Source organism: Rutidosis leptorrhynchoides, chromosome 1 (genome assembly GCF_046630445.1).
Source record: "Rutidosis leptorrhynchoides isolate AG116_Rl617_1_P2 chromosome 1, CSIRO_AGI_Rlap_v1, whole genome shotgun sequence".
Lineage (NCBI taxonomy): Eukaryota > Viridiplantae > Streptophyta > Magnoliopsida > Asterales > Asteraceae > Rutidosis > Rutidosis leptorrhynchoides.
This window is the reverse complement of record NC_092333.1, coordinates 195,980,529-196,052,617: the sequence shown is the minus strand read 5'-3', so window position 1 is coordinate 196,052,617 and position 72,089 is coordinate 195,980,529. Positions and strand designations below refer to the sequence as shown.

Below are 72,089 nucleotides of genomic sequence, written 5' to 3'. Positions count from 1 at the left end.
ACCTGTCTAAGGGAAATATTAAAAGTACAAGCATGCATAATCCTAAATACTCGAGCACTAGTCAGGGATACACTATTAGTATGTAAAAGTTAAATTATGAGTACTCACGTATCAATATTGAGATTCAATACTGCAGGAAAGGTACGTAGACGCAACGGAAATGATAAACACTATATTGACCTCACGAGCATACCCATGAACCATACTCAATCACCTCCATAGCTATAACCCATAATTTCCTTAATCCTATCCCACTCGAAAAACAATTTCGAAATCACTCGGACAGCACTCCGTCGTAATATTTTATGTATACTAATAATATCTTGAAATAATACGGAGTAAATATATATATGTAAATCGATTGAGAGAGTTTAGAGAAAAATATTTTCAAGTTTCTATTAAATAATGAAACCTATTGAATTCTATTTATAATAGATTTTTGAATTATTAAAGTGAATTATTAAAGTATGAATTATTAAAGTGAATTATTAAAGTATGAATTATTAAAGTGAATTATTAAAGTATGAATTATTAAAGTGAATTATTAAAGTGAATTATTAAAGTATGAATTATTAAAGTGAATTATTAAAGTTAAAGTAAAGTAAAAATAAAGTGAAGGTAAAGTTTAAGTATAGTAAAAGTATAAAACTATGTACGTATAATACGCGTATAAATATATATAATATTAATTTAAATCGTTATATATATAAAATAAAATATAAATATCGTTATCTTTATCATAGTAGTTAAGTAATGAGTTGTCAAAAGTGATTCTAGATATTTATAAAAGTTATATACGTTTTAATAATAAAGTTCTTTTTAAACTGAAAACGTTTTTGTGCGTTTAAAACTAAATAGATCAATCGAGTCTTTATGAGATTCAATCTTCCACTATCCTTTGTCTAGTTCTCAATGATTGACAATTTGTTCTTATTTATAAATCACTTTACCATTTTCCGAATATTGTTAAAATGGAAAGATTTCTCAAATCAACGTGGGCCTTTCAACAGAGACTTGTAATCATAATTCAATATATCTGATAATTCAATCATTTGATCTTATCTTCTAATTCCATTGATAAAAATTTTGAAACAGATATAATCATATAAAGTATTTAATCTAATATTTTGTTTATGTTTCAAGTTATAATATATATACACATATACATATATAATCATATTCGTTTAATGGTTCGTGAATCGTTGGAACTTGGTCGAGGGTGAATGAATGTATGAACATAGTTTAAAATTCTTGAAATTTAACTTAACAAATATTGCTTATCGTGTCGGAAACATATAAAGATTAAAGTTTAAATTTGGTTGGAAATTTACGGGTTGTCACATATACGAAGCTATTCGCGGTGTCTTTCGCATCTAGCCAAATGTGTGCATTGTCTAGCAACGCTTCGTAAGTGTCAGGGAGATCCCGACTGAGATGCTCTACCAATGCTCAGGTCCTGCAACCGTATAAGAGTCCCGAGATCCTTTGTGACTCGGGGAGTCCTGGAATCTGCTGGGTTTCGTCCGTATACCGAACGAGAAAAGCCCTCGAAGCTTCGCCATCTTTTTGCTTGATACTGTGGGCAGCGACGTGATTCTTCTTGTGTTTCTTCTGCTGGCTAAATTTTGGCCTGAAAAGTCATTTAAGGTCCTCGAAGCTGGAGATGGAATCCTTTGCTAAAGAGTCGAACCAGATCCTTGCATCACTTTTGAGCACGTATGAGAATGCGTGACAAGCCACAGCTGTATCCCATCTTGACATTCGAGCCGCACCTTTGAAGATATTTATAAAATCATCAGGGTCATCTTTTCCATCGTAATACCCCAAGTGGGAAGGTATCTTCATCCCGATGGGTAGCGGGTGGTTTTGTATTGAAGATACAAAGAGAGTTTTCTGACTCTTCCAAGATTGGTCTAAGTATCCGCCAGCGTTTCCGCTAATTTTGTGGTGGAGGTTGTTCACTGCGGGGACCTCCGATGTATGTACCTTGGAAGGGCAAACTAACCCATGGACTTAGTAACAACCCTGTCTTCGTTAATCCAAAAATACGCCCAAGAAAAAAAAAATCTGGACCTGCCTATCTGGACGGCGTCCAGATTTTTGGACGACGTCCAGCACTTAAGACCGGGATGGTGTCCAGCATATCTGGACGGCGTCCAGATTGCCTGGCAGCTGCTGTCCCCGGGTCCAACTCACGTGAGCAGAAATCCCGCTTCCCGACACTTTTAAATGAAAACCTTTTTACAACATATCACAATATAATAAAATAAGAGGTTTCCATCATCAAAACAAGTTTTACAACATCGGGCCCACATCGACCCGTCTTACGTGTTTCGATCAAAAATACAAGTTTCGACCAATACAAGTTTAATTTCCAAACGACACTAGAGCATGGTGTTTGGGGTTAAACTACCCAAATCTTGGCCGAACTTCCAAAAGCTAACCCAAAAGCATCCCCCATCAAAATAAGTGGGAGACCAGTAATTCAACCGAATACCTTTGCCTTTATCCACGCCGGAGCCTAAAAAGGTAAACAACGAGAGGGTAAGCTAACGCTTAGTGAATGCAATAATTATACATATACGTGTACAACCTATCTACTTGCAATCACATCCACCAAATTACCTCATACGAACTTGTAACTCAAATAGCATGTCATCAAACCCGTAATACTAACAAGTTGTACATTATCACAAAACCACATTAGCATACACTCAACTCAATATATATAATATACTAAACAATCAACAATCTCAATATGGTTAACCATAAACGCTATGGTGCTACCGGCTCATGGTTCACACCATACGCAATTGAGTCATATTTTTTTATAGTGCTACCAGCTCGTGGTTCACACTCGATGCTACCGGCTCGTAGTTCACATCTTAGTTTATAGTGCTACCGGCTCGTGGTTCACACTCGATGCTACCGGCTCGTGGTTCACATCTTAGTTTATAGTACTTCCGGCTCGTGGTTCACACTCGATGCTATCGGCTCATGGTTCACATCATGCTATGGCACTACCAGCTCGTGGTTCATAGTATAACATTCACAAATAAACATGCCATATACATATACACATAATTATTCCACTCACCTTAAAGTCTTCATGAGAGTTAACCGAGCTTGCAACCTTCAATGTAACATACCTATTACATTAGGCACATAATCAATCACACAATCGAATTGGTTCAACTAACTCACTCAACATCCTAGCGTCATTTTGACCCTTGGTGCAAATTCGACCCATTTGTACCTTCAACCCTAAGATTAAGTCAACTTTGCCAAAACCCTAAAGCTAGCCAATTATGGTCTTAACCCTTTAATACACACAAGTTTAGTGTGTTTTCTTACACATTTAACAACCTAGGTCTCCCAAGACCCATTTGACCCATTTCGAGGTCAACACGCCCATTTGGGTCACCTACAACCCAAATGACACCCACTAACATTAACTACAAATGTGCTAGTGATTTATTAAGCCTTTAAGACCCATTTACACACTTTAACTTTTCAAAACCCTAGGTTAGTCATCTTTTGGGTCTTCATGACCCAAACTTACCCAAAACCCCCAAATCACTAACAAATGGGTTTTAAGTGCAACACTAACCCAAACCCTAACCTTTAACACAATTTAAGTAAAGAAATCAAGGTTAAGAATTACCAACACAATCACCACGTAGCTAGCGGCTAGATGAACAACTTTAGAACTCGCACTAAGACCCGATTCAACCTCTTTCTTCCTTTAATGGAGCTCTCTCACTCTAGAACCTCCTCTCTCTCTAGGATTTAATGGAAGATGATAAAGTAGATGGAAAAGGAGTAATGAGGCTCACCAAAACTGATCTAGGGTCTTAAAGTCATCCACAAAGTGAAATTACCAAACTACCCCTTTTTTAAATAACAAAATACCAAAGCTGGCTCGTCAGGCCATCTGGACGGCGTCCAGCCATTCAAAACGGGACGGCGTCCCACCCTGTTGGACGGCATCCAATACAACTGGGAATAACGGGATCTTACAACTCTCCCCCACTTGAACCGGATTGCACCCTCGCAATTCACGCTGCATGACAAGTAGGAAGATAGACCAAAATAAACTCTTCGGGCTCCCAAGTAAACTCGGAACCTATACTACACCGCCATTGAACTTTAAAAGTTCTCACCTCTTTATTTCTCAATCTTTTCACTTTTTCGTCAAGTATGGCAACCGTCTCCTCAATATACTCTAGCTTGTTGTTTAGTTCAATTTCGTCTAATGACACCCACGAAGAATCATCCGCAAGACACTTACGGAGATGCGAAACATGAAATGTATTATGGATCCCCGCAAGTTCTTCGGGTAATTCCAAACGATAAATGACTTCACCAACACGAGCGAAGACCTTAAATGGCCCAATAAACCGAGGATCTAACTTTCCCCATTTTCTAAACAGAATAATGCCTTTCCATGGTGAAACCTTAAGCATCACCATGTCGCCCTCTTGGAATTCGATCATTCGCCTACGTTTATCGGCATACGACTTTTATCTATCTTGCGCCTTTTTCAAATGATCCCGAATCACATCAATCTTGCTATTCGTCTCTAAAACCAAATCGGTACTCCCAATTTCCTTTTGTCCCACTTCACCCCCAACAAATTGGAGTTCGACATCTTCGCCCATAAATCATCTCATACGGTGGCATCCCGATACTAGTATGATAACTATTATTGTACGAGAATTCCACCAAAGGTAAGTGCTCGTCCCAACTACCACTGAAATCAATAATACACGTCCGTAACATATCCTCTAAGGTTTGATTCGTACGTTCGGTTTGACCGTCCGTTTGAGGATGATACGCCGTGCTCAATTTTAATTGTGTACCCATATCGTCATGAAACTTTTCCCAAAATCGAGATGTAAAACGGGTATCTCGATCCAAAATAATAGATATAGGAACCCCATGTCGAGCGACCACATCCTTGATAAACAATTTAGCCAAGGTCTCCGACGATATCGCTTCCCGAATGGGAAGAAACAAAGCACTTTTCGTTAATCGATCAACTATCACCCAAATCGAATCAAATTGGGTTCTCGCCGTTTTAGGTAACTTTGTGATGAAATCCATGGTAATGTGCTCCCATTTCCACTTCAGGATTTCTAACGGTTGTAACTTACCATACGGCTTTTGGTGTTCGGCTTTAACTTGCAAACACGTGACGCATTGCTCAACATACTTAACAACATCACGTTTCATGCCCGGCCACCAATACTCCTTCCTCAAATCAAGATACATTTTTGTTGCACCCGGATGAATGGAATATTTTGACTTATGTGCTTCATCAAGTAGCACTCGTCGATAGTCCCTCCTCTTAGGCACCCACACTCTTCCTTGAAAAGACAACAAACAACGCAAGCCCATAGTAATGAACTCCGATTGCCCCACTATTCGTTCCGCATGCTTGTTATGAACGTAAGCCTCTATATGAATCACACCAAGTTTTTCAAGAAAATCGTTAGTAATAATCATACGTAACAATCCCAATCGTAATGCCGGGTGGTGACTCTTTCGACTTAGCGCATCCGCGACCACATTAGCCTTGCCCGGATGATAAAGTATTTCACAATCATAATCTTTTACCACATCCATCCACCTACGTTGACGATAATTCAAATCTCTTTGGTTAAAGAGATGTTTCAAACTCTTATGATCCGAATAAATCATACTCTTGACACCATACAAGTAATGGCGCCAAATTTTCAATGCATGCACAACCACCGCCAACTCAAGATCATGAGTCGGATATCTCGTTTCATGCTCCTTTAATTGTCGAGAGGCTTAAGCGATGACTTTACCTCTTTGCATTAGAACACACCCGAGCCCATTTAAAGAAGCATCACAATAAACCGCCATGTCTTCTACACCTTCCGGAAACACTAAAACCAGAGCTTGACACAACTTTTCTTTTAACAATTGAAAAGCAATTTCTTGCTCGTTCTCCCAAATAAATCTCGCGTTCTTCCTCGTCAATTTCGTCAACGAAGAAGAGATCTTAGAAAAGTCTTGGATAAACCAACGATAATAACCGGCCAATCCGAGAAAACTTCGGATTTTCGTAGGCGTAGTCGGTCGTCTCCAACTCTTCACCGTCTCTATCTTCCCCGAATCTACTTGAATACCGTATTTGTTCACAATGTGACCAATGAATTGAACTTCCCTTAGCTAAAATTCACATTTGGAGAATTTAGCATACAACTTCTCCTTCCACAACGTCTTTTACACACTCTGCAAATGATGTTCATGTTCCTTCATACTCTTCGAATAGACAAGTATGTCGTCAATGAACACAATTACCGACTTGTCCAACATAGGTTGACATACTCGGTTCATAAGGTCCTTGAATGCCGCCGGTGCATTCGTAAGACCAAAAGGCATAACTACAAACTCAAAATGCCCATAACGCGTTCAAAATGCCGTTTTCTCGATATCTTCCTCACGAACCCGTATTTGGTGATAGCCGGACCGTAGGTCGATTTTAGAGAAATACGTTGCACCTTGGAGTTGGTCAAACAAATCGTCAATCTGTGGCAATGGATAACGATTCTTGATTGTCACTTTATTCAACTCCCGATAATCGATGCACATCCGCATACTACCATCCTTCTTCTTCACAAACAAAATCGGAGCGCCCCATGGTGAAGCACTCGGTCTAATGAAACCCTTCTCAAGCAACTCTTGGGTTTGATTTAACAACTCTAGCATTTCTGTTGGCGCTAAACGATAAGGAGTCTTAGCAATGGGGGTAGCCCCCGGAACCAACTCAATGCGAAATTCAACTTGTCTTTCCGCCGGAACACATGGCAACTCGTCCGAAAAAACGTCTTCGAATTCACTAACCACCGAAATTTCACGAATGGGTGGTGGCTCATCACGAGTATCAACAACATGGGAAAGAAAAGCTACGCCACCACTAACAAGGAAATGATGTGCGCATGCAAAAGTGCATATCGACACAAGTCTTCTACGCTTATCACCGTGAATAATTAACTCTCCCCCACTTGGGGTCTTCACACGAATAAATTTTTCATGGCATGCAATATCGGCTCTATTATGATCGAGCCAATCCATACCAACAACGATATCAAAATTACCCAAAGTCATCGGGATAAGATCAATCTTAAAGTTTTCGGCACCAAAAACGACATCACAAATTTTACACACATCAACCACTAGCACCGTCTTGCCGTCCGCTATTTCGACTTCTACCGGACGACTTAACTTAGCTAACGGTCTATTAAGTCAAGGCACAAATTTTGGAGACACAAACGACAAATTTGTACCGCTATCAAATAGAATCCTTGCCGGATTTGAGTTAACCATAAAAGTACCTGAGACAACTTCGTTGGATTGTTTGGCCTCATCATTGGTCATCAAGTAATTTTGACCCCTAGCCGTACCTGTCGCTCTCTCCAACTTCTTCACATGATCATTATTCAAATCGGGACATTTCAGCCTCTTGTGCCCCTCTTTACCACAATTATAACAAGTAAGCTTGGTCGACGCCTTGGTACAATCACGGGCTATGTGCCCTCTTTGATTACAATTATAACATGTGGGTCTGAAACCCCCGGAAGCACCCTTCTTCACACTATTAACACTTTCGGAGCCTTTCTTATTCTTATTATTTAAAAAGTTCGAATAACTCGAACCTTCAAACTTTCTCTTTGAAAAAGTGAAATCGCTTTTTCTTGGAACCTCCGGCTCAAAACCCCTCGCCAATTCGTATAAATCTTCAAAAGACTTAGCCATTCCCCGGCTAATCTTACCCTTCAACTCATCACTTAAAGTACGGTAGAAATCTAGCATCAACTTGTGATCATCACCAACATACTCCGGACAAAAACGAGTCTTTGCCAAGAAGGTAGACTTGAGAGTAACCAAGTCCATTGAACCTTGTCGCAAATTGTGCAACTCGTCCCGGATTTTATCAAGATCGGAAGAAGTTCGGTATTCTTAGAAAAATTCCTTCTTAAACTCCTCCCATGTCAAGCTCATGCATTGCTCTTCACCATATAATTTGATTTTATCGTCCCACCATAACTTGCCCTCTTCGCACAACATGCTAGACCCATACCTCATCTTCTTCTCGGGAGGACACTCCGCGGTACGGAACGTCCCCTTGATATCAGAAATCCAACAAGTGCTTTTCAATGGATCCCTCACCCCATTAAACATCGGAGGTTGAGTATCCTTGAAATTTTTATAGTGGAAGTCCCGCCTTCCACCTCCACCATTACCTTCCTCGAGGATAAATGTTTCTAGCTTCTAAAGCCTCCTTTATTACGGCTTTCATTCGTTCATTGATCATTTCGGTCACTTGTCCATCAACCGACTCTTTGAAGACCTTTCGAACATCGTCGAGAAAATCCTTTCTTAGCCTTTTAAAGATGGCCTCAACCTTGGCCGTGAGTTCAACGTCCTCACTCGTACTTCCGTCATTGGTGTCGTGTCCATTTCTCATCTTCATTCTATAAAACGAAGTAAATTAAGCAACAAGACGAAAGAACTTAACAAATATGTATATACATATACACCACACTACCCCATCTTGCTCAACAATCGTCGTACATCGCTTGTTTGACACGATTTGAACCCGTAACAATGGTAGCTAATCATAGTTATGCGAGCACGCCACATTAACTTGCTAGTACAACGCCTATCTCGCTTGATGATTGCTAACACAACACAAAACAATTAGCGCAAGGTTAGTTCACATAAACCTAATCACTAATCAACACTCGGTCTGACCCGTCTCCTATAAGTCCCGTATAAAAATGCATACATAAATAAGTCTAAGTCTAGGCACCTATCTCAAGTCGCCTAAATCCCTTAGACCATGCTCTGATACCACTTGTAACAACCCTGTCTTCGTTAATCCAAAAACACGCCCAAGAAAAAAAATTCTGGGCCTGCCTATCTGGACGGCGTCCAGATTTTTGGACGGCGTCCAGCACTTAAGACCGGGACGGCATCCAGCATATCTGGACGGCGTCCAGATTGCCTGGCAGCTGCTGTCCCCGGGTCCAACTCACGTGAGCGGAAATCCCACTTCCCGACACTTTTAAATGAAAACCTTTTTACAACATATCACAATATAATAAAATAAGAGGTTTCCATCATCAAAACAAGTTTTACAACATCGGGACCACATCGACCCATCTTACCAATTTCGATCAAAAATACAAGTTTCGACCAATACAAGTTTAATTTTCAAACGACACTAGAGCATGGTGTTTGGGGTTAAACTACCCAAATCTTGGCCGAACTTCCAAAAGCTAACCCAAAAGCATCCCCCATCAAAATAAGCGGGAGACCACTAATCCAACCGAATACCTTTGCCTTTGTCCACGCCGGAGCCTAAAAAGGTAAACAACGAGAGGGTAAGCTAACGCTTAGTGAATGCAATAATTATACATATATGTATACAACCTATCTACTTGCAATCACATCCACCAAATTACCTCATACGAACTTGTAACTCAAATAGCATGTCATCAAACCCGTAATACTAACAAGTCGTACATTATCACAAAACCGCATTAGCATACACTCAACTCAATATATATAATATGCTAAATAATCAACAATCTCAATAAGGTTAACCATAAACACTATGGTGCTACCGGCTCGTGGTTCACACCATACGCAATTGAGTCATACTCTTTTATAGTGCTACCGGCTCGTGGTTCACACTCGATGCTACCGGCTCGTGGTTCACATCTTAGTTTATAGTGCTACCGGCTCGTGGTTCACACTCGATGCTACCGGCTCGTGGTTCACATCTTAGTTTATAGTGCTACCGGCTCGTGGTTCACACTCGATGCTACCGGCTCGTGGTTCACATCATGCTATGGCACTACCAGCTCGTGGTTCATACCATAACATTCACAAATAAACACGCCATATACATATACGCATAATTATTCCACTCACCTTAAAGTCTTCGTGAAAGTTAACCGAGCTTGCAACCTTCAATGTAACGTACCTATTACATTAGGTACATAATCAATCACACAATCGAATTGGGTCAACTAACTCACTCAACATCCTAGCATCATTTTGACCCTTGGTGCAAATTCGACCCATTTGTACCTTCAACCCTAAGATTAGGTCAACTTTGCCAAAACCCTAACGCTAGCCAATTATGGTCTTAACCCTTTAATACACATAAGTTTAGTGTGTTTTCTTACACATTTAACAACTTAGGTCTACCAAGACCCATTTGACCTATTTCGATGTCAACACGCCCATTTGGGTCACCTACAACCCAAATGACACCCATTAACGTTAACTACAAATGTGCTAGTGATTTATTAAGCCTTTAAGACCCATTTACACACTTTAACTTTTCAAAACCCAAGGTTAGTCATCTTTTGGGTCTTCATGACCCAAGCTTACCCAAAACCCCCAAATCACTAACAAATGGGTTTTAAGCGCAACACTAACCCAAACCCTAACCCTTAACATAATTTAAGTAAAGAAATCAATGTTAAAAATTACCAACACAGTCACCACGTAGCTAGCGGCTAGATGAACAACTTTTGAACTCGCACTAAGACCCGATTCAACCTCTTTCTTCCTTTAATGGAGCTCTCTCACTCTAGAACCTCCTCTCTCTCTAGGATTTAATGGAAGATGATAAAGTAGATGGAAAAGGAGTAATGAGGCTCACCAAAACTGATCTAGGGTCTTAAAGTCATCCACAAAGTGAAATTACCAAACTACCCCTTTTTTAAATAACAAAAATACCAAAGCTGGCTCGTCAGGCCATCTGGACGGCGTCCAGCCCTTCAAAACGGGACGGCGTCCCACCCTGTTGGATGGCGTCCAATACAACTGGGAAAAACTGGATCTTACAGACTTCCTCCGTTCCATAATTGCGACCCTGGAGGCAACGAAGCGTTCGACTGAGTTACCAGGGGAATGATTCCGGTGGTTGGTAAGACAGTGCTGGTGTTAGGTATGTTCTGCAGAGTAATGGGAAAAGGGCTCCCGAAGGTATATTGCTACGCAACTGGTCCTTCTGAGTGGCTCAACGGGACACTGGTGGTGGTCATTGAATGAGCCGGTTGTGAAGGTATCGGCTGAAGAGTAATATACGGAGGGACTGCCAGTTGTAAGATTCGGGGCTGGCTAGTAAGAGGGAGACTTATTACTGGCCTAGCCTCCATTTCTATTTCTTCATCGACATCATCACTGTCATACGTCAGTGTTCTTCGACTGTGCAACTGCCCTTCTTCTCGTAACTTCTTGATAACGGCGCGTATGTTATCGTAGTTATTGAGTATGAAGGTTTTGTTGATTAGTGGTGGTGGTTCAGAATCACTCTGGTGTGTGGTTATTGGCATAGCAGGAGTGATAGGTGTCCGTGTTCCAGTTTCAGGTTGATCTACCTCAGATGGTAGAGAGAAACTGGGTGGTGGGTGATCAGATTCCGCCATGATCTTGTGTTTTTCTTAAACAAAGTAAGTGTTGAAGTGGTGTCCCACGGATGGCGCCAATTGTTTGTACAATTCTTGGCACTCCTTGTTGGTGGAACAAGGATATTGAGATCTGATCGCTGAATGGGTGATATAACGTGGTATGATGATGGATGTATGCTTGTTGGCAATTCCCCAAAGGTAGTATGAAGGTATCGTACTTTACGCCACCAAGATATGAAGGTAACTCATTGAGAGTGTTTATATATGAGTGATTATGACTTAGAGTGAGTGCCTTATCCAGAGACCATGTTCCCTTTATATAGGGTGAGGCAATAGCTTTATCACCAGCTTTCTAGGTGGAATCAGTCTTCGAGGAAACCTCTGATGAGACACAGGGGACTTTCCCTCCAGTTGACTACAACCTCTGCTGGTCCAAGAAAGCTATCCTGCATCATTCCTCTTTTGTCATTTGAATGCTAGTGGAAGCGAGTTTGGTCAACCCGCTTACTTCTCTCCTTCAGTCTAGGTGATCTTGTGACTTTAAGAGAAGTCCTTGTCCATTGGTAACCGTGATCCCTTCGTCAATACGTCCCTTCGTTACTATAGCTTCGTATAACGGAATGTTGGAGTATGATACAAATTCAAAGCGAGCGGAAGCATTTTTAAAATATTACAAAATCATACTCTTCCACGGATCATTGTACAAAACTTTAGTAAACAAAACAAATTAATGAAACTGAACAAGAGAAGATTAGAATACAACCTTTGTAGCCTTCTGAAGATCGAATTTGAAAACCCAAAGAAGAGTTGCTCTAAACGGTAGACACCCAAAGTTCCAACCTTGCTTCGATCTATACCTTCTACTTAACAGATCTTTTCTTCTTCCTTATTTCCACCAAAACCGAACCCAATTATATATTTCAAGTATTTTGGTTACTTGAAAATGAGAAAGAGAAATAGCATTTTTGTATGTGTGTTTTGTATCTTTTGTAACCTTATATTTCCAATACCAAGACTTGGTATTATATATTACATAATTGATACAATAATACATCTAGTACAAATATAATAAATAAAGATTTGGAAAGATTTGCAAAATCAAATCTTTATATAAAATAAGATTTACAAAATCAAATCATATTTTATAAATCAAATCAAATCTTATATCTTATATAAAATATGATTTTCAAAATCTAATCAAATCTCTACATATTTAGATTTGTAAGTATATGTATACACATTAAAAAAACTTAATTTATTAAACCATTAACTAATGATTAATAAATTAATTTCCGACTAGAAGGTATATCAAACAATTTACAATTGGCCTTTGTGTGTGACCGAATAGGATAAATGGACTTTTATTATTTAATGTCATGGGCATATCTTCAGAATATATCTACCACGGTCAAACCACGGTCGAACCGTAGCCAACCCGAGAACATATTTCCAACAGACTCCCACTTGCACTCACATTAATAATATTGGTATGTCTTAAAAGACACGCCATGTGTAACAACTAGTCTGCTAGGTTACACTCCTATATTTTGATTTATATCAATCATCATTTTGTTCAAGATATCTATATGAACGTGTGACATGGTTAAGTGTCAATCATCATCGTTCAAGATTATGTTTCCCGATAGAGATTTGTGGTGATCAAATAGACTGCAATTGCATTAATTCAGTCGTAGCATGACCATGCATTTAATTCAGCACAAATCAACGAGGGGCCCAGAGATATCGCTTAAACTCGCTTAAAGAAGAAGGAACAAATTGCTTCAACTGTATAGACATCCACCACATTCCATGATATACCAAATCTACTCCCTTATGACCGGCATTTATGCACAGCGTTAGAAACAGGTCAAAGTATAACATAGTTTGTGTCAGGAATTCTCATACATATCCACTCTAGGATAAATGATGTTGCCATCTTAGAGTTTACCTTTTGACTTAAAACTATGAAGTAATGTCTAAGTGTGGTCATTCTAGAACCTTGAATTAACTATCAAGTTCCTCATGAATGTAGTTTCATATAAGCCTATATTTCTACACTTCATAGCAGCCTTAATTCAATTCTCTCTTTCTTAGAGAATGACCAACTGTGGAAGTTTATAAAATAATATTCATTGGAAGTTAAAACATGCAAAAAGAAACATGGCAATATACAATGAAATGATCTCATCGTGCGTATAATATAATCTCAATATATTAATCATCAGATCAATTGTAACATATATTATTTCCCAATATTTAAAGTTTCAAACTTAACATAAAAATACAATCAAACTTTATCATCAATGACACGAATACCAATAGACATGCTATGAGCATCATGCTTAGTCTGTGGCAAAGGCTTGGTGAAAGGATCAGCCAAGTTCTTAGTCATGTCTACTCTACTTAATAATATGTCATTTTCTACTACAAGTTGACGGATGTAATGGTACTTTCTGAGTATGTGTCGTGTGCGTTTTTGTGACCTTGGTTCTTGAGCCATGACAACCGCACTCACATTGTCGCAGAAAATCTCAACAGGATCATGGAATGTAGGAACCACACCCAGATCCCCGAAGAATTTCTTTATCCACATGGCCTCTTTAGCAGCTTCATTTACCGCTATATACTCGGCTTCTGTCGTAGAATCAGAAATAGTACTTTGCTTGCCACTTCTCCACGTGACGGCTCAAACGTTCAACTTAAATACAAATCCTGACTGTGAAGAGCAATCATCTCTATCTGATTGGAAATTAGGGTCAGAGTATCCTTTGACGCTCAGCTCGTCATTCCCACCATAGACCAAGAACATCTCTTAAGTCCTCCTAAGATTCTTTAGAACGTTCTTTACTGTTATCCAATGAGCTTCACCAGGATTGGCCTGATAACGACTAGTCATGCTTAGTGCATACGACACATCAGGCCTAGTGCATATCATCGCATACATGATCGATCCTATAGCTGAAGCATATTGTGAAGACCCGTCCTAATCCATCTGGACGAAGTCCATATCGATTATAAACGATTCACAACAGTTGATTACATCTCGAGGTACTTGACCTCTATATGATACATTTTACAAACATTGCATTCATTTTTGAAAAGACAATCTTTCATTACATCGAAAGTTGACGGCGTGCATACCAATGTATAATATATCTAACTATAATTGATTTAATAATAATCCTGATGAACTCAACGACTCGAATGCAACGTCTTTTGAAATATGTAATGAATGACTCCAAGTAATATCTTTAAGTTGAGCAAATGCACAGCGGAAGACTTCTTTCATACCTGAGAATAAACATGCTTTCAAGTGTCAACCAAAAGGTTGGTGAGTTCATTAGTTTAACATAAATAATCATTTCATAATTTTAGTAGACCACAAGATTTCATATTTCCAGTTCTCATAAACACACGTCCCATACATAGAGACAAAAATATCATTCATATGGATTGAACACCTGGTAACCGACATTCACAATATACATATATGAATATCCCCATCATTCCGGGATCCTCCTTCGGACATGATATTAATTTCGAAGTACTAAAGCATCCGGTACTTTGGATGGGGCTTGTTGGGCCCAATAGATCTATCTTTAGAGTTCGCGTCAATTAGGGTGTCTGTTCCCTAATTCTTAGATTACCAGACTTAATAAAAAGGGGCATATTCAGTTTCGATCATTCAACCATAGAACGTAATTTCGATTACTTGTGTCTATTTCGTAAAACAGTTATAAAAGTTGCGCATGTATTCTCAGCCCAAAAATATAAAGGGTAAAAAGGCAAATGAAACTCACGCATATAATTATTGTAAAACAGTTAATAAAACATTTGCATGTATTCTCAGCCCCAAAAATGTAAAGAGTAAAAGGGATTTAAAATGAAACTCACCTAATGTATTTTGTAGTAAAAATACATATGACTATATTGAACAATGCAGGGTTGGCCTCGGATTCACGAACCTATATCAATTTTTATATTTATCAAAACATAAAAATCGTAATCTAGCAATTTCATATTTATTATTAATACAATACTTGTTGTCTTTATATGTTATATAGATATAGCTATAGATAATTTAATATACTTAATTCTTATAACTTATTTAATATCATTTTACTAATAACAATATTTTGACATGTAAGAAAAATATATCTATTTGTAGTAATCCTGATAATGATAAAAATGATAATAGTAATGATAGTAATAATATTAATTTAAAAAAAATGAAACTTTTTAATATAAATAAAAAGATAAAAAAATGATAGTTTTAATAAACATATTACTTTTAATAACAAATACAAAAATTTAATTTTAATCATAATACTAGTTTTAATAGAAATTTCAGTAATCATAAAATAGTACTAATACTAATGTTTAAATGATAATTCTGTTAATGATACTTTGTAATATTAATACTAATTTTTAATAAAGATAATAGAATAATAGATTCATAATAATGATACTCTTAATAATAATAACAATACCTGATAATAATAACTATTTTTCTACTAGTATTAATAATGATAGTTAGTTTAATAATAATAATACTAATTATCATATTAATAATCATTTTGATAATATTAATAATAATAATACTTGTTTTATTAATAATAATATTAACACTAATAATAATGATAATACCATTTAATCTACTTAAGGGTAATCTTAGTAATACTTCTACATAATAAGAGTAATTATAACTATCATATTAATAACAATGAATAATAATAATAATAACAATAATAATAATAATAAGAATAATAATAATAATCAAAGAAGAAGAAAAAAATGTGTATACCCTTTAAAGCTTTGTATAAAAAGATTTGCCCTTGACGAGACTCGAACCCGCAACCTCCCAAATATCCGTTAACCCTCTGAACCATTGGACTGCTATTGTTTTTCTGGTTTGTATTCCCTTCAAAAATAATATAACCCGATATTTCTATTCTATTTTCTTGTTCGTTAACATCAAAATCCAATTTGACCAGACCATTGATCAATTCAATTTATTAACGATTTACAACTTAGTTTTAGGATATAGAAGCTATTAGGGAAATTAGATTAATTAAAACAACAACAACAACAACAAAAAAAAATAAAAATAAAAAATGCAGTGACAGTTATTAAAAAAAAAACCCCGATGTGTAACTCCAATTCAATTTCGAATTTCTAGTAGGTTTTAGACGAATGTTAAAACATAAAAGAGATGTTAAATCATCCCTACAAACTTTCTCAAATATCAATTTGACTTGGAACCTCGAATTGAGTTCGAATTTCTCAATAACCGACCCGTTTGACTTTTTAAAATAAAACCTTGACTTCAAAAATTCGAACTCGATAATTTGAATTACATTCTGAAGTTTTGCAGATAGTTAAGATGAGTGGTTTTAAACAATACTGCATTTCTACTTTTTGAAAAATGATTTGAAATTGAACGAATAGAAAAATAATAAGAAACAGGGTACAGCGGCTTTGTTTCTTATTTTTCTGTTTTGAAATCTATAAATTGAGATATTTGAAGTTGATATTTGATACAGATGAGAGAAAGACTGAAAGATTTTCATCATGTAACAGAAGAAGTCGTCTCCTAAATACAATTTTGTGGTCGACATGTTTTATTCTCAATAACAGCAAAAATAAAAAATAAAATAAATAAATAAATAAATCAGATTATGATTGCTATCGGTTTTTGTTATGATGCTGTGATATTATTCGATTTTAGGATCCAGTTAAGAGACAAAATTTAAAGGTTGAAAGTGATAGACAACTGAATGCATTCCAACTTCATATGTATATATGGTATATGGTTTTTATATAATTAATATTCATAATTTATAATTATAATCATATTAATAATAATTAAAATACTAATAATAATAGAAATGTTAATAAGAATCAAAAAGTAATAATAATAATAACAATAATAATAATTTTAATAAGTTTTATAATAATTAATGATAATAATAACAAAAATGATAAGGATTATATTATTAGTGATAATAACAAATTGTATTATTTTCTAACTATAATAATAATAATTTTTAAAATAATAATAACATTAATATCACAAATTACAAGTATTAAATTTTATATCTATAATAAATAATAATAATATTCGTAATTTTGATATTAAGATTAATACTAATATTTATTTTAATGAAAGTAATAATAATATAATAACTACATTTTAACTTGTAATTACTTTAAATATATTAATATTATAACTTATTAAGTATGTAATACTTATCTTATATAATAACATATTTGAATTTATATATATCATTTATATATTTTATATATATTTCAATATAATAGCAATCATATAAAAATTCATTTTAAATTGTACTTATTTATTTTGTATCTTATATTACACATCTAATTCTAATGTTTAAGTTATATTTTATAATTTTTGATTAATATATATACTATTATTTAAATATACATACAACATTAATTATGTATAGATTCACATACATATAACTATTTATTTTAATAGCAAATTTATTATTTTGTATACTACTTTACATTTTCAAATCAAATAATTAAAGTTTATTTTATTGTTTCAAAATATTATATATACCCATATATTCATATATATATATATATATATATATATATATATATATATATATATATATATATATATATATATATATATTTATATATTTATTTACACACCATTGATCGTGAATCGTCGGGAATGGTCTAAGGTTAAATGCATTCATGTAATCCGTTCCAAAGTTTTCGAGACTCAACATTACAAATTTTGCTTATCGTGTCGAACTCATATAAGATTAAGTTTAAATTTGGTCGGAAATTCCCGGGTCACTACAGTACCTACCCGTTAAAGAAATTTCGTCCCGAAATTTGAGTGTGGTCGTCATGGCTAACTATAAAAATGTTTTCATGACGAATATGAGTTGATAAATAGAGTTTTATCAGCATTGAGTAATATGGATAAAACAATTTGATTATTCGAAGAGCACGAGTGAAGCTATTCACAAAAGAATGAAATGAGAAACAAAGATTTGTTTTTAACTTTGACGTAGTCGGGTTTAAATTTTAGAAAATAAGGCGCGTCTTAACTTTTGACATTGCCTTGGTTGAATTCCGAAATTCAAGGGATTTAAAGAAAATCTTGAAGATCTATAAGATCTGATTCTTCGGGATTTATGGAAATTAAGATCTCTTTAATTAAATACGATGATCTGTTTCGATTACTACGTCTGATATTTCCTTTATAAATTTACCTTTTCCGTTCCATTATTTTCACCATTCCTATACTTTCCTTCTTGTTTCATACATCCAAAAGGTTCTGAAAATACTTAATTCAATTCTGATCCTTGTCCTCATCCTTACTATCGCAACAATCATTCTCCTTTTCCAACTTCCACTATGGAATCTGCTTTCTTCTACTTCGCCCTTGGGATTATAATGTTTTTAATTTTTCCGTGTCTTTATGTTGCGATAAACATTGATATACACGATTTGTAGTTTATGTGTTGTTATCGGGCTTTATATCTTCCCTAATACCTCAAAGTCCTTGCTTTCATTTTCTATAATCATTGTCATCCCCAGTTAATACTTCCTCCTATTTGCTGCGATTTACACTCCAATTTCTATTTCAGAGCTTTGTCCCTTCGTTTCATCTTCTTGCGGTTGGGCATCTCTTGTAATGGTCCAAAATTTGTAGATTTAAATTTTTAGAATAAACAAAGTTAATGTTCTAAGAAGGAAACGGTAATAGCACAATTTGACTTGTCAAATTACCAGAATTTAAGGAAAAGATAGGACTATCAAGAAAGATATGTTCTTGATATGTTTATAGATTAGACAGAACGTAAGAGTCGTGTAACATGGCACATGATGACGTTATGATCTGTGAATCATCACGTTCTATTTAGAAACTCAGCATGACTTACTGTAATATAATCACGTTGATCAAGTGTCATTATATCATACTAACTCATGTATCAGTTCCCAACATTACTTCAATAACATTCATATTTTAAACTCAAAGTTTACAAAATATAGAAACTAACAGTTTCTATATGATGTAACAGTGATAACACGAAGAGATTAATAATTTTAGATAAGAATAATTATGAAAATATCTTTAGAAATATGGAGAATATTTATAATGAAAGATACGATGATATCTTGAAATTTCTAATATCGAAGGATGATGAAGAAGATTTATCCGTAAGGGTTTAGATTCGGAAGCAAGGTATTCGCTAAAGATTTCATCAGAAACAGAATCATTTGGATTCTTTGAAGTCAAACTTATTCTTTGTGATTTGTCCACGGCTCCCCTTATAGTTTCGCATAATCTGCTTTTCGGTACTAAATTTTCTATTGTATGTTTCCAATATAATGATACACAGGAAACACGAGGAGGTATATAATTTCGAACGAGAATATTTATGAAAATATCCTCAGAAATATCGAAGATATTGATGATGATATTTTGGAATTTCTAAGTTTGATGATTGATGGAGAAAGATTTTCCGCAAGATTTTAACATGACTTCGGAGCAAGATATTCTCTAAAGATTTCAACGGATCCAGAATTACCTGAATCCTTTGAATATAGGGTTTGGTCCTTGTATTTGTCCTTGGTCTCCTTCATGGGTAGCTCAATCTGTTTTTCAATATCCAATTTTCTATCGAGCGTTCCTAACACTCCTTTCTTTATCATCAAACTTTTGGCCGTTTAGACCATCTACCATTTTTCTGTTTCCTCTGCATTTAATGTTATGATATCTGAGTCATCAGTTATTAATCCGAGGTGGTTTCAGGAGAATTGTGTTTTTAGATGACTAAACGCTGATGGTAATATGGTGGAATATGAAAGGTTCCCTGGTAACAATAAAAGACCACGCGTATATATCGAAGGTATAATAAGGTTGTTTTGAATGAAAAGTCAAAGTTGGCTCGTTGAAGCTGTGACAAAATTTGCTAATTTGGAAAGGGAATGCAAAGTTATTTTGGGTAATAACAACGCTAAAGGAATTAGCATAGCTACGTGTTAAATGTTTACTCAGGTTCCGAGTGTTTTCAGGTGCATAACTATTTGCATAAATCTTTTCTCCCGTAAATGAAGCGCGATTGGTTCATACTCTCGATTGAGGTGTTTTCAAGAATCATGAAAGGTTTGAATGCAGAATGTAATCGTGAAGATACAAATGATGTTTAAGACGAAATCAAGTGGCAACTTGAAGAATTGTTTAGTTTCATATATTATAATTAATATTTTAATTCATTTTAATTGTCCAATGTTATTAGTCCACAGTCGATAGTCCACAGTTAACAGTCTAATAATTTATATATAGTTTAATATATAATATTCGAATTAATTAATAAATATTGTGACCCGTGTACATGTCTCAGACTCGATCACAACTCAAAGTATATATATTATTTGAGAATCAATCTCAACCCTGTATAGAGAACTCGATCATTACTGCATATAGAGTGTCTATGGTGATTCCAAATAATATATATAGATGCGTCGATATGATATGTCAAAACTTTGTATACGTGTCCCGATATTTAAAGTGCGTAAAATAGATAACAGAAATTAAATGATGATAAATAAAGTGCGTAAAGTAAATAACAGAAATTTAAATGATGATAAATAAAATTTTGAGAATGTAAATTGCGATAAATAAACTGCGATAAATAAATTACGATAATTAAATGGTAATACAGAATTAACAGTTAGCTAGGAATAGTTAGCTAGGATTTTGTTAGCGTGGATTCTTAATAGAATTTCATATTGTTAATTAATCTGTTTCTAATCAATTTTTATTGTGTCCATTATTTCTTCATTATGCCACTTGTTGGATTCTGTTAGGTCAAAATCCAAATATGTAATTGGATGAATATGGTTATTCTGTGGTGAACGGATTTGTATATCGGTGGATGTAAGTAGGATAGTATATGACTATTGAAATATATTCGAAGAACGTACAATGTAACTTATTAATGTGAAATTTAAATAGTCCTCGGGTATTACCTACCCGTTAAAATATTTTCACCATTAACAGTTTGTACAAGAGAATTTTTAATTACAATCTGTATGAAAACATATATACATATATATTTTCTTCAGATGTATTCATGGATTTAATGAGTTAATATGATATTAAACTCATTTGCTTTTCGGTTGGAACTGGAATAAATATTCTCTAAAACTTTAGAGATTACCTATTCGACATGTCGAACGAAGATCATACTCAAAGTACCGATGATGATATTGAAGCATGGATTGTTGATGGTACTGGTGCTGTTATTGATTGTACTGTTGGTGCAGGTGATGTTGCTGAAGCTGGTACATTTTGCACCATATTCTCCGAATTGATTATTCGAGCGCGAAGTTCGTTGACTTATTACTCCAGGATGATTGTCGGTCGGAACGAGCGGATGAATAAGGTTCAGAATTGTGGATAGAATATAATCTTGTCGAGTTACCCCGGAAATGAGACTGGAAATGGTGTCTCGAACAGGTTCGCCGGTAAACGCTTCAGGTTCATTGTCAAGAGGTGAATTCGGTTGGTGGAAGGGATTGCCTTCTGCGCGTTTCCATTAATTAAGTCGACTACGAACCCATCAGATGAATTGATAATGGCTGATTGGTTAATTCATGCCGATGACGCTGTTTTCGGAGCTTAGGTGAACATCTATGTCGGAATAACTGTCGGAATAACTATCGGAATGGCTATCGGAATCTGAGGAACTCGAACTGGTTGTAGTATTCATTTCGTACGATCAGATGAAGGATTTTCGATAAGAAATAGATTATAGGATGTAGATTAGTATCCTGCAATACATAATTTACATATGCATATAAAATACTAAAATCCCATAAGTTACGGAGGAATCTACGGAATATGTTAGGCAAAGTTTACAGTAATAGATATGCTAAGATATGAATTAGCAGATACGCTAAGATATGAATTTCTCTATACACTATTCATGCAATCAATGCAGCAAGATGTTTCTAGACTATAAATGATAAGCAGATAATTTTCTAAGGATGATAAGTAGGTAATTTTAGACACGAAATGATAAGCAAAACTTTTGACATGCAGACACGGTCGAAGTCCAGACTCACTAAAGCATCCTAACGACTTATCAGTTAGACACACTAATGCAGACCTGATTCGTTAAGACCACCGCTCTGATACCAACTGTGAAGACCCGTCATAATCCATCTGGACGAAGTCCATATCGATTATAAACGATTCACAACAGTTGATTACATCGCAAGGTACTTGACCTCTATATAATACATTTTATAAACATTGCATTCGTTTTTGAAAAGACAATCTTTCATTACATCGAAAGTTGACGGCGTGCATACCAATGTATAATATATCTAACTATAATTGATTTAATAATAATCCTGATGAACTCAACGACTCGAATGCAACGTCTTTTGAAATATGTTATGAATGACTCCAAGTAATATCTTTAAGTTGAGCAAATGCACAGCGGAAGACTTCTTTCATACCTGAGAATAAACATGCTTTCAAGTGTCAACCAAAAGGTTGGTGAGTTCATTAGTTTAACATAAATAATCATTTCATAATTTTAATAGACCACAAGATTTCATATTTCCAGTTCTCATAAACACACGTCCCATACATAGAGACAAAAATATCATTCATATGGATTGAACACCTGGTAACCGACATTCACAATATACATATATGAATATCCCCATCATTCCAGGATCCTCCTTCGGACATGATATTAATTTCGAAGTACTAAAGCATCCGGTACTTTGGATGGGGCTTGTTGGGCCCAATAGATCTATCTTTAGAGTTCGCGTCAATTAGGGTGTCTGTTCCCTAATTCTTAGATTACCAGACTTAATAAAAAGGGGCATATTCAGTTTCGATCATTCAACCATAGAACGTAATTTCGATTACTTGTGTCTATTTCGTAAAACAGTTATAAAAGTTGCGCATGTATTCTCAGCCCAAAAATATAAAGGGTAAAAAGGCAAATGAAACTCACGCATATAATTATTGTAAAACAGTTAATAAAACATTTGCATGTATTCTCAGCCCCAAAAATGTAAAGAGTAAAAGGGATTTAAAATGAAACTCACCTAATGTATTTTGTAGTAAAAATACATATGACTATATTGAACAATGCAGGGTTGGCCTCGGATTCACGAACCTATATCAATTTTTATATTTATCAAAACATAAAAATCGTAATCTAGCAATTTCATATTTATTATTAATACAATACTTGTTGTCTTTATATGTTATATAGATATAGCTATAGATAATTTAATATACTTAATTCTTATAACTTATTTAATATCATTTTACTAATAACAATATTTTGACATGTAAGAAAAATATATCTATTTGTAGTAATCCTGAAAATGATAAAAATGATAATAGTAATGATAGTAATAATATTAATTTAAAAAAATGAAACTTTTTAATATAAATAAAAAGATAAAAAAATGATAGTTTTAATAAACTTATTACTTTTAATAACAAATAAAAAAATTAATTTTAATCATAATACTAGTTTTAATAGAAATTTCAGTAATCATAAAATAGTACTAATACTAATGTTTAAATGATAATTCTATTAATGATACTTTGTAATATTAATACTAATTTTTAATAAAGATAATAGAATAATAGATTCATAATAATGATACTCTTAATAATAATAACAATACTTGATAATAAAAACTATTTTTCTACTAATATTAATAATGATAGTTAGTTTAATAATAATAATACTAATTATCATATTAATAATCATTTTGATAACATTAATAATAATAATACTTGTTTTATTAATAATAATATTAACACTAATAATAATGATAATACCATTTAATCTACTTAAGGGTAATCTTAGTAATACTTCTACATAATAAGAGTAATTATAACTATCATATTAATAACAATGAATAATAATAATAATAACAATAATAATAAGAATAATAATAATAATCAAAGAAGAAGAAAAAAATGTGTATACCCTTTAAAGCTTTGTATAAAAAGATTTGCCCTTGACGAGGCTCGAACCCGCAACCTCTCAAATATCCGTTAACCCTCTGAACCATTGGACTACTATTGTTTTTCTGGTTTGTATTCCCTTCAAAAATAATATAACCCGATATTTCTATTCTATTTTCTTGTTCGTTAACATCAAAATCCAATTTGACCAGACCATTGATCAATTCAATTTATTAACGATTTACAACTTAGTTTTAGGATATAGAAGCTATTAGGGAAATCAGATTAATTAGAACAACAACAAAAAAAACAAAAATGCAGTGACAGTTATAAAAAAAAAACCCGATGTGTAACTCCAATTCAATTTCGAATTTCTAGTAGGTTTTAGACGAATGTTAAAACATAAAAGAGATGTTAAATCATCCCTACAAACTTTCTCAAACATCAATTTGACTTGGAACCTCGAATTGAGTTCGAATTTCTCAATAACCGACCCGTTTGACTTTTTAAAATAAATCCTTGACTTCAAAAATTCGAACTCGATAATTTGAATTACATTCTGAAGTTTTGCAGATAGTTAAGATAAGTGGTTTTAAACAATACTGCATTTCTACTTTTTGAAAAATGATTTGAAATTGAACGAATAGAAAAATAATAAGAAACAGGGTACAGCGGCTTTGTTTCTTATTTTTCTGTTTTGAAATCTATAAATTGAGATATTTGAAGTTGATATTTGATATAGAGGAGAGAAAGACTGAAAGATTTTCATCATGTAACAGAAGAAGTCGTCTGTGGTCGACATGTTTTATTCTCAATAACAGCAAAAATAAAAAATAAAATAAATAAATAAATAAATCTGATTATGATTGCTATCGGTTTTTGTTGTGATGCTGTGATATTATTCGATTTTGGGATTCAGTTAAGAGACAAAATTTAAAGGTTGAAAGTGATAGACAACTGAATGCATTCCAACTTCATCTGTATATATGGTATATGGTTTTTATATAATTAATATTCATAATTTATAATTATAATCATATTAATAATAATTAAAATACTAATAATAATAGTAATGTTAATAAGAATCAAAGAGTAATAATAATAATAACAATAATAATAATTTTAATAAGTTTTATAATAATTAATGATAATAATAACAAAAATGATAAGGATTATATTATTAGTGATAATAACAAATTGTATTATTTTCTAATTATAATAATAATAATTTTTAAAATAATAATAGCATTAGTATCACAAATTACAAGTATTAAATTTTATATCTATAATAAATAATAATAATATTCATAATTTTGATATTAAGATTAATACTAATATTTATTTTAATGAAAGTAATAATAATATAATAACTACATTTTAACTTGTAATTACTTTTAATATATTAATATTATAACTTATTAAATATGTAATACTTATCTTATATAATAACATATTTGAATTTATATATATCATTTATATATTTTATATATATTTCAATATAATAGCAATCATATAAAAATTCATTTTAAATTGTACTTATTTATTTTGTATCTTATATTACACATCTAATTCTAATGTTTAAGTTATATTTTATAATTTTCGATTAATATATATACTATTATTTAAATATACATACAACATTAATTATGTATAGATTCACATACATATAACTATTTATTTTAATAGCAAATTTATTTTTTTGTATACTACTTTACATTTTCAAATCAAATAATTAAAGTTTATTTTATTGTTTCAAAATATTATATATACCCATATATTCATATATATATATATATATATATATATATATATATATATATATATATATATATATATATATATATATATTCATATATATATATATATATACACACAATTGTTCGTGAATCGTCGGGAATGGTCTAAGGTTAAATGCATTCATGTAATCCGTTCCAAAGTTTTCGAGACTCAACATTATAGATTTTGCTTATCGTGTCGAACTCATATAAGATTAAGTTTAAATTTGGTCGGAAATTCCCGGGTCACTACACATATGGAGTCCGACTCATGGTAGCCGACTCCAAGTCAGAATTAGGACATTGAGACTTGTTCAATATCATTCCAGGGTTCATAGGAACGCACCCTTTCTTGGAGTTATGCATACCGAATTTCTTCAGTATCTTATCTATATATGCACTTTGGTTTAGCCCAATTAATCTCCTTAACCTATCTCGATAGATCTTTATTCTCAAAATATATGATGCATCTCCTATGTCTTTCATGGAGAAACATTTCCCTAGCCAATCTTTGACATCTTTCAATTTCGGGATATCGTTTCCCATGAGTAATATGTCATCGACATATATTACACGGAAGACTACAACACTTCCACTAGACCTAACATAGACACGTGGCTCATATTCGCTTCTGATAAAACCAAATTCTTTGATCTTCTTATTAAAGCAAAGATTCCAGGTACGAGAAGCTTGTTTAAGTCCATAAATGGACCTTTGAAGCTTGCACACACTATTAGGATACTTATGATGTACATAACCCTCAGGTTGTGTCATAAACACATCCTCTATTAGTTTACCATTAAGGAAAGCTGTTTTTACATCCATTTGCCATATCTCATAGTCATAAAATGCAGCTATGGCAAGAAGTATTCTAATGGATTTCAATATAGCTACTGGTGAAAAAGTTTCATCATAGTCTACACCATATTGTTGCGTGTAACCCTTAGCCACTAGTCTGGCTTTGAATGTGTGTACATTTCCATCCATATCGGTCTTCTTCTTGAAAACCCACTTACACCCAATGGTTTTAATACCTGGTATATGATCAATCAAGGTCCAGACTTGATTATCATGGATTGGATCTCGTTGTCCATAGCCTCCTTCTATTTGGCAGACTCGGGGCCTGTAATCGCTTCCTGATAGGTAATAGGTTCATCAGAATCTATATTTTTGTCATCACCCTCAAATATGTGTAAACTATATTTCTTTGGTGTTTGACAAACTCTATCAGATCTATGTATGGATGGTGGCTGTAGGTCAGTTTCTCTCTCAACAGCAGGGTGAGAATCGGCTCCAATATCAATTTCCATGTCGGTTGATTCTTGAATTTCTTCAAGGTCAATTTTGCTCCCACTGGTTCCTTTTGATATGAGATCCTTTTCAAGGAAGACTCCCCTTCGAGACACAAAGACTTTGTTGTCAGTAGGGTTGTAAAATAAATATCCAAAAGAATCGGTCGGGTAACCAACAAATAAACACTTTTCGGATCTGGGTTCATGTTTATCTTGAGATTCACGACGAACGTAAGCCTCACATCCCCAGATTCTAAGATACGAGAGAGACACAGTTTTACCATGCCATATCTCATAAGGTGTTTTGGAAACTTTCTTGGTTGGGATGAGGTTAAGGATCCTTGCGGCAGTTTGTAGGGCATAATCCCAAAAACTGATTGGAAGCATTGTGCGACTCATCATGGATCAAACCATATCAAGTAATGTTCGATTCCTCCTTTCAGCCACACTATTATGTTGTGGTGTTCTAGGAGGAGCTAATTGTGAGATTATCCCACAACCTCATAGATGATCACGAAATTCATCATTAAGATATTCACCACCTCTATCATATCGGAGAATCTTAATTCTTTTGTTCAATTGATTTTCTACTTTGTTTTGGTATGCCTTGAACACTCCCAAAGTTTCAGACTTTTGTTTAATTAAATAAACATAGCCATATCTACTGAAGTCATCAGTAAATGTAACGAAGTATCGTTCCTTGTGTCTAGTAGGTGATCTGAAAGGACCGCACACATCAGTGTGTACCAACCCCAACAGATCCTTTGCCCGTTCACAGTTTCATGTGAAAGGTGCCTTTATCATTTTTTCTGATAAGCAAGATTCACATTCATCATACGATATTATATCAAATGATTCTAGAATTCCATCTAACTGAAGTTTGGCTATGCGTTTCTTGTTTATGTGGCCTAAACGACAATGCCATAGATACGTTTTATCCAAAACATCTTTGGATGAATCAACATTGTAGATTGAACTATCATTTAGCTTTGCTGTGGTTTCTAAGATGCCTTTACAAGGACAAGCCTTGAAATAAAACATCCCATTTTTGTGAACAAGTATTGATCCATTATCAAAACTAAAATCAAAACCATCATTATATAAAGCATCAAAAGATATAATGTTTCTTTTCATTTCGGCACTGTAGCAAACATTAGATAAAACAATACATAGATCAGAATCAAAAGAAAGCTTGTATTCTCCAATCATGTTAACAGAGGCAACGTTCTTATTCCCCATGATTAGATTGAGCTCTCTGGTCTTCAGCTTCCAACTTCTTGTTAGTCCCTGCACATTTGTACAAATGTAAGTACCACATCATGTGTCCAATGCCCAGGAATTAGAAATAGTAGTATTGTTTAGTTCAATCATGAACAAACCTGAAGGTACAGCGACACCCTTAGCCCGTAGTTCATTAAGTTCCTTCAAGTACTTAGTACAATTGCGCCTCCAATGTCCTTTATCCCCATAATGGAAGCATATTGCTTCTTTAGGAGACTTGGTTTGCGGGATATTTGAAGTAGAAGAGTTAGCAATGCCCTTAGGTTTAGGTTTGAAGTTGGACGTGCCAAGCTTACCCTTACCCTTGTTCTTGCCCTTTGCTTTGTTTTTCTTCTTCTTGATCCCACTTTCACGAATAGCTAGGACGGTAGTTACGGGTTTAGCTTTGGCCATGTTAGCCTCAGCGGTGAAAGGACCCGTTCATATACATTATAAATAATTCACAATAGTTGATTACATCGCGAGGTATTTGACCTCTATATGATACATTTTACAAACATTGCATTCGTTTTAAAAGACAAACTTTCTTTACATCGAAAATTGACAGGCATGCATACCATTTCATAATATCCACTATCCAATGATAAATTGACTTAATAATAATCTTTGATGAACTCAATGACTCGAATGCAATGTTCTTCGAAATATGCCATGAAAGACTTCAAGTAATATCCTTAAAATGAACAAATGCACAGCGGAAGATTTCTTTCATACCTGAGAATAAACATGCTTTAAAGTGTCAATCAAAAGGTTGGTGAGTTCATTAGTTTATCATAATCATTCATTTTCATTATTTTAATAGACCACAAGAATTTCATTTCCAGTTCTTATAAATATACGTCCCATGCATAGAGACAAAAATCATTCATATGGATTGAACACCTGGTAACCGACATTAACTAGATGCATATAAGAATATCCTCTATCATTCCGGGACATCCATCGAACATGATATAAAACAACATCGAAGTACTAAAGCATCCGCAACCATGGATGGGGTTCGTTAGGCCCAATAGATCTATCTTTAGGATTCGCGTCAATTAGTAGATCGATTTACTAATTCTTAGGTTACCAAGCAAAAAGGGGCATATTCGGCTTCGATCATTCAACCATAGAATGTAGTTTCAATTACTTGTGTCTATATCGTCAAACATTTATAAAAGTTGCGCATGTATTCTCAGCCCAAAAATGTAAAGGGTAAAAAGGCAAATGAAACTCACAATGCTGTATTTCGTAGTAAAAATACATATGACGTCATTGAACAAGTGCAAGGTTGGCCTCGGATTCACGAACCTATATTAATATATGTTGGTCAATAACTGTCTAACAATTTAGGTCAGGTCATAGTGTACCACAATTCTAATGCTCGAGACTAATATGCAAAAGTCAACAAAAATTAATTTGACTCAAAATGATTTCTAAAATTTATACATGATTATAATATATTTTAAATATTGTCATTTAATATTTTTTAAATATTTTTAAAAGATTTAATAGAGTAAATAATATGATTCATTTATTAATAAATAAAATTTTATATTAAAATTTATATAATAAAATATATTTTTATATATATTAAGTAATAAAATTTATATAGTTCATTTAATATCATAAAGATAATATGATAGGCAATATTAAAGTAATTTATTACACGTGGTAAAATATGTTTGTATCACATATTTATTTGATAAAATAATATCTATAATAATAGTAAGTAAAAGTTGTATTATATTGTAATAATAATTATTATTATAAAAATATCAATATTTATAATTACTAAGATGACATTATGATAAAACGATAATTCTAATTATGATAACTTTAATATTTACGATACTTTTTAATATTATTTATAAAATAATAATTCTATTTAAAATGATAATAATAATGATATTTTATAGTAACAATGGTATTTCTATTAAAATGATAATTTTTGTTAAAATGATAGCTTTAATACTAACGACACTTTTAATAATAATAGTAATGATTAACATAATAAGAACGATAATTTTATCTAAATCAATATCTTACAATATTTTAATTTTATCATGATACTTATACTCATTATTTCCTAATCGATTCGATTAATAGTTTTTAATCGTCTTTTATATCGTGTTCATAATAATGATAATAATAGTAATCAAAATAATTAGGTGTTACTAATATTAGTTTTAATTACAATAATACTAATAATGATAATTACTATGACATTATTAAAGATAATGCTAATAATTATTTTAATGATAATATAATAATAATAATAATAACAATAACAATAACCATTTTTTAAATAATGATATATATATTAATAATGATAATAATAATAATGATAATAATAATAATAATAATAATAATAATAATAATTAGATAATAATAATACTAATTATAACTTTAACGATAATAACGATAGTAATAATAAAAAAATAACAATTTTTAATGATAAATCCTTTTATTGATAAAGATAATAATAATAATAATAATAATAATAATAATAATAATAATAATAATAATAATAATAATAATATGATAAAACTAGAACGACGATAATAACTACGATAATAATAATCATTTTTAATAATAATACAAAAATTCGATTGACTATAACTTCAAATCCGTTCATCGAAACCATTCGATATCTAAAGGAAAAGTTCTTAATTTTTCGCTAGCTTTCCAATGACATGCATATCTTATACCTTATCTCAACCGCATATATAACTAATTCAGGATTCAACATAACCTAACTAAAGGCAATATTAAAAGTACAAACATGCATAATTCTATATACTCGAGCACTAGTCAGGGATACACTATTAGTATGTAAAAGTTAAGTTATGAGTGCTCACGTATCAATATTGAGATACAATATTGCAGGAAAGGTACGTAGAAGCAACGGAGATGATAAACACAAGTTTGACTCACGAGCAAAACCCTCGAACAATACCCATAACCTCCATAGCTATAACCCATAACTTCCTTAGTTCTATCTCGCTCATAAACCCATTTCGAAAACACGCGGGCAGAACCTCATCGTAATATTTTTATGTATCATACTAATAATAATAATAATACTAAAATTAAGATTTATAATTATAATCTTAATACTAATTAATAATAATAATAATATAAATATAAATAATATTGATAATGATTACGGAGTATGTGAAATGAATTGTGAAGAATGAACGCGAATTCGATCGAGCTTTATATCCATTTCTGTCCCAGCTTTCTCCGCACTCGCGGAGGTATATAGGCACAAAGCTCCGCACTCGCGGAGCTCCTGTTTCCAGCTGTCTCTCATTCTTCTCGTGGGCTGCCGACAGTTTATATAATATTTATATATATTATTATTAATTTATATAATAATTAAATATTATATTATATTTATGTGCATAGTTAATTTGTAAAATTAGTTCCAAAAACTTGTACGTTGTCACACGACCAATGTCCCGATTCCGGTTTCTCGAATGACATTTCGTACACTAAGAAAACTAGCATTTTACGTTTCGCGACTGATATTGCTCCATAACATCATATATATCTATCGCAATATCACTTAAAACGCTCTATAATCGAAGATAATGAAGGTGATCTACAAGTGATAAGACAAGATGCGTGAATTTGTATCGGAAGAATGATTTGCAAAGAATTTTGGTGATTTATGACATTGGTCGATCCCGATACGAGTTAGGGTCAAGATAGCACTCTAAAATGATAAAACAAGGCTTTCGATATGTTAGGGTTCGTCCAAATGAACTAAAATTAAAAAGAAAACGAAACAGTGCCTAAAAGCCCACCAGGACGCCGTCTAGTTATTCGGGACGCCGTCCTGGCCTTTGAATTGGGACGCCGTCTAAGGGAACCGGGACGCCGTCTTGCCCTTTATACCGGGACGTCGTCCTGCCTTTTAGGACGACGTCCCGTAGTAGGTGTACCCGACTTTTCTGCTTTTTACCTAATTTCTCCACTTTAAAGGTTCATTTTTGGGACTGTTTCATAGGAGTTACGCACCAGAGAGTTTTAGAGGCGATTTTCAGGAGCTATTTGGAGAATTCCAACCTCTTTGAAGAGGCTCAACATCAAGGCATCATCCATCAACATCTTCTTCATCCAAGAACTCTTGTTCTTGTAGGTTATTTACTTGTTCTCAGCAATGATTTCAGTTAATAATTTGATTGTATTGTTGTCTGTTACCATGATTGTTGGCTAGTTTCTATAATGTTTGTCTAGATTAATAACCAAGGTATTGGATGTAATCTTATTGATTGAATGTATTATGCGTGATAGATTGAAGCTTGAATTGAGAACCATGCTTATTGTTGTTAAAACCATTTGTATCTAGTTAATTGATATGTTGTTGATAAAAAGAACTCTTGTTGATGTATCATATTGATTTACAATCAACTTGTCTTAGATTGATTGTATGCTAAACCGGACCAAGGGGGTAAACTAGATTAAAACGGTTAAACAAAATAGGAATGAATTGTGTAGAGCGAACGCAAAGACAATTGTTATTCAAGTCTTTGATCTTGTTGATCAACTAGTCACAAACGAAAAGTTCTAAGTAATAGGGAACCCTCGCTTAGTAATTCTAGTTTGAGTACTTGCTAAAGAGAACTCTTGGCGAGTCGATTTAGGTGATTAGCATACTTATAGTTATTTGATTACAAATACAAAAACTATAGTGAAAAGGGAACCCTTGATCTTGTTATTGTATTTGCGTGTTTATCCGAGAGAACTCTTAGTGAACATATTAGATAACTACACACATAATTATTCAATCAGGGCTTAATATCTAATTTACATCCAATACCGAGGGTAAAATATCTAGATAAACATTTCATCTCTTTGATTTAATTCAAAACTATCTTACTTGCTTTATTTGCATTTATTTGTATCTTATAAACCAAAAGACTAAAAATATTGTTTTTACATTTAACCTTCTTTGATTTGGCTAAATCGTTAAAACAGCCACAAAACATAAAACTTGTACTTTTACTTTAATTCACTTAGTTAATCATAATATAGTTTCTAATTCTAGTTTGACTGATATAACTGTCCTTGGAACGATACACGGAACTAAACCAGTTTCTATACTACTACACGATCGGGTACACTGCCCGTTAGTGTGTAGCAATCTTAAATCGGTATTTTTCCATATTATTTCCATACGATAATTCATATACCACTTTTCGCACATCAAGTTTTTGGCGCCGCTGCCGGGGACAGTTTTGTGTCAAAATAGGATTATTAACTAATTTGTGATTTTAAGTAGTTTCTTAATTATTTTTAAATTATTAATAGTCTTTGATTTTAATTTTTGTAGAATCGGTATGTGTGATAGTTTTTGTTAGTTGTGTGATTGACAGATTATAGGTTGCATATGCCACATACCCGAAGTTCAGAATCTCCATTATTTACACCATTGACAGAACCGGATAGAAAGCTTGGTAGGATCCCAAAAGAAGTACTTGATATTTTTGAATCTTCATCAAAGCAGGAAACTTTTGATTCAGAATCAAGTACCACCAAGCCTAGATATTCAGACTTTGGTAAACCCGTTCAACCCCTAAATTTTGAAATGGAAGGAGAAAGACCGTTGGTACCACGACAATCAATGGCAGCAAAGATGAAAGCAACCCGGACCGGACAAGGTAGTGCTATTACTCCACCTACTGGTGAGGTAACTTTTGAAATAAAAGGACCTATTCTTCAAATGATTAATAACAGGTGTCAATTTGGTGGTGGTCCGAATGAAGATGCAAACGAACATATTTGTCTCTTTCAAGAGATATGTCTTCTATTTAAACTTAAACCAGAAACTGACCAGGCCATATTATTAAGACTTTTCCCTTGGACACTCCAAGGGGAAGCACGAAGTTGGTTAGATTCATTGGCCGAGGCTACGATAGAAACGTGGGATGGTATGTTGGAAAAATTTCTTAAGAAATATTTTCCAGCATCCAAGTCCGCGAGACTCCAACACGAAATTACCCAATTCTGTCAAAAGCCGATGGAAACCCTGTACGAAGCATGGAATCGATTTCCAAAATGCTAAGAGGTTGTCCAAACCATGGTTTGGATACCTTTCAAAAGGTCCAAATCTTTTACAAAGGTTGTGATGTAGCAACCCGAATTTCAATTGACCAAGCGGCCGGTGGTTCTCTTATGGACAAAACCGAGCAAGAGGCTTATGAGATAATCGAGAAACTAGCCGATTATTCTCATGAGTGGCATCAAGAACGCCCAATTACTCGAAATGCTCAAGTCCAAAGCGCCGGTGCTTATGATGACTTAAGCTCCCTAGGTGTAAAAATAGATGGTGTTGTCCGAAACATGGACAAAATCACCAAGGAAATCCATAGTATGAAAGTAGGTTGTGAATTCTGTGGAGGTCTCCACTTAGGAAAATATTGTGATGCCGGGTTAACCATGGCTCAAAAAGAAGAAGTGGCTTTCATAAGCCAAAGAAATAATAACCAGTTTCAGGGAAGAGCCCAATTTAACCGGAACTTTAACAACCCCTACAACCCTCAAGGTCAAACTTCCAATTTTCAACAAGGGTCAAGTGGTGGGTTCCAACAACAAACTCCGGGTTTTTACCAAAAACCCCAACAGGAAGAGAAAAAGTCAAATTTAGAGAGTATGTTGGAAAAGTTAATTACATCACAAACTCAGCTTGTCACAAATATAAACCAAACCAACGAGAAAAACGAACATCAATTTAGAAACCAACAAGCATCAATTCAAAATTTAGAAAAACAAATGAGTGGTTTAGCTAATTTACTGAGCGAGAGGAAACCAGGTAGTTTACCGGGCGATACCAGTAAAAACCCACGAAACGAGCACGCAAATGTTATCACCACACGGAGTGGTCTAGCATACGATGCTCCAAAAATGCCCGAAAATTCTGATTTCAGGGTTCCATTGAACCAAAATGATGAACCGGTTAAGGAGCCGGAAAAAGTGGTTGAAAAGGAAGAACGGAAAAAACCCGTAGTGAAACCATATCAACCACCGCTCCCATACCCAAGAAAACAACAACAAGAGAGGCTAGAGGCCGAAAGGTCAAAATTCCTAGATATGTTTAAACAAATTAACATAAACATGCCTTTCATTGATGTAATCTCAGGTATGCCCAAGTATGCTAAGTTTTTAAAAGACTTACTTACTAATCGGAAGAAAATGGAGGAACTTTTATCCGTCACCATGAATGCAAATTGTTCAGCAATTTTGATGAACAAAATACCGAAAAAGTTAGCTGATCCTGGAAGTTTTACCATACCATGTCTCCTGGGAGATTTGGAATGCATTAAAGCATTAGCGGATTTAGGGGCTAGCATAAATTTAATGCCTTATTCATTATATGTTAAGCTAAACCCCGGGGAACTGAAACCAACTCGAATGGCAATCCAACTAGCAGACCGCTCTGTTAAATTCCCTCGTGGAATTTTAGAGAATATGTTAGTAAAAGTCGGTACCCTAGTATTTCCGGCTGATTTTGTAATTCTAGACATGGAGGAGGACACACGTGTGCCTCTTATATTAGGTCGACCTTTCCTCAATACCGCTAGAGCTATGATAGATGTTCATGGGCAGAAATTGACCCTTAGTATTGAGGATATGAAGGTTACCTTTTCCGTTGACCATGCCTTGCAGTACCCCGAGTCTACTGATGATCAATGTTATTATTTGCAAACCGTAGACACGTATTCGGAGTTATTGCAGGAATTTCCAGAATTGCACGGTACAGGAGAATGCATTTTTGCGGAAGGTGATGATGAAACAATGGTGGAAGAAGTGGAGATGTTGACCACTTTGATGGCTAACGGGTATGAGCCAAATGATGAAGAGTACAGAAAGTTGGATTTAGGGAATGAATACCGATGTAAAACATCGATTGAAGAACCTCCCGTTTTGGAACTAAAGCCACTTCCAAGTCACTTGGAATATGCTTACCTACAAGAAGGTTCTGCTCTCCCGGTGATCATTTCATCCGAACTCTCTGTAAGTGAGAAATCTAAGCTTGTTTCCATGTTAAAAGCCCATAAAACGGCTCTAGCATGGAAAATTCATGACATCAAGGGTATAAGTCCCTCTTATTGTACACATAAGATATTAATGGAAGATAACTATAAGCCGTGTGTACAAAGACAAAGGCGACTCAACCCCAATATGCAAGAAGTTGTTAAGAAGGAGATTGTAAAACTCCTAGATGCGGGTCTTATTTATCCAATTTCGGATAGTCCTTGGGTGAGTCCGGTCCAATGCGTGCCCAAAAAGGGTGGCATGACCGTTGTCACAAATGAAAACGACCAATTAATTTCTACCAGGACTATCACGGGTTGGAGGGTATGCATTGACTACAGGAAATTAAATGATGCTACCCGAAAAGACCATTTTCCCCTTCCTTACATTGATCAAATGTTGGAAAGATTAGCGGGAAAGAATTTTTATTGTTTTCTTGACGGTTTCTCGGGATATTTCCAAATCCCTATAGCACCCGAGGACCAAGAGAAAACGACCTTTACATGTCCTTATGGTACTTTCTCCTATCGGCGTATGCCTTTTGGCTTATGCAATGCTCCTGCTACCTTCCAAAGATGTATGGTGGCTATTTTTCATGACATGATTGAAGATTTTATGGAAGTATTCATGGATGACTTCTCAGTCTTCGGTGATTCTTTTGACTCATGTCTTAAAAATCTTGAGCGTATGTTGATTAGGTGTGAAGAATCAAATCTTGTACTAAACTGGGAAAAATGCCATTTTATGGTAAAAAAGGGAATTGTATTGGGTCATAAAATTTCTTGTGCAGGTCTTGAGGTGGATCGGGCTAAAGTGGAAGTAATAGCCAAATTACCACCACCAACGAATGTGAAAGGTGTTAGAAGTTTTCTGGGGCACGCCGGTTTTTACCGGCGGTTCATTAAAGATTTTTCCAAAATTGCAACCCCCATGAACAAACTTCTTGAGAAGGACGCTCCATTTGTCTTTACGGACGAGTGTCTTACCGCCTTTAATCTTCTTAAAGCAAAGCTCACGCAGTCACCGATTCTCATATCGCCGAATTGGTCAATACCATTCGAACTTATGTGTGACGCCAGTGACTTTGCTATTGGTGCCGTCTTGGGGCAAAGAATAGAAAAACATTTCAAGCCCATTTACTATGCTAGTAAGACACTGCAAGGAGCCCAACTTAATTACACTACCACCGAGAAGGAACTCCTTGCAATCGTCTTTTCGTTTGACAAATTCCGATCCTATTTGGTGCTAGCAAAGACGGTTGTCTACACAGACCACTCGGCATTAAAGTACTTGCTTTCTAAGCAAGATGCTAAACCCCGTTTAATACGTTGGGTCTTGCTTTTGCAAGAATTCGACATCGATATAAAAGATAAAAAGGGTGCCGAAAACCTAGCTGCCGATCACCTTTCTCGACTTGAGAACCCGAATCTTGGGGTTCTACATGAGACCGTTATCCAAGATAATTTTCCTGATGAAAATCTCATGAGAGTTGAGAAAATTAATGATCCATGGTTTGTAGACATTGCCAACTATCTTGCGGGTGGATTCCTAGAAACCGGTATGTCACACCAGAAAAGAAAGAAATTCTTTAGTGACTTAAAATACTATTTTTGGGAACACCCATATCTCTTTAAACAGTGTCCCGATGGGATAATCCGTCGGTGTGTTTCAGGAAAAGAATGCACCGAAATTCTACTTGACTGTCACCTTGGTCCAACAGGTGGGCACTTTGGTCCCCAAATCACGGGGAAGAAAGTTTACGAGGCCGGTTTCTATTGGCCTACAATATTCAAAGATGCCTACGCTGTCTGTAAAGCTTGTGACGCGTGCCAACGGACCGGTCAAATAACTAAACGGGATGAAATGCCTCAACAAAGCATCCAAGTATGCGAGGTGTTCGATGTTTGGGGAATTGACTTTATGGGCCCCTTTCCAAAATCTCACTCTTACCTCTACATACTTGTCGCCATAGATTATGTTTCTAAATGGGCGGAGGCAAAGCCTCTACCAACAAATGATGGCCGAGTAGTGGTAAATTTTTTGATGGAGCTTTTCTCTAGGTTTGGCACGCCAAAAGCTCTTATAAGTGACCGGGGCACCCACTTTTGCAATAAGCAAATGGAAAAGGTGTTGAAAAGATATGGAGTAATCCATAAAATTTCGACATCCTATCATCCCCAGACGAGTGGGCAAGTAGAAAACACCAACCGGTCATTAAAACGCATACTAGAAAAGACCGTTGGTGCTAATCCAAAAGAGTGGTCAAACAAGTTATATGATGCATTGTGGGCTTTTCGCACGGCCTACAAAACACCGATTGGAACAACTCCTTTCCGTATGGTATACGGAAAAGCATGCCATCTCCCGTTGGAGATTGAACATAAAGCACATTGGGCGCTAAGGGCATGCAATTTGGATTACCAAGAAGCGGGTCGGTTACGTTTGACCCAACTAAATGAATTAGACGAGTTGAGGCTTGAAGCCTATGACAACTCTCTAATTTACAAGAAAAAAACCAAACAATGGCACGACAAAAGATTGAAACGTCCAAAGGAATTCATGGAAGGCGATCGTGTCCTTGTTTATAATTCCCGTTTCAAGTTATCACCCGAAAAGCTTAAGTCCCGATGGACCGGACCGTTTGTTGTTAGAAAGGTGTACCCTTATGGTACAGTCGAAATGGAGAACGGGAAAGGTGATATTTTTAAAGTGAATGGCCACCGGGTCAAACACTACGTTGATGGTCCCCTGGAAATTGAGGATGAGGTTAGCCTCAACTTCAAGAAAAACGCCTAAATCAAAACGGGGACGAGTTTGGTGAACGACTCGTAAAAAAATGGTTCACATTTGTAATTAGGTTTGTATTGTGTGTGCTATAAATTTTTGTTTGGTACAAAATGATTAACGTATGACCCCGAAACGCAAACGACTCAGAAAATCAGGTCAGTGAGTTTTAGTGTTACAGGACGTCGTCCCAATAAGCTAGACGCCGTCCCATTATACAAACCGGGACGCCGTCCTCCTGACCTAGACGCCGTCCCATTATACAAACCGGGACGCCGTCCTCCTGACCTAGACGCCGTCCCACTCTAAAGATCAAGACGCCGTCTTGTATCCCGAGACGCCGTCTCGAACCACTGAGTCAGAAAAAAATACGCGTTTTAAACCATATCCCACTCATTTCTTATCCACAAAACACACTCTTCTCTATTTTTCTCTCCCAAAACCCGAACCACTCTTCAAGAACCCTAATTTCTACCTTAATTTCGCGATTTCCTCTTCAATTTCAAGCTTCAAATCATGAACTTTTTGGTATGGATACTCCATTTTTACACTTTTCTTTATCAATTACTTGAATTGTATGTCTATATCTATAAATTGGTGAAGGATAAGTGTGGGGTGTTTGATTTGCATGATTATTGTTAAGATTAACATACCTTAGTAGTTTAATTGCCCTTAATGTGTTTATTTTGCAAAGATTATATGTTTTAAGGGTTTGTTCATGATTCTAGGGTTTGTAGAAATTAAATCCGAATTTGGGATGCTTAATTTATGATGTTGAGTTTATGTATGATGTTTATGATTCTTGTGAAGTATATGATTGTGTTGGTGATGTTGATGTCCACTTGGCCAGGTCATTTTTGAATGTTAGTGAATTTCTAAGCATATTTTTGAATTGTAATGAATTTATGAAATGTGTATGCTTGTTTTTCATTTGTAAGGGCCTGTTGAATCAAATTAATGGAATGGAATGCCATAATGTATGATGTTAAGATGGTCATTTGAGCTAAAAATTATGAAAATTGTATTATGATTTGTGATGAATATGATTAGAATGCAAAGTTAATGTTATGACCTATGACACAACATACTTGAATCTTTGAGTCCTAAGTTTGTGCTACATTGTGAAGTTATGATTTTCAATTTTTTTTTTTTTTTTTTTTTGAAGGTGTATTAACGAATTCATGTTGACTTTGGTTGACTTTGGTTTAAAATTGTGAACATGCACTTTCGTTTAAATGAATCATAATGCTTTTGAACTAGGAATTGAATGATGAAGTTCTCCTGCTACTCGGTTATGTTTTTAGCTAACATTAACACAACGGTTTCTATGTTCTTTTGGTTTGGTGTAAAATGTTTTGCAGGGACAATCAAGCAGAGGAGGACCGGCAAAAAGAGGAAGGACAGCAGGTTTAGCTCCTCCACGACAACCACCACCACCACAACAACAACATCATTCATCATCGTCTTCCGGAGAAGAAGCGGAGGAGGATCTAAACGATCCTCGAGTTTGGTTAACACATGTTCAGAACGATGAAGACTATACGGAAACATTTGAGAGAATAAACCGTAGGCCGATTAATGCAACTTGGTATTTTATCTGGGGGCCATTGGAAGAGGCGGGCATGCACCGACATGTTTCTAATTTACTCGCCATTCCTTACGGTAGAGTAGTCACCCACGTTTGGGAACAGGTTTTTAGCATCAATGAACCAATCTATCCGGTGCTGCTTAAAGAATTTTACTCTACCATGCGGTTTAACAATGTCAGCGATTATTTATCGAATGAGTTTCTACAGTTTCGTCTCGGGGGCCAAGATAGGGGTATAAGCAGTTTACAGCTTTGTAGAGTTCTGGGAATTTTTGAGGAATTCACCGATAATCAGTTAGGTGAATATTTGCGGGCTTCTGATTACGTTGGCCGGCATGTTTTTGATGACACCTCTTATTGGCGCAGAATTTGTAAGCCAAATATTGCGCCTGCACATTTTAGATCAAGCAAGCACAAGTACAACGAAATCGCAGCTCGGGATGATAGGCTGCTTCATCGACTCATCGCATGCACGTTTAATGCGAGGATTGAGGGTAATGAGAAGGTGAAAACATTAGATTTGTGGATTATGGATCAAATCAAGCGGGGTTCCTATACCGACATTCCTGGGCTAATCGGTAATTATTTCCTTGCCATTGCGACTGAGACACGGCTACGGAAGCCACTTCTGGGAGGCCACTACATCACCCGAATTGCCCGACATTTTAACATTGATTTCAGTAGATTACAGGAGTACACGAGCGTAATGAAACCATTAAAAAAGGTTTTTTATATTAATGCTGAAATCATTATGAAAGATAGAAATGGGCATTTGGTGCAGGTGGCGCAAGTGGCAGTGGTGTTCAGCAAGAGCAACGGCAGGAAGAGGAGGCAGAAATGGAGGCACAGACTAATGTGGGTGAACAGGTTCCGTGGCATCCGTCCCAATCAAGTTGGGACAGTTTGGTTGGTAGTGTTAATAACATGAGGTTGAGCCCGAACGAACAAAGGATGCACAACGATCGAATGTGGGATAGTCAGCAGCGAATGGAGCAACGACAGATTGCTCAAGTGCACGATCAGGGATGGATGAGTTATGGTATTGATTGGAATAACCATAACTCAGAGTTGTTTTATTCCAACCCCGAGCAGTACTATGGGACGACACGTCTGACACCCCAATATTACACGGATCCTCAAAACCCACCTCCGCCTCACCCGATTTATGATAATACCGCTGCGTTGCAGGATGCTCGGAACAGATTTGAGCAGCAATATCCACAGGGACGCCCGTACAGAGATGGTTCGGGTAATTATTTTTGGCCGTTTGATAACTAGGCCTGCGTGCCTATTGGATCATTTTGTACCTTGTTTTTAAACTATTTTATTTGTGTGATGTATTTTGATACAATTTCGGTTTGTAATAATATACTAATGGTGTGGTTTGATAAACGGATGTGGTTGTAAAAACACCGTTATTTTTATTGTGATTTGTGTGGTTTGTTTATTTGTGCAGCATGATTGAACTTCAAAGACTGGCATTAAGTTCAGCGACATTTGATATTATGATGTGTGTATGATGATAATCGCGGACTAGACGATGCTCTTATGCTGGCAGTAAGTTCAGCGGCATCCGTCTACATATTCCACGATTTACAGGTTAAAAATTGAAAATTTCTACAATCACCCTATCACTTTGCCCTCTAAATTTAATCCTTTTTGTGATTTCATGCAATGAGGGCCTTGCATGATCTCAAGTGTGGGGTGGGGAATAGAAATTTATCGGGAACTCGTAATTTATCGGGAACTCGTTTCACAAAAAAATTAAGGCGTTTATTATAAAATTTTAAAATTTTCATGTAAGCCTTAAAAACGATTAAAAGCCCAAAAACCACGTTATACACATTATGGTCTTAAAATCTAGAAAATAAATGTTGGTTTACATTTTAAATTATTAATAGTCTTTGAAGTTGCACTATCATTCAATTATTTGAATGAAAATCCTACTAGTTTAGTAAGCTAACTTGTAGGTCACTTGTACCAAAACGAGTGTAAACCGTGAGAGAGCGGTGATTGTATAGCGTGGTCGGAAACCGGATCTCGCGCCAGATCGAAAACCTTAAGGATGATCCTCATTGTTTTCTCCTAACAAGGACAATGTTGCGTCCGACCACCTATTTTAACCAATAGGATGTATCTGTTCCATCCTCAAGGAAGTAAAGTCTTCCGAATGACACACTTACTGATTCAATTCAGAAGATGTAGTCCAGACCAGTTGTAGGGTGACAAAAACTCTTGAAAAGTCATTACTAACATCGACTGGAAATCTACCAGGCCTCAACGTCAAACAGGGAAACTGGTAGTCAAGGTTTGTCTCAATGAGGGGGATTAACTAGTAAAACGGGGGGGCACCATGTATACACAAAATGTTAGTGATTTATCAGATCCCCGGAAGGATAACCTCCAGAAAGGTAATATATCAGCTTTTAAGCCTGATGAACTTCAATCTTTATGATTGACTTAACGGATTAGATGATTACCTCATGATTATCGATGATATCCGGACGTAATGTGTATCCTCCTAAGCACATTATTTTCTACCGACATCTCGCGATGTTAGGTACCGTGGGAGGGATTGGCTTGACCAATAGCGGGAAACCCGCACTCATTTTTCAAAATTCAGAAAATCCGACAAAATCGGAAAATGTGTCTAGTATTAAAAACTAGCATGATATTTTCAAAACCATAAAACGTTTTCATCAAGGTCCTGATTTCCCTAGGATCAAATTTTTCGGATACTTGGCTCTAATCTACCAAAAATGTGTGTGTGTGTTTCCATTGTGTATAAAGCGTGCGTGTGATTTCAATAAAAGTGAACTATACTTAAAGCGTGTTTTTCCATTGTGTATATAGCGTGAGTGTGTTACTTAAAGCGTGTGTTTCATATAGTGTGAGTTGTGTTTCATATCAACGTGTGTGTTTCGTATGCTTCGAGTGATTCATGTAATGTTTGTAATCTATATTGTGTGATTATGTTTGATATTGTTCTACGTTGTAAAGAAAGAATTGCTTGAGGACAAGCAAGGTTTAAGTGTGGGGTGTTTTGATATTGCTCCATAACATCATATATATCTATCGCAATATCACTTAAAACGCTCTATAATCGAAGATAATGAAGGTGATCTACAAGTGATAAGACAAGATGCGCGAATTTGTATCGGAAGAATGATTTGCAAAGAATTTTGGTGATTTATGACATTGGTCGATCCCGATACGAGTTAGGGTCAAGATAGCACTCTAAAATGATAAAACAAGGCTTCCGATATGTTAGGGTTCGTCCAAATGAACTAAAATTAAAAAGAAAATGAAACAGTGCCTAAAAGCCCACCAGGACGCCGTCTAGTTATTCGGGACGCCGTCCTGGCCTTTGAATTGGGACGCCGTCTAAGGGAACCGGGACGCCGTCTTGCCCTTTATACCGGGACGCCGTCCTGCCTTTTAGGACGACGTCCCGTAGTAGGTGTACCCGACTTTTCTGCTTTTTACCTAATTTCTCCACTTTAAAGGTTCATTTTTGGGACTGTTTCATAGGAGTTACGCACCAGAGAGTTTTAGAGGCAATTTTCAGGAGCTATTTGGAGAATTCCAACCTCTTTGAAGAGGCTCAACATCAAGGCATCATCCATCAACATCTTCTTCATCCAAGAACTCTTGTTCTTGTAGGTTATTTACTTGTTCTCAGCAATGATTTCAGTTAATAATTTGATTGTATTGTTGTCTGTTACCATGATTGTTGGCTAGTTTCTATAATGTTTGTCTAGATTAATAACCAAGGTATTGGATGTAATCTTATTGATTGAATGTATTATGCGTGATAGATTGAAGCTTGAATTGAGAACCATGCTTATTGTTGTTAAAACCATTTGTATCTAGTTAATTGATATGTTGTTGATAAAGAGAACTCTTGTTGATGTATCATATTGATTTACAATCAACTTGTCTTAGATTGATTGTATGCTAAACCGGACCAAGGGGGTAAACTAGATTAAAACGGTTAAACAAAATAGGAATGAATTGTGTAGAGCGAACGCAAAGACAATTGTTATTCAAGTCTTTGATCTTGTTGATCAACTAGTCACAAACGAAAAGATCTAAGTAATAGGGAACCCTCGCTTAGTAATTCTAGTTTGAGTACTTGCTAAAGAGAACTCTTGGCGAGTCGATTTAGGTGATTAGCATACTTATAGTTATTTGATTACAAATACAAAAACTATAGTGAAAAGGGAACCCTTGATCTTGTTATTGTATTTGCGTGTTTATCCGAGAGAACTCTTAGTGAACATATTAGATAACTACACACATAATTATTCAATCAAGGCTTAATATCTAATTTACATCCAATACTGAGGGTAAAATATCTAGATAAACATTTCATCTCTTTGATTTAATTCAAAACTATCTTACTTGCTTTATTTGCATTTATTTGTATCTTATAAACCAAAAGACTAAAAATATTGTTTTTACATTTAACCTTCTTTGATTTGGCTAAATCGTTAAAACAGCCACAAAACATAAAACTTGTACTTTTACTTTAATTCACTTAGTTAATCATAATATAGTTTCTAATTCTAGTTTGACTGATATAACTGTCCTTGGAACGATACACGGAACTAAACCAGTTTCTATACTACTACACGATCGGGTACACTGCCCGTTAGTGTGTAGCAATCTTAAATCGGTATTTTTCCATATTATTTCCATACGATAATTCATATACCACTTTTCGCACATCAGCGACGTGTACCTTTATATATGACAAGACTCAAATCAATGAAAAATAATCCAACTCAATGTGTAACTTATTCATTTAAGTGTTTTGGTCATTTGCTCATTTAAATCAAAGTCTCGTTGTTTACTAAAATACGTTTAATAATATCGAAACGTTTTATATTTAATTTATACATTAACGCGTTTGTAAAATATATATATATATATATTCTTACTTAAGAGTATAATTTTGTATATCTTATATATAATTGAAATATCTATCTAATTATATTTCAAAGTTCAAAACGTTTAAGTAGTAGAAAATAATATGTCGTATCACGTTTTACATTTATATATATATATATATATATATATATATATATATATATATATATATATAATTTATGATATAAATCTTTAATTAGTTTCTTAAAACCTATGAACAATTTATCTTATAAGACGTTTCACTAATAAAGTTCTTTAAAAATTGTTTTTGTACGTTTGAAACAATATTAAGTAATATGAAAACTTTGTTTTCCAAAACTAAGTATATTAAAGAATCATTTTGATAAAAAGGTTATATTAGTAGAAGTTGTTATATCGTAAAACATTTTAGAGAAGTAAGATTAAATATACTTTTCATAGGTTTCAAGTTTTTAACGTTTGTTGGTGCAACGTGATATAAAGTCTAAAGGTTAGGTAAACGTATAAAATCATTTTAAAGTAAAATGTCGATATCCAATTGTGTAAGTTATTTATATTCCACGTTCCAACTTTAAGATGAATGTCAAAATAGTTATCCTATTAAAATCACTAGGAAAATGTTGTAAAGCAGGAATTGAAATTCAAATAGGAATCTCCACTAATTCTTGTCTAATTCTCGTTAATTGATACTTTTGTTCTTACCTGTAAACGACTTTACCATTTATTCCGAATATCGTTAAAATGGACGATTTCTCAAATCAATGTGGACCTCTCAACAAAGACTCGTAATTATAATTCAATGTATCTGATAATTCGATCATTTGATATTATCTGTTAATTCCGTCGATAATTATTTTAAATATATTTTGAAACAAATACGTTCATGTAAAGTATTATGTATCTAATACTATGTTAATGTTTTCAAGTTATAACATATATACATATACATATTTAATCATATCCGTTCATATAATGGTTCGTGAATCATTGGAGTTTGGTCGGGGTTAAATGAATGTATGAACATAGTTTGAAATTCTTGAGGTTTAACTTAACAAACTTTGCTTATCGTATTAGAAATATATAAAGATTAAAGTTTAAATTTGGTCGGAAATTTCCGAGTCGTCACAGTACCTACCCGTTAAAGAAATTTCGTCCCGAAATTTGATTGGGATGGTCATGGCTGACAATAAGTATGTTTTCATGACGCATATAAGCTGAAGATTAGGGTTTTATCATCATTGAGTAATATGGATAAAACCATTTGATTTTTGTGAAGAGTACGAGTGAAGCTATTACCAAAAGAGTGAAATGAGTAGGTATAGATTCGTCATATCTTTTGACGTAGATAAGATTGATTTCCAAGTTCAAGGGATTCGGAGAAAATCTTCGTAATAGGATTTGATTCTTCGATAATCAAGAGAATTAGGATTTGCTTTAAATGTGATCATCTGTTTTGATTTCTTTGTCGGATATTTTACTATAAATCCACCTCTTTCGTTTCCTTTTAACTCACACCTTCCATTATTTCTAACTAATATTTTAAAGCATTCATCAATATGCTCCATCCAGTTCTGCTTCTTGATATATTCCTAACCTTCATATCGGTCATTCTTCTTTTTCATCTACCACCGGAAGAATCTATTTACTTCTACTATACACCTGGGTTTATAGTGTTTCTAGTTCTCCCGTGTCTTTATATTGCTATATGCATTGGCATATACGGTTTATAATTTCTGGGTGGTTGTTGGGTTTTATATCTTCCCTTATATTTCGATGTCCCTGCTTCTGTCTTCTATAATCATTGTCATCTTCAATTAATGCTCTCTTTTATTTGCTGCGATTTATATTCCAATTTTTTGTTTCGGAGCTTTGTCCTTTCGTTTATTCTTCTTGTGATTAAGCACCGCTTGTAATGGTACAGAATTCGCAGTTATGAATTTCGGAATGAACATTGTTAATGTTTTAGGAAGGAAATTGTAATGGCACGATCTTGACTTGTCAAATTTCCAGAATACCTCGGAAAAGGCCGAATCATCAAGAAATATTTTCTTGATATTTTAGAGGTTAAATAGAATACAAGAGTCGTATAACATGTCACATGATGATGTTATGATCTGTGAATCATCACGTTCCATTTAGAAACTCAACATGACTTACTGTAATATAATCATGTTGATCAAGTGTCATTATATTATACTAACTCATGCTTCAGCTCCCAACACTACTTCAAAAATATTCCTATTTTAAACTCGAATGTTTCAAAATTTAGAAACTAAAATAGTTTCTTTTATGAAATAATACAGATAGCGCGAAGAGGTAAATGATTTCAGATAAGAATAATTATTGTATTTTGTTTCTATACTAATTTTCTAGCTAGCATGGCTTAGACAAATAAGAACACAATAATAATTATGACACACAATTATCGGTAGTATGCCTCGAGTCTTATGCGTTTTTCTGGTGAGCCAACACACGGAAAAACTTGGTCAACTAGGGACATAACCTTGTATGAGAATTGCCTCCCACTAAAACCGCCATCTCCATTATATGCTCGGATGGGCCGCCTTGTGAACATCGTCTTCTTGATTTCAATCTTGATTGCATTATCTTACAAAATAACTATTCTATTTTCTATACTATTACAAATACAATATAAATAGAAAGACGACATGCAAGTCGTTTAATAAATTATTACATTCATCCCGAATAAATAATAAACACGACATGTTAGCCATTAAATAAATTATTACATTCATCCCGAATAAATAATAAATAGAAACATACAACCAAACATCCACACAGGGGTCTTATTGAGGCAAATACTACCGATTTCATACAACAATCACATACATAACAAATGGAGTGCCAAATATCCATTTTCATGAAACATGTTTCGATAAGGATTGATTTAAACACTTAATGGCACACAAAATAATCAATCATTGTTTACATAACTTATGTATGTATGTATGTATGTAAACCCACTTCATATTTGTAAGTATGATTTTCATGCCAAAACTATCCAAACAAACATATTAAGTGAATCAAAATATGTTGGAGATTTATTTACTTTTTAACAAGGCATAAAGTTTAAAATTAACAATTTTAATTTTCTCATTTCATGTAAAACATGAATATAATTTATGTACTTTATTTTCCTAAACATTGAATCTTTAATAGTCAACATGCAAGCTACTAATAAAATTTTCGGATTTTGGCAGATTCATATATGCAACTTTAAATGGTCATATCTTACTCATTTCTAATCCGTTTTCGATGATTTTTTTTTTCAAATTTAAGTTCTTTCAGTTAGCTGTCAAATGCAATTGGTCTCATACAATAATATTGAGTTTAAAACCCCGAAACAGTCCATCAAAGATGGACTGTCCAAGCTAAAAAAATATCTTAAATGAAAAAAATGAGTTTAACCCATTTTACATTTTGCCAAAATCCAAGATTCAAATTAGTATTTAGGAAACATAAAACATAGATCATGATACTTGTTTTGCATGTTTGTTATGCATGATCATCTCCAAGAATCATGCACAACGCATCCATCAAAACTAAATATCATAAGAAAAGTTTGCTAAAACTTGTACAAGATGGCTCTGATACCACTGTTGAAGTATGATACAAATTCAAAGCTAGCGGAAGCATTTTTAAAATACTACAAAATCATACTCTTCCACGGATCATTGTACAAAACTTTAGTAAACAAAACAAATTAATGAAACCGAACAAGAGAAGATTAGAATACAACCTTTGTAGCCTTCTGAAGATCGAATTTGAAAACCCCAAAGAAGAGTTCCTCTAAACGGTAGACACCCAAAGTTCCAACCTTGCTTCGATCTATACCTTCTACTTAACGGATATTTTCTTCTTCCTTATTTCCACCATAATCGAACCCAATTATATATTTCAAGTATTTTGGTTACTTGAAAATGAGAAAGATAAATAGCATTTTTGTATGTGTGTTTTGTATCTTTTGTAACCTTATATTTCCAATACCAAGACTTGGTATTATATATTACATAATTGATACAATAATACATCTAGTACAAATATAATAAACAAAGATTTGGAAATATTTGCAAAATAAAATCTTTATATAAAATAAGATTTACAAAATCAAATCATATTTTATAAATCAAATCAAATCTTATATCTTATATAAAATATGATTTGCAAAATTTAATCAAATCTCTACATATTTAGATTTGTAAGTATATGTATACACATAAAAAAACTTACTTAATTTATTAAACCATTAACTAATGATTAATAAATTAATTTTCGACTAGAAGGTATATCAAATAATTTACAATTGGCCTTTGTGTGTGACCGAATAGGATAAATGAACTTTTATTATTTAATGTCATGAGCATATCTTCGGAATATATGTACCACGGTCAAACCACGGTCGAACCGTAGCCAACCCGAGAACATATTTCCAACACGGAAGTGGTTTCGTACCAACTCTGAATATTGGGATTCTACTTTGGTAGCATTCTTCTTTTATCATTTGGGCGCCGTTATTCGATTTCGAGGATATCCCGCCTTTGATTTGTATTTGACATATGTGCTCTTGTGACCTAATCTTATATCTTCTATCATCGTTAGGCGTGATACCTTCGTTAGCGTAGCATCGTGTGTCTTGACGGGAGGATACACTATCATCAACGAATGACACCTCTTCTTGAGAATCCTTCATCTTATGCTTCTTTCTTTTGTGGTGTTTTGAAAGGCTTCTATGAGAAGACCCATTGCTAGAGCTCTCACTTCTATGACTCTTCTTAACCTTTTGTAGGTATAACAAGTACAATTGAAGAGTCACTTTTATGTTGCTTTGTGCCTTTGAAGGGAATGCATACCAAACCACTTATCTTCCTTTTTTATCCTTTTTGACAGGAGTTTCAACCTCACCACAATTGCTAGCCAATGATTATTCCAAAAGCTTAGGTCTAACAAGCCTCCGTTGCAATTGGCCTTACAAACAAGGGCCTCCATTGCAATTGACCTTACAAACAAGGGCCGAATATTGAAAGAGTAACATTTAGGGGGATGCTATTCAAGTCAATACTTCCTTAGTCAATTCTAATCCAACAGCTCACATTTCCTCTCACACGGATCGCCAACGTGTCTAATTATCCAACCATCCAATATGAAAACGCCAATTTTCAAAAAATGTAAGTCTCCAAAAATCATTTCAATAATACCTTTACCGCTAAAATTTCCCCCAATTCTCCTCATTATATAAACCCTAACTATACCTAATTCACAATCACACACACTTTGCATTTCAAATACATCCCTTAATCTATTAATCTTTCTTTTGCTATTCGAATTTCAAAGTCTCAAATGGCCCGCACTAAACAAACTGCCAGGAAGTCCACCGGAGGAAAAGCTCCGAGGAAGCAATTGGCGACAAAAGCCGCCCGAAAATCAGCACCGGCTACCGGAGGAGTGAAGAAACCGCACAGATTCAGGCCAGGAACCGTAGCGTTGAGAGAAATCAGGAAGTATCAAAAGAGTACCGAGCTCTTGATTAGGAAATTGCCGTTTCAGAGACTTGTGAGAGAAATTGCTCAGGATTTTAAAACTGATTTGCGGTTTCAGAGCTCTGCTGTAGCTGCTCTTCAGGAAGCTTCTGAAGCTTATTTGGTTGGACTGTTTGAAGACACTAATTTATGTGCGATTCATGCGAAGAGAGTTACGATTATGCCGAAGGATATGCAGCTTGCTCGAAGGATCCGTGGTGAGAGAGCTTAGGGTTAGGGTTTATGTTTGATTGTTTATGTATGTTTCATGCTTTGTGAAACTGTGGTAGATCTGTGGTTGCTTTATTGTTTAGATCTATATTATCGTTCTATGTTTTATGTTGATGTGTACTTGTGTAGTTTGGAAATCAATGAAAATTCGAAATTAAAATTATCACTTTAGTTTTTTTGATTCTATTACTATGTATCATTTTGTGGTTTTAGTTTAATTTTCAATTTATTTTATATATTGTGTAATCTGATCTGTAACCATACATGGTTTGATTGTTACTTCCCTGTGTGTTTTCATGTTTTACATTACATCAGTTGGTGCGTATATTGAACAAATATTCTTGATTATAGAATATAGATCATTAGATCAAACTTCAAACTTGCATATGATACTTGAAGATTATTTTTTGGCACTGTCTTTTAGTTCTTCAAAGTTATTACAGTATCTAATTCAGAACAACTGTTAAGACTGAAATTAACCCGGCGTCAAAATACTCCCCTCATCCCACTTGGCAACAGCTCTGACGCCCTTGACGCCCCTAACGTGGCGTCAAAATTTGACGCCCGGGGCGTCAGTCGAGAATTTGACTGGTGTGTCAAATGTGTGTCAGCCAATCAGATTTTTTCAAATATTTTTATATATTATTAATTAATATATTTTATACCCAACTACCAATAATATTTTACCACATCACCCATTCACAAATTCAACCCTCAAATTTGACACTCTCCTTTATTTAACTTCATCTTTTGACCTTGTCACATCACCAAAAAGTACATCACTTGACTTTGATGTCACCGCCACGGTTGGAAACAGTCTAATTGACTTGTTCACGTACATATAAATTACCCCAGTTACACCATTTTGTAGATCGTAGAATATGAATGTTTTGGCAGTCAACTACTAATGGGATGATTCGATGAACATTGAACAAAAGAGTTGATTGAAGCATCTATTTGAAGGTGTGAACTTGACATTGAAATTGATGATGATGATAAAAACTTGAGCCATTCACAAATAATACTATCTAATTTATTACGTTAACCCATAACACATTCACTTTGAAGTACAAAAAGGAAGAGTGCAAATCAGATACAAATGCAACATTGATCCAAAAAGTGTAACAAAGCCGTACAAATCACCCATCCTTCATACAAGTTAGAACAAACATTTACATACACATACACTCACAATCCATAATCACCATAGATATTGTATTATGATTGAAATTTTCACAAACTTATCTATATATAATGTTGATAACACTGCATCAATTCATACCCAATTATTTGGAAGTGAAAAATTATGAAATCTGAACGAATCTTCACCTGCAGTATCTCTATCAAACTTGAATCCTGATCCCTCATCTGGTAAATCTGAATACACCGGCACAACTTGATTTGCAGATGCCGTGTGCGCTATACGAGTCTCTTGAGGTAAAGGTAATGGTAAATTTACATGTGCATTCGTTTGTGTCCTTAGGTTTGCATCACCTAACATTGCAATTTCTTGGTCCCACACAAATACATGAAGTGAAATAGGCACTTTAGTGTGTCGATGTAAAGAGAGTTTTTGGCTAAGTGAAACTGTATCGTAGCATCGTATTGCACCTTCTGGTGACACCATCCATGGAAGTACTTTTTGGTTTGATATCCGCGAGATAATGAGGAGTTTTCTTGCTTTTCTAGCTTCTAAGTATAAACTGCCTAGACCTGAACGCGCTGCAGGCAGGTCCTCGTCACCATCGGTAACAGAAGTAACATGAATAAATCCCTGCCAAAAAGGGTAAAAAAGTAATATTACTTAAAGTCGAAAACAACTTTATTAAATTATTTATATAATGGGACTAACCTCTTCGGTGCGACCAATTGCAAATCCCAGCTTTAAATCATCATCTTTGATCTTAATTTCGACACCAACCTCTCCTCCTAGAGGAGCGTACCAAAGACGAACAGCTCTAACGACACCAATATCAACCCCATGGTAATCTTCAAAACCATATAAACTCACATTTGCACAATTCATCAAGTCTGATAAAGAACCAGCGTTTACGGTAGAAGAAGCTGCATCTCCAGAAATCTGTCCCAAACATCAAAAAAGATAGATAAACAAAATATTTCAACTTTTGTATCATCTTACAATTCTGAACAAATCATAACAAGATAGCCTTGAGGTCTCAAGTTAAATCTTGTGGTGACAAGGATGGCTTTGAAATGGTCACGGAGTAAACCGTGGCCACGTAAATGAGAGTATGAGGTCTGAATACTCGAGCTCCTGGGTAACCCACACAGAAATAAACCTTCTAACTATAAATTAATACAAATGTGAACAAAAAGGATATACTACTATACTCATTGATCAAGTTTGAATCTTGTGGTGGCTAGGGATAGGTTTGGAACTGGCCACGGAGTAATCTGGCTTGGCCGTGTATATTAGAGTAAGATGTCGGAATACTCGCGCTGCCGAGTAACCCAAACATGAATGAACCTTATAACTATAAATTATTACAATTGCTACCAAAAAGATATACTACTAACTTAGCATATTTGTTACCTTGGTAAGTAAGGATTCTGTTTGGATGTTCATAAAGACAATGGGGACCCCAGACGCCTGAGAAGCGGCATGCCAAGCATTTGCTCTTGAAAGCGTGTCTTCCAAATCATTATATCGATATGCAACTTTATCGGAGGCTTTTGGAAGGAAGAGAATGGAAATAAAGCAGCTCGAGTTAGGAACCGATAGTTGCTCCCGCATTTTCTTTTGCCATGGGTACGCGACGTAGCCATCGTGCAGTTTAGCAGCAGCTAATGCATTCACCATTCTTGAACCTTTTGTAGCTGCAATTGTTTTGTATTAAAATGAAAGCACAACAATAACACAACTTATTACATTGGCTTATTTTAGCTAGAAATCTCAAATAGTTTATAATTTTTTAACGAGCATGTTAGTAGTCATTAACGGGATCCGAACGCGATAACGGAGACCAACCACGCGTTCATATCCACAACCCCTGCCTGAGGAAACCCGTCAACCGAACCCGGAACACGGGATTCTTCCTCTGGGGAGGTAAAACCTCTAGTGAAACTCGAACGCATAACACAAGATTCTTTTTCGAGCATCCCATACCACTCAGCCAAAAGGCTCGGTGGTCTCAAATAGTGTATAAATAATCGATCATTGATCATGATCATTCCATCGTCAATTATAAGTACATCTCTGTTAACCAGCTTTAAGTTAGATTTACTTGACTATGAGTCAAATTTATGAAACAGTAAAGTTGGTTAGGAGGTTGTCATCAAACTATATTCATTTTCGGCATAATCATCTAATTATGTTCATTTTACTCAGATGTACTATGCGTAACAATGACGGATCCCAAAAATTTTTTCAAAGAAGAAACACATTAGAAAATTTTACGGAGTAATAAACAACATTATAGTTTATGACAACAAAATTTAGCAAATGAATACTTAAAAAATGGGTCTTCGGGGCACCCATCTCAGTTGCACCATGCATGGCCGTCTCAACAATTTAAAGGTCCTAGACAAAAATACAAATGGACCCTATATGCGTTAATTTTTTTTACTACGCATAAATATATAATACTCCAATTTATCTATTTATTTACTTACATTGTATTTAACTATTAAAAACAAGGTATTTTAACTTTAATTGACAATTTTTTATTTAATTTAATAAAATATATTTAAAAAAATATTTACATATTCAAAATTTTGAGCCCTTCTAAATTTTTAGGCCCGAAGCGGTTGTCTATTTTGCCTATACTCAAAGACAACTCTGGCACCATGCTAGGTCCGGCCCCTAAATAATGGGTTATCCGTCGTAACCGTTCCCGACCATTTTCTTGGTCATACCAAAATATGCTTGGGTCAATTGTAAGGATGTTATATCAGGACGCCAACTTCATGACTATGACTATGTTTTGACGATTAAAAGAATTGAAGGGATAAAATAAACTTAAGTATAAAGTGTATTGTATATTGTATATGTTCAATTTAAACCTTTTGAGGTACCCTGTGTCACATATACAACTATACAAGTCGACATATCATAGAAATAATAAAAAAAAAATTTTTCCGTCAAAAATAACGAAAACTCGTATAGAAACGAGGTCGTTTTCTAAAGGAAAACACTGTCAACAGGTAATACATATAAACGGGGAGAACGGGATGCTCGCACCTAGAAAGCACCGACAAAACGAAAACTATCTATAAACGAGACTCCCCTAACAACCCGACAAACCTTAAAACAAACTAACCAAAACTGAGCTGAATCCTACACGATAAAAACATGAACCAAACCAAACGAATTAAGTGAAATCAACCTTCAGGTCCTATCCTTTTCAACTTACCATAGAAATAATAGATGATATATACAATATACAATATACATACAATAAACAACAAATGAAAGGTTGAATAGACACAGGAAAAACGTTCTTCATATGATGCATAGAAAGAGTCTGGATTAAATTTAAATACGCAACAACTTGCCCAAAAATTAAGTTTTCCTTTTCATTGCATGTCGTGAGCTCGTTTTTTTTTTTTTTTTTTTTTTTTTTTTTTTTTTTTCACTTAAATGTAATTTGGAGCTTCCATTATTTTGATATAATTTCCCTATTGGTTATGGAGTATTTAATATTTTCGCGCGCGCAACACGCACGCACGCATACATACATACATATATACATACATACATATGAGAAATTAGTACGACATTTGTCCCCAGACATTTGTTAAATGAGTTTGTGCGTTGCACGACATTTGTTAAATTAGTACTCCCTCCGTCCCAAATCTATTGTCCCCAGACAAAAAACACACAGTTTAAGAAAAAGTACCTGTCACATGTACTTTTCTGTTTACTTTCCAGTTTTACCCCTTACTTTTTACTTATCTTTTTGTTATACATGCATACAGTAGGGGCACAAAAGGCTTTTATTACAATATTCTTTCCATTTATGAATGTGGACAATTAATTTGGGACATCCCAAAATGAAATAATGGATTATAGATTTGGGATGGAGGGAATAGTTGATAAAATCAATATTGATAATTATCAAATGTACAATACAATTACAATAAAAAATTATTTGTTACTAATAATATTTCTATCAAAAACATTAGTATTGAATATAGCAGAAGTGGTGTGTGAGAGAGAAATAATGAGTGTGTGTGAGAGAGAAAGGGTGAGGAGAGAGGATCCAAATTTTTCGAGAGTTGCACACAAAGTTGGTTCGAACGGGCTGAGAGCAGGCGAGGGCAACACTAGGGATTCGGTTTCAAGGTTTTTCGGGTATCGTTTAACATCCTTTATGTTCTTCAACTTCGGTGACCATTGGAGCATCTCCGACCTATGGAGGACCTTCAAGCCTTTTGGTGATCTCAGAGACATATATCTAGCAGGCAAAAGGTTGCGGTGTGGATCCAAATTTGCCTTCGCTAGATTTCACGGTGTGGTGGACGTAGAACTCCTCCTACGACGACTAGAGAGCATCAAGTTCGATTCAAGACCTATTAGGGTTTTCAAAGCTTCAAACAGAAACCCCAATGTGCATGCTAATAGCAGACCTTCGGTCAGGGGTAGAAAGGTGTCGATTGGCCAGGTGTGGAGGCCCAAATCAACTTCTGCAGGTAATGTTTTCCATCCACCACTGGGGGAAGACTTCCCGGAATTGAATGAAGTATATGGTTCAAGGCGAAGGAATACCATTTTCGGTGCTCCTGTTCAAAATCGTTGTTATCGTGATGACAGTTTAAAGGCTGATTTAAGGGTAAAACTACTAAAAAAGAGTTGGGAAAGAAAGTTACTAAAGGAGGTAGAAAAGGCAAGAACCGTTGAAGTCGAGAATAATATATCCTTCAATAATATGGAGGATCGTATTTTACTGGGAGAACTTAAGAACATTGGTTCAATCAATCTTATCACCACTTTGGGAGAGGCCAATGGGTTTACTGGATTGCATCTCAAATATATCGGTGGGCTTTACGTTTTACTTATTTGTGACGATGCAAGCACTGCAAAAAACATTATTGAGGGGTCTGATAGGCCGTTTAATAATTGTTTTAAATCTCTAAAAGCTTGGGATGGTGGGTATTTCAATCCTGGTAGACTTGTGTGGGTAGATATCATCGGTGTTCCATTCAGATACTGGAATATCTCCACCTTCGACTCTATTGCTAATTGGTGGGGGGAGGCCATCGAGTTCAAAAATTGTAATATCATCCATGGAAAACAGAATTTAATTTCTGGGAAGGTCCTGATTCATACGAAAGAAGATGAACATATCTTTGGGGTTGTGAAGTTAGTTGCAGGATCATTGTGCAAGTTTGTTAATATAATAGAATCATTCGATAGATTTGAATTGGATCTTGAGTTTAATAACGTGTCTGATTGGGAAGATAAGTCGTGCTCGGACGATATATCCAATACCTACTCGGATGATAGTGACGATGAATTGGAAGATGGAGAATTCCGATCAGCTCTTCGCCGCCGCAGTTGCCGTTCTCCGGTGGAAGATGAAGGGTCTTCAGGCATGGGTAACAAACGACTTTCTGGAATTAAAAATGATAATGATGACAATGATAATGATGATACGCGTGCTGATGATATGGTGGATAAAGTGAGGACAAGTACAGTAAAAGCCAACATGGTGATGTCTAATTCCTTGGGGAATGTGGAGTTAATTGATGATATGTCTAGTAACCAGAAAAACAGCAACACGTTTTTTCAATGCCAGGTAAAGCAGGCTACTGGTTTATCAGGCCCAAGTACACCCATCGACATTAATGGGCCTTTTCCAGCCAGCGGCCCAATGGACCCAAATGATGTGGTTAGGATAGAAGATTTGGGTGAGACTGATTTTTCTACAGATGAGGAAGTGGACTCAAGCCCATTAAGTGAGCATGTTCCAAAGGGAGATCCATGTGTCGTTGGGCCTATAGAAGTGCCTGGATCAAAATTGGACGACGCAGGGGTTCCGGATAAATCTGCAAGTATTCAAAGTGCGAAATTGAGGGTTAATAAAAAAGAAAAGGCGTATTGCTCAGATTCTTCTAATTACTGTCGGTTTTCGTCTGGTAATTGGAAGGCCTCTTCGAAACTTTTGCACGCAAATAAAGTATACATGAGGAAAAAAGGAGCAGCCAAGTGTCCCGATGGTTGCATCGGGGAAAAAAAGACGAAGGGGTCTGTGGTTCCAAAATCATCTGCAAAAGGTAAATCTTCTTCTTCATCTCGTAATAGTAGGAATGATGAATTAAGGCATTTAATCTCGGAAAGTAGCATTGGCGTTGAGGAATTTGGCACCAATCTTGGTCTAAAATGGACCAAGAATGCTCAGTAAGCTTCTGTTCTTTCTGTTTCGTTTTTGCGGTTTTAAATGAAGATTATTTCGTTAAATATTCGGGGGTTCGGGACAGGGAAAGAAAGCAAATTCGGGGATGTTAGAAAACTTTGTATTTCGGAGAAACCTACAATTTTCGTCCTTCAGGAAACCAAATGTCATAATGTAGGAGATAATTGGGTATTCGGCCTCTGGGGCTCAAAAGAATGTGGGTACATCCAAAAGGAAATGATTGGCAAGTCGGGAGGGCAATTGATTATTTGGGATAAAAATGCATTCAGTGTTAGCGGAGAACAGATAAACGACTATTTTGTGGCCATTCGGGGTTCTTGGAAGGATTCGGATAAAGAAAGTATTATCGTGAATGTTTACGGACCGCATGATGATGTTAGTAAAAGGAAGATGTGGGACTCGCTTAACAGCATCTTAAGTATTAATGGGGTCTCGTGGGTGATTTGTGGAGACTTCAACGAGGTTAGGGATAGTTCTGAAAGATTAAACTGTGAATTCATTGAGAATCGAGCTAAGATGTTTAATGAGTTTATTAATCAAAACATGCTTGTGGATATTCCTATGGGTGGGAGGAAATTTACTAGGGTTAGCGACGACGGGGTCAAGATGAGCAAATTGGACAGATTTCTTGTTTCGGGGGACTTTCTTGACTTGTGGTCGGGTTTGAAAGTGATTGCTCTAGATAGAAAGATGTCGGATCATTGTCCTATTATGCTTTCGGATGGGGAAGTTAATTTCGGTCCCAAACCATTTAAAGTCTTCGACGACTGGTTTCATGTGGAAGGTATCGATCAAGTCATCGCCGATTCTTGGTCGGCACCGTTAGAAGGCAACCGGAAAGATTGTGTTTTTCGTAATAAATTGAAAAGACTGAAAGAGGCTCTCAAAAATTGGAGCCAATCCCACTTCGGTAACTTGGATGTCGAAATTGAATTTGCAAAACGTGAAGCTGTGAACCTCGAACTTAAGGCAGAATTGGGGAGTCTTGATTCGGTTGAATATGAGAATTGGATGAATTCGAGGAAGTTATGGTTAGACAAAGAAAAAATAAAATCTGGGATGTTGAAACAAAAGGCAAGGGTGCGGTGGATGATAGAAGGTGATGAAAACTCCAAGTATTTTCATAATTCGCTGCGTAGAAACTACAACAAATCCAACATTCGAGGTGTTTCGGTAAATGGTGCATGGTGTGTGGATCCGGTCACGATCAAAGAGGCAGCAGCCTCTCATTTTGAAACACTATTCAGCGAGGTATGTAATGAACGTCCAAGCTTAGACGGTTTGTCTTACATGTCGATTTCTGAGCAGGAAGCAACGGACCTAGAGTTACCATTTTCCGAGGCCGAAGTTAGGGAGTCGGTGAATTTTTGTGGCAGCTCGAAAGCCCCCGGGCCTGATGGTTTTAACTTGGGTTTTTTTAAAAAATATTGGGATATTGTGAAAGGCGACTTAATTGCGGCAGTCAATTGGTTTTGGGTTAATGGGGAGTTTTCTAAAGGTTGTAACGCGTCGTTTGTATCTCTTATCCCCAAAAAATCCGATCCTCTCTCCTTCGGCGACTACCGTCCGATTAGTCTCATCGGTAGCTATTATAAGATTATCGCAAAAATGCTTTCCCTTAGAGTTAGACGGGTGGTACCACGCCTTATTGGACCGGAACAAAGTGCATTCCTCGGGGGTAGATACATTCTAGATAGTTCCCTAGTTGCGAACGAAGTAGTTCACGATCTTAAGCGTAATAAAAATCATGGTTTGGTCTTTAAAGTTGACTTCGAAAAGGCGTTCGATTCTCTTAATTGGAAATATCTCTTGGAGGTCATGGGTTGTATGGGTTTCGGGATTAAATGGCGAAAATGGACGCTTGCGTGTTTAGAGTCGGCTTCAATCTCCATTCTAATTAACGGCTCTCCGTCTCGGGAGTTCCGTTTGCAAAGAGGGGTGAGACAAGGAGACCCACTATCACCTTTCTTATTTATCATAGCGGCGGAAGGACTCAATATTTTAACAAAGGTCGCGGTGGATAAAGGTTTGTACAAGGGTGTGGAGGTCGGTTTAGAAAAGGTGGTGGTTTCTCATTTGCAATATGCGGATGACACGATTTTCTTCGGCGAATGGAGCAAGCGTAATGCTCGTAATCTTATGTATTTGTTGGAATGTTTCGAAAGAGCCTCGGGTTTAAAGGTTAACTATAACAAAAGCCTTCTTTATGGGGTTGGGATTAGTAACTCTATTGTGGAAGATATGGCTTCTTGGTGCTCTTGTCAAGCGGGTAAATTGCCTTTCATGTATTTGGGTCTCCCCGTGGGGAGTAAGATGAAGAAGTTGAGTGATTGGTCCCCGGTTATTGAGAAGTTCAACAATAGGCTAGCGGCATGGAGGGCTAAATCGGTGTCATTCGGTGGACATCTAACTCTTGTTAAATCGGTTCTTTCTAGTTTGCCTCTTTACTATTTCTCGCTCTTTCGGGCCCCGCCTTGTGTGCTTAAACAGTTAGAGAGTGTGAGGCGAAATTTCTTTTGGGGCGGGTCGGGATCTTATTCAAAAATGGCGTGGGTTAATTGGGATTCAATCCTTCTTCCTTACGAAGAAGGAGGGTTAAATATCATGTCACTCAAATGTAAAAATATTGCACTTCTTTGTAAGTGGTGGTGGAGGTTTAAAACCGAAACCAACACTTTGTGGTATACCGTGATTCGAAGCATCTATGGTTCTAACGGGGGACTTGTGCTTGAGGGCGGGCTTGCTCGTCCCTCATTCACTAGTCCTTGGACTTCTATTTGTGATGCAGGAAAATGGGTGGATGATCTAGGGATTGCTTTCTCTAGCTCATTCTCTCGCTTAATCGGGGATGGGGCTACTACTTTGTTTTGGGAAGACATTTGGATCTATAATCAATGCCTTAAAAATAAATTCGGAAGACTATACAGGCTTGAGGTTAACAAAGATGCAAGTGTAAAAGATAAAATGGGTTCGGGTGAGGGGTCAGGACCTGGCTGGACATGGGTCCGTGAACCCTCGGGGCGTACGGATGCAGAATTCAGAGAGCTTCAAGGGTTGCTGCAGTTCATCGCAATGGATCGTGACAAATCTGATGGGTGGCAATGGGTGTTAGACGCGAGCAAGATATTTTCTGTTAAGAAGTTGTCTAAACTGATCGATGGCAGCTTTTTATCTAGGGGGAATCACTACATTGAGTCGCTTCGAAATCGCTTGGTTCCTAAAAAAATTGAGATCTTTATTTGGCGAGCAAGAAGGGGTCGAATTCCGGTAAGGGTCGAATTAGATAAAAGAGGTATTGATTTACATAGTTTGCGGTGCCCGGTTTGTGATGGGGGGATCGAGTCGGTGGAACACATCCTCTTCTCTTGTCAATTCGCAAAAGACGTTTGGCTAAAAGTTCTCAATTGGTGGGGTTATGGTTCGGCTATCTTTGGCTTCGACGATATTTTTCTAGGTACATTTGGTTCGACAGCTACTGATAGTAAGCATATGGTATGGCAAGCGGTGTGTTGGATTGCGTGTTACTTGATTTGGAAATGTCGGAATGCAAAAGTATTCAAGAATAAGACCACGACGGTTCCTTCGTTATTTATGGAAATTCAAGCACTCGCTTTTGATTGGATCTCGCGAAGACATAAACACTGGTGTTGTGAGTGGCATAATTGGTTTACAAAGCCGTTGGTGGTGTAATTGCTTCCTTTGCAATTTAGTCGTTTGTTTAGATGGTTAATCTCGTGTTCGTGCAATTCGTTGTTTGTATAGATTGTAGTCTCAAGTTGTATTATGCTGTCAAATTGACAACCATTGTACTCTTGTACTATTTGTGTGAATATAATTCATCTTGCTTTTCAAAAAAAAAAAAAAAACATTAGTATTGAATAGAACGCATAGATTATGAGCCCGTTCGTTGAAATCATTTTAACTTCAATTGAGAAATAATCGATAAAACACCAAACATTAGCGCCTAAAAAGTTATTTTGAAAACGATCATCAAGAACAATATTTTATGTACATCTCTAGTTGTATATGTTTTTAGTATAAACTAATTCTATTATGTTAAACTTTTTACCGACGCAATATCTATAAAGATCATCATATAACAATTTTAACTTCAATTGACGACATGAGTCAGTGCGTTTATGTAACATTCTACAAATATTATATTAACGTAATTTTTAAATTTATGCGAAAACTGTAAATTTGTTTTATATTATATAAAATATCATTCATAAATAATATTAATAAAGAAAAATATATATTTTATTATTTTTATTACAATAAAAAACACTGTAATGGTTTTCAGTATATGACCATTTATATATATAAATATCATCAATCAATATTTATATTAAATCAATTCAATATATCGTTAAAAAAAATTTCATAATAATAATATAATATAATATAATATATGATAATATAATATAATATATTAGATAATTAAATCTGTATATCAAATTAAATTAGGAAATCTAATAATTCAATTAATATATGGAAATAACTGATAGACTGACAAGTGACAGGAATAAAAGAGGAGTTGACACGTGACATGAATTAATCAGGAGTTGACACGTAAGATTATTGTCACGAGCTTTATAATATATATATATATATATATATATATATATATATATATATATATATATATATATATATATAGTGGTAGGATCAAGAGGTAAGTAACCAATCGGGGAGAAGCGGGGGGAAGCAAATTTTTTTTTCTTCGTTTTTTGAAAAATTTTATTCACGAACATTATAGATTAGATGAAAATATGAACATTTAGTAGAGACACTTTGTGATAAATGTTTTTATTTTGGCGGGAAAACGCTCGAAGAAGTAATATATAACAATTATCGTATTTTTCGAACGTATGTTGAGGTTTTAGCTATTGGGGTTTAGATATTAGGGTTTATAGGGTTTAGATATTAGGGTTTAGAAATTTAGGGTTTAAGGTTTAGATTTAGAGTTTAGATTTAGGATTTAGATTGAGTTTTTAACACGAACGGTTTAGAGTTTAGGGTTTAGGGTTTGGTGTTTTGGGTTTATGAAATAAACCCAAAACACCAAACCCTAAACCCTAAACCCTAAACTCTAAATCGGGCTAAATTTTACTTCACAAAACATGAAAAAAAACGTTCATATTCTTCACGAACAATATTATCTTGAATGTTATTTTTGTCGATCGTTTTCCCGCCTAAATAATAACATTCATCACGAAGTGTCTCTTCTAAACGTTCATATTTTCGTGTAATCTTGATGCCGGAAAAAAAAATCCAAAAAAAAAACAAAATTTTTTTATTTTTTTTTTGCTTCCCCTGCTTCCCCCGATTGGTTACTTCCCCATTGATCCTGCCCATATATATATATATATATATATATATATATATATATATATATATATATATATATATATTATATTATATTATATTATATTATATTATATTTCAATATAAAAATAATAGATGATGAAAATTAAGAGAGACCATTTAAACAAGTTGTCAATATTCAGGTGTCCTGTTTCCTACCCACCGTAGTTGTGTCTAATGATGTGAAAACTTAAACCAATACTTAGTTTTCTTAGATTCCAGTTGATGTAAAGCCTTGTTTATTTCGAGAGGCTGACGATTTACTTTAACAAGTTGTAATTAAAATATATCTCTTGCTAACAAACATTGCATTGACTAATTATCCACATATCATATTATACTATTAAACTTAAATTGAATATTAATTAATATTAATACAATATTATCTCCTGTAGAGGGAAAAAACATACAATTAAAAAGTCTACACGCATCGCTTATATGTTTAAATGTACATCTCAATTTATCAAACCTTTTTTTTTTTTTTTTTTACAAAAAGAATACTATAAATAACTAGGCGTTTTCAACAAAAATGAAAGAAAACCTCAACAAACACAACCAACAATGAAAACAAAAAGGCTCGAAACGAGAAACCTAAACCAGAAACTCTAGCTAACGCTATCTAGAGCCGAGCCTAAACAAGGCAAGAGCCGAACGCTAAAACATACTATAACTGTGTGGTAGACCCTCCCTAGGTCAATTTACTCCATCAAATAATTATAATTGTGTGGTAAGTTACTAGATTAATTGTTTGCTTAAATATAAAATTAAGTTAAAGAGTTTTTTTGTACTTAAAAAACATTAGTGCCAATTATGCATATATCTAAGGTATATAAAATAACATTACTACGGAGTAATATTAATTTGGGATTAATTTAGGGGAGGCCGGGAGGGTGAACTAATTTTCAGTCGCTGTAACACCTTCTCTCTCATAGTGAATAATTTAAAAGAATCTTTTTTAACCGAGGACATTTTCATAGATTATTTTAAATATCATTTTCGAGAATATTCACCGCAATATATACATATTACAATACTAAATATAATATGGACTGGGAATAGAGGGTAGAGGCGGGGAAACTCTTTCCACAGTTGAGAAAAGCATATAACCATAGGGCGTGGCTTCGGTAGTAACGCGCGTTCGAAAAGCACAACCAGTCAGAAGGCCAGAGTCGATGAGCCAATCAGTGTTATAACGTAAAAAAAAAAAAAAATCAACAAAGCATCAATTATGGTTAACAGTTTTTAAAATTCACTGATTTTCTTTTGCGATTTGCATTTATGTTTTATGAAGTTAATATTCATGAAGAACATTAACACTCTCTGATCCTCTTAAAAAATATACTTCTATAATCCCAATTTATCTAATATATAAAAAGATTTTTTAACGATGATTTTAAGGTAATTCATCAACATGTTTTATTACATAACAGTCATTTTTTACTTTTAAAATGTTAGTTATCAAATTTTACAATATACTTCAAGTATTAACCACAACTATTAGAATTAGAAAATTAATAAAAAAAAAAAAATGTAAAATAAATTAGTAAAAAGGCGGCAAAAATAGTCAACGAAAATAAGACTTTTTGAAAAATCAACCAACTAACCTTGCAAAGACAAACACTCAGCTTCCGTCCGATCAACAAATCCGACCGTATAATTCGGATCTTCAATCGATCGTAACATATACTGTTTTCTTCCGCCGTTTAATCCATCATTCGGTACAATACACGCCGTTAATTCAACAAACTCATCTAAACCCCGTCTAACTCTAACTTGAATCGACGTTTCTTTCGCTTTATACGAATGATGCAGTATTTTTTGTACTCCGCTTTTTCCGTTCTTAAACGGTGACGTCATGCTGATGTTACTAATTATAATCTCTTCAACAATATCACCAGTTTCTAACGTGTCACCGGTCCATTCTTCGGCTTTCGAACTTCCTTTTAAACATTCGATTGATAACACGACTGAATTACTGAACCGGTTGTTGTTACTACGGATGCTATAATCTTCAGAGCCGGATTGGCTTCCGTACGAATTAGAGCGATCCATGGGCGATATTTTTTTTTGAAGGAATAAAAAGGTGTGAGAAATGAAATGAGTTTTGATTATATGGTCAAAAGAAGGAGGTACGGAGTAATATATAATGAAATGAAATGATGGAGAAATAGAATTGAATAGAAAAGAAATAGTAATTCGTAGAGAATTTAAAAGAGTTTTCACATATGATGACCTTGGTCGACTTTGATTGGAGAATCTTTAATATCAATTAATTATTACTCCGTATTGTTTATTTAGGTAGAATCTGCCCGCAAGGGCGTCTCATGTTAAATTGAATCGTTATGTTAAATATTTTAATAAATATAAAACGATAATAATATTATTAATTAAAAGAAAATTATCATTATCATTATAAATAATAATAAAATAAAATTATTATTGTTTTCTAGATATCTCGATTAATTTAACTTTCGAGTTGGAGTAACTTGTGTCAAAAGATGAAAAAAAAAAATTTCGTTTACTATAAGTCCTTTAATTTTGTACTAATATTCAAACAGATACCAAAACAAATGTATATAAAGAACTTTTAAAATGTTGAGCCTTTGTAATATTTTGAATCACAATTTTATGGCGTATCTTTCACATCTTCAAACACGTCATGTTTGCTTGTAACGCAACAAAGTGTGTTTTATGCATCGCTAGCTACTTTTACTTGGGTTTATTTAATACATTATTTTCAAATGTAAATAACCACTTGATTTTATTCATTCAAAAGGCAAAGTAATATTAATAATACATAGAATCTCATCAGATTATTTTATTTTGAAAAGCCAATGATTATATATATATATATATATATATATATATATATATATATATATATATATATATATATATATATATATATATATATATATATATATATATATATATATATATATATATATATATATATATAGGCAGGATCAATGGGGAAGTAACCAATTGGGGGGAAGCAATTTTTTTTTTCTTCGTTTTTTTTGAATTTTTTTTTCCGGCATCAAGATCACACGAAAATATGAACATTTAGAAGAGACACTTCGTGAAGAATGTTATTATTTAGGCAAAAAACGATCGACAAAAATAACATTCAAGATAATATTGTTCGTGAAAAATATAAACGCTTTTTTTCTTCATGTTTTGTGAAGTAAAATTTAGCCCGATTTAGAGTTTAGGGTTTAGGGTTTAGGGTTTGGTGTTTTGGGTTTATTCCATAAACCCAAAACCCTAAGCCGCACCCTAAACTCTAAACCGTTCGTGTTAAAAACTCAATCTAAATCCTAAATCTAAACCCTAAATCTAAACCCTAAGCCCTAATATCTAAACCCTAATATCTAAACCCCAATAGCTAAAACCTCAACATACGCTTGAAAAATACGATAATTGTTATATATTACTTCTTCGAGCGTTTTTCCGCCAAAATAAAAACATTTATCACAAAGTGTCTATACTAAATGTTCATATTTTCATCACATCTATAATGTTCGTGAACAAAGCTTTTTCAAAAAACGAAAAAAAAAGTTTTTGCTTCCCCCCGCTTCCCCCCGATTGGTTTTATATATATATATATATATATATATATATATATATATATATATATATATATATATATATATATATATATATATATATATATATATATATATATATATATAGGAAGTAACCAATCGAGGGGAAGCAAAAAAAAAAATTTTCATTTTTTTGAGAATTTTTTTCCAGGCATCAAGATCACACTAAAAAAGACACTTCGTGATGAATGTTATTATTTGGGCGGGAAAACGATCGACAAAAATAACATTCAAGATAATATTGATCGTGAAGAATGTTAACGTTTTTTCTCTCCATGTTTTGTGAAGTAAAATTTAGCCCTATTTAGAGTTTAGGGTTTAGGGTTTGGTGTTTTGGGTTTAGTCCCTAAACCCAAAACCCCAAACTCTAAACCATAAACCCTAAACTTTAAACCGTTCGTGTTAAAAACTCAATCTAATTCCTAAATCTAAACCCTAAACCCTAATATCTAAACCCTATAAACCCTAATATGTAAACCCTAATATCTAAAACCTCAACATGTAACAACTCCGTCAAAACACTTAACGGCTCCGTCACTTGGTCCCACAGCTTGATCGAAACTCTATATGAATTTAATAAAACAACCTTGCATTCTTTATTTAAAAATGATTTCCTATAAAGGAAATCTACTAAAATGTATAAGTTTAGAAAAACTATACAATAATACTTTAACCAAAAGTTGACCAAAATAAAGTCAACAAACAACCACTTTTTAATGTAATAAAATAGAATGCAAGTTAATGTTTAACAAAAGCTGCCATCATAAATATGCAGACTCTCTAAGCACAGCGGAAGCAATCAATCATGAACCTGAGAATAAAACATGCGAGTAACTGTCAACAAAAATGTTGAGTGAATTATAGGTTTAATATTGCAAACAATATTTAATTTAAACAATAAAAATTTATGTTTGAAAACATAAAAACTCCTTTTTGAACCACCAAATTATATGCTAGAAAACATATAATAAAACATTATTCCATTTTCCGTGAGCCACCTGGTAACCACTTAACCATTTATTTACCCTTGCCAAACACAATAAATAATATACACCGAACAAGTGTATCTACAACAAAATACGAAGTACTAAACATTCCGATAACAAATTGCTAGCGCGACTAGCTCGAAATGGGGTTGTCAAACCCGATAGATCTATCCATAGGATTCGCGTTCACCAGTAGAAACCAGTGATTACAGTTACCAGACTAGGGAATATTTTTGTTCAACTCACAATGAATAATTTAAACCAACTTCCACTTGTGTCCAAAATATAAATAAATTGCATGTATTCTCATCCCAAAAGATTTAAAATAGAAAAATGGGACTATAACTCACCTTAGATAGCAACTGAAGAAATCTCACAAACAAGCGAACAGCAAATAAAGTAAAGTGATCAAGAAAGATCACAACGCCGACCTATAAATAAAGCAGGCCGATATAAATAACTAACTTAGGTCAAGTCTTAGTATGATAGCTATTGTACATGTTGCAAGTAGACATAGAATAACACTCGGCAAGCATCGGTTTGACTGGAACAGCATACGGACACACACTTTCTATTTTTAGAAAGTTTCTATTTTTAGCAGGTTTCCATTTTTGGAAAGTTTTCTATTTTAGGAAAGTTTCTATTTTTGGAAAGTTTCTATTTTTGGAAAGTTTCTATTTTTGGAAAGTTTTGAAGTTAGGAAAGTTTCCTTATTTAGAAAGTCAACAGAAGTCAACTGAAAGTCAAAGTCAACCGAAAGTCAACTCAAAAGTCAACCTTGGTCAAACATAGTCAACATTAATTTGAAAAGTGTAAGTTATAATAATAACATAGGTTATAATGTTTATTAAAGTCAAAAGTGTATAATTATGTCTTAACATAAGTTTAATTAAATAAAAATGAATTATTAAAGTTTAGATAAGTTTAAATGATATAATTAATATAACATAAGTATTTAATTAATTAATTAAATATTAGTCATAATATAAGTATTATTAATTAATAATAAATTTTAAATCATATCATAAGTATTATTAATTAATAATGAATTATTAATCATATCATAAATTTCTAATTATACTTATTAAATCATAAGTATTTAATAATTAAATAATAACTAAGTCTTATAATAATTAAATAATTATTTAATCCTTATTATAAGTCCTATAATACTAATAATCTCATAATATAAGTTTAATACTTATCATAAGTATTTTTCATTAATAATAAAAGTATTATTAATCATAAGTTTAATTAAAATGTTAATTAAATCATAAGTCATAATTAAATGATATAATAAATATATATCATAAGTCTTAAATAACAATAATTACTTCTTATATCATAAGTAATTAATCAATAATGAAAATCATTATTTTTCTCATAAGTTTTAATATTTAACCATAAGTTTTAATCAAAAGTTCATCGGGTCGTATCTTGAGCCCCGGGTGTCGGTTTTCGGCGAGCCTTACATATATCTCCGCCTAAGCAAACCACCCGACACTTTGGTACACTCAAGAACACACCATGAACAGCCCACAAGTCGTGATATACAGTCAATACACTACTTGGAACTTCAATTCAATCAAAAACGTGTTTTAGACGTAACGGGTGATTCGTGGCTCGGATTGAGATGACCCGAACATGAAAGTTCGCCCCACCATCAGTCATAACACACTAACACACCCTAAAGTCACCAAATATGGTCACAAAGTCGGACCAAACCTGGTTCATACCAAAATCACATTTCAATCTTAACAAAATACCACTTTGATCGTAACTAGGGCTCCGGGAATCGAAACGACATGAATCCGGAGTCTAAAATTAATGTCTTGATGAGAGGAACTCATTTATATACTTTATTTTATGATCAACATCAGTTACAATATCAGAAACACACGAAAAAGCTGCTGTTCCAATTTTATCAAACCGAAAAATATGCAATCGAGTAATTCTACGAATACAATCAACATTACAACAACTAATAATCATCATACTAATAAAATATAATCAAAATACATAAAAATAAAGAAAAATTAAAAATCTAGGGTTAGGGTTTATACCCTAATCAATAATCAAGTGATATAGACGCGTAGAGAACGATGAGAGGAATCCGTTTATGTTGAAAGCCCTAATTCTTAACCTTGATTTGATGATGAAATGGTGATGATGATGATGAAAGGGGACGTTCATGGGAGGAGAGGGAGGAAGGAGGTGAAAAAAAATAAGATGATTAGGTTAGAAATGAGAGTAAGTAGTGAAGTTTAGAGTAATGGTCACTAGTTTGCAAGTTTGACAAAATACTCCCCTCCTTAAGGGATTTTCGGCCAAAAACTGAATGGGGTGGGCCCCATAGTGGCCCAATTTGATAAATGACAAAATCCTAGTGGCCCGAACGCCCGAATGAAACCCGAAATGCGAAAACGACGCTACGCGATTGATTTTTCGAAGAGATAATAAGTACGCGACGAATAAAATATATAAACACTATATATAATCATATGACATCAAAATATCATATTTAAAATAATTAGGACTTAAAAATTCCAAAAGTTCGACCGTTGGTTTGAAAACCGAAAAGATTCGCCGGATAGAAATCCGCGACTCGTAGGAACGTATAATTTAAAATATGAATACAAATATTCATATAACACATAATAATTAATATATTATTACAAAAATAATAATATAGGTCATAGAAATGACGTGGCACGAATAACAATTAACGGTCGTTAAATAGTTAACGGTAAAAGATAACGGAAAAAGTAGGGTCGTTACAGTACCTTCCCGTTACGGAAATTTCGTCCCGAAATTTAAGCAGGTGCAGGGGTTGACTCAGCATTTGGGAACAAATGCGGGTACT

At 34.5% G+C, this 72,089-nt stretch overlaps 2 protein-coding genes across 2 annotated transcripts; one reads left to right on the top strand and one right to left on the bottom strand.

Moving 5' to 3' along the window:
• Nucleotides 1-51,367: 51,367 nt before the first annotated feature.
• On the top strand, nt 51,368-52,042 carry LOC139867778 (histone H3.2-like). Its single transcript, XM_071856135.1, has one exon. The coding sequence runs from the start codon at nt 51,480-51,482 to the stop codon at nt 51,888-51,890; it is 411 nt and encodes a 136-aa protein (XP_071712236.1). The 5' UTR covers nt 51,368-51,479; the 3' UTR covers nt 51,891-52,042.
• Nucleotides 52,043-52,908: 866 nt separating this feature from the next.
• LOC139867769 (uncharacterized) lies at nt 52,909-66,850 on the bottom strand. Its single transcript, XM_071856126.1, has 4 exons — nt 66,237-66,850; nt 54,444-54,727; nt 53,742-53,969; nt 52,909-53,663 (listed from the first exon to the last, which is right to left on the bottom strand). The coding sequence occupies exons 1-4, from the start codon at nt 66,682-66,684 to the stop codon at nt 53,166-53,168; spliced, it is 1,458 nt and encodes a 485-aa protein (XP_071712227.1). The 5' UTR covers nt 66,685-66,850; the 3' UTR covers nt 52,909-53,165.
• Between the last annotated feature and the right edge of the window lie 5,239 nt (nt 66,851-72,089).

Excerpts from the sequence above, each read along its gene's own strand:
- LOC139867778 (XM_071856135.1), top strand. The coding sequence starts at position 51,480 with ATGGCCCGCACTAAACAAACTGCCAGGAAGTCCACCGGAGGAAAAGCT.
- LOC139867769 (XM_071856126.1), bottom strand. The coding sequence starts at position 66,684 with ATGGATCGCTCTAATTCGTACGGAAGCCAATCCGGCTCTGAAGATTAT. Across the intron at positions 54,728-66,236 it reads TGAGTGTTTGTCTTTGCAAG|CTACAAAAGGTTCAAGAATG; the intron begins GTTAGTTGGTTG and ends AAACAATTGCAG. Across the intron at positions 53,970-54,443 it reads CAGAATCCTTACTTACCAAG|ATTTCTGGAGATGCAGCTTC; the intron begins GTAACAAATATG and ends TGTTTGGGACAG.